Genomic DNA, 72,089 nt, shown 5'->3' with positions numbered 1-72,089 from the left:
AACCTTGACCATAATCCCTCATCTACCACAGGCAGTGGCTTATTCCACTGGACAGGAATATCTTTGTTTTAGTTTCCAGACTTTGAAGTCAAAGGAATGGACTCATAAGAGACATTTGTTGGGGACTCTGCTATCCATGTGAACTCATTGCCAGAGTTCTATTCAGTTATCCCACCAGCTGTTACTCCCACATCTAACCTTGAAATCCAGCCTACAATTTGTGAGCTACTTGAAACCAACATCACGACAAAGGAAAGTGTAAAGGGTGAATACTCATGGCTTGAATGGGTACAAGAGATATACCAGAAAGATCTAACTGATGGTCAGCATTTAATGCCCGAAAGCAAGCAAACAGTCCTGGAGCCAAGTCTCTATTGGTCTGCTGCCACCCTTTTAAGAGCCTGCACATACAGCTGCAATGATTCGACGCTCGATGAGAATTGTGAGTGATGCTATAGCATATCTCGGTCCAGGCCAAGTGTCTGTCATGGCATGTGACCAGCCTCTATATGCAATTGCCAAGAGCATGTAGTAGAAATGGCCCCAAGAAACTGGTGAAGAAAAGTTTCTTTGTCTGCTTTTTTCAGAGGCTTGCATATTGAGATGGCTGTTTGGAAGGCTGTTGGAAAATGGCTAGGTGGGAGTGGATGGACAGATATTCTGACTCAAGCTGAAATAGCTACATCAGGAAAAGCTGTGTCCTATCTGCAGGCATCTCATTTAATGCGTACAAGACATGCACATGAAGTAACAGCCACTGCTTTATGCATCATGCAAAAACAGGCCTATAATGATCATGTCATACAGCAAGATACTGAATATGTACAAATTTTGAAGAATGGTGCCAGGAAAAAATGAAAACCATCCTCTGTTTATGTACTGATCCACGGTTCTGGAATAGGAAATAACAGTTCTTGCACTAGTATGGCCAGTTCGGCCTACAGACTTCAAGGACTGTGTTGAATCATTAACTCAACTCATGCCTTGGCTCTTTGGCTAAAGAGGACCAATGACACCCGATGGCTATAATTGCATATCAAAGATATGAAAGAAGCACCACACGGGCATCCTGATCTTCTCAGATAATATGAGGCTGGAGAATTCACACTTAACAAAACCAGCCATGTCTTTTCAATTAGGCCCCTGGACCAAGGACATGAACAAAATAATCTAACTGTGAAGAGGGATGCTGGGGTAATTGAACTGAGTGCCAACACGCTCTGCCGAGATCGATGATTGATGGTCCAGAAACAGCAAGAGTAATTCAAGAGTTGAAGAAGACTCCATCACTAATATGGAGAATGGAATGCATGATGAGCAAACGAAAAGTCACCAGAACAGGTTCAAAGAAGAGGTGGAGTCTCTTGTTAATGCCATCAAAGAACGTGATAATCCATTCTCTGAAGAAGACAATGAACTATTTGCTCTGTGTGCCATGGATGTTGCTGGCAAATCAGTTGTCCAAATTGTGTACAGCATTAAAGACAATGGAAAAGGAAAATACCAGAAATTTGTGAAAGAAAGGCTTGTACATTGCTCAAAGTCAGTTACACACACCATGCCACATAACAAAAGGTCAAGGACAGACCTAGAAAAGCAATCAACGCACAAAAGCAAAACTTAAGCTGGTAAAAAATGACTGCCAGTTATTCTCTCGCCTCTATACTGGATGCCAGAATGGAGGAGAAAATCTTGATGAATTTTTCTCCCACGAAAATCAGCCATGTCCTCTCTTCACTGCAGATAATGGAAAACTAAGGCAAGGGACCAAGTGTGACCCGCTCATATGCTTTGATAGACTCTGTGGGCCAGTTGTTGAAGAACCTGATGTGTCAACAATGATAACTGACGTTGCTGCCCTAGTACAAATGTTGAGACCAGAGACAAAAAAGACTTTTAAAGAATACAGTGATAATATCTTTGTTCCACACATTCAACAGCGTCTTACCACGGTGAAACGTGTGGACCTTGTGTGAGATATCTACAAGGAGAAGAGCCGAAAGGCATAATTTTGAGAAACACGTGGTTCAGGTTCAAAACGTAAAGTGTTGCCATCCGTAGCACCACCAAGAAACTGGCAAGAATTTATAAGACTGGATCAGAATAAAACAGAACTGTTTCACATGCGTCAAGGGATGTGACAAAAATTAACATGGAACGCAAAGAAGTTTACTGTACACTAGACGTGGATATTGTGCGTGTACCAGAAAGGGAGGATATGGCTCATCTGTCTTCATGCAGTCATGAAGAGGCAGATAGGCCAGTTATGGTGCACAACTCTGATGCTGTCAACAGGGGTCACAGAAACGTACTCATTAGATCTGTGGACACTGGCGTACTTGCACTGGCCATGTCAGCATTTGCATTCTTGCCGGCTGATGAATTCTGCGTTGCCTTTGGTGTTGGTGACAAATTCAGGTAACTTCTCATCCATCTGTATGCCTCTTCTCTTGGACCAACAAAGACAACTGTGCTCACATTATTCCATGCCTTCAGTGGATGCGACATTGTCTTTCATGGCTTACCATGGCAATCGAACTGCATGAAATGTGTGGACAGCATATCACGAAGTCACCACAGCTTTCCAACAGCTATCTTCACGCCCACAGGATATTCTTGATGCCACTCTTGCCATTCTGGAGAGGTTTACCATACTTCTGTATGACAACACAAGAGCAGTTGCATAGGTGAGTACAACAAAATAAGAATTAAAAAAAAATGTGTAAAAAAGTTTCTATGTACGGTGCTGATTTGGTAACAATCACTATTGATTCCGGCATTCCAGCCATACCATATATTCAGTACCCAATTTGGATACAGCATTATGAAGAAATATCTTCATATAAGAAAAAAAGAGAAACAACCTGCCACACCATAAACCCTTTTTCTCTCTTAATTGTTCCACTGTCATTTTTTCTTGTACGGTTCAGTGATGCCCGGAAGCATTTTTCCACTAAGAAAGGTCGAGCTACTGAAGGGATTCCCCTTCAGAAGTTGCACTACAACAGCGCATAAGGCGGGCAGTGTACCAGCGTGGTCATGTTTGGGGACAAACTACTTTACCCCAACGAGTGTTGCTACTGTAGATCCCTGCGACTGGGGTTGGAGCTTGGAGAACACTTCCTGTGTTCCGTTATGGACAACACTGCCAGAGACATCCAGGAGTTGTTCTGAATTAGTGTGTTGTGGCTGTAAAGCTGGATGTACAAGAATCTGCAGATGTATCAATGCTGGTCTTAGGTGTAGGCTACTGCACGTATTTTTTTTTTTTTTTTTTTTTTTTACTGAGGCGAAGATGGACTTGATAAGCTGGTGATGATTGGCTGAATGCAACATGTCCGAATAACATTTACTAGCCCAAAGTCCCCCCTCAGATATAGGTTGCCAATTAATTATGCTAACGAATAAAGAGATTATGAAGTAATGTTGCATTCAGTCAGTCATCACAAACCTGTCAAATGCATCTTTACCTCAGAAAAAAAAAAAAAAAAATGAGTATAGTCTCTGTCCTTGTGATGGCCAGTGCAATGTTGAATAGTGACAGGACTTGTGTTATAGAAGTATGACACAAGTTAAAATGTTGGATATTGATGGCATCATTGTTGTACACTTTATTACCAATGGTTACTTATATCTCACTTCATTCATATTTATCACTATGCACTTGGCCTCTATGTGTGTGTTTGTCTGTCTGTATGGAATCCTTTTTTGAGTACAGGACACCTCCAGACACATTATTCATTATGCGAATTTTACTTTTTCAGCCTATATAGAGGGCTCTGGAAGGCAGTAATGGAAAAATTTCAGTTGGTATAAATCAGAAAATGTTTAGGCACATGTGTCGGGACTCCATTTTTTAATTACAAATCATAATAGATAGATAGACAGACAGATAGAAGCAGCAAGTCAGATGATGAGAAGGTATTGTGTCTGCGAGAATCGAACAATGCTAAACATGCTTACACACTCTAACTCAAGGAATGCTTTATAGGCACACGACAGCACCTAGTGACCACACACGCGCATACACACATACTCACACACACGTTTCTAGAACTTTCCAACCACAGTGTAACACACGTGACACGACCCCTACTACACCAAAATTTAGGAAGGAGGTTAGCCATAGAACCGATAGGGAGTAGGGAGAAGGAGCCTAGCAACATGGGCGAGAGGGTGGAAGAGAGAGAGAGAGAGAGCGAGACTGGGAGGTAGCTCGCGGGACTCTATACTTCACTCTGTGAGAGACTTTGTTAATATTTCCAAGACAAATAAAAATGTCCCATACTCATCTTTACCTCTCCTGTCATTGCATGACAAAAAAGGAACGAAGATTATCTACTTAAAAAACTACTCAAGTATAACAACCGCTCATCCACGAGTCTAATATATATATATAACTGATCTACAAAACATCACTACAACAAGTTACAAAGTTATTGTAAGATATGGCGGCAGCAAACGTACGAACCTCGTCTACGAATCGACAGTGAATTACTACAAAATACAAGCTACAAGCCTACGAGTCTACAAGCCTACGAGTCTACAGGCCTACGAGTCTACAAGCCTACGAGTCTACAAGTCTACAAGCCTACAAGTCTACAAGCCTATGAGTCTACAAGCCTACGAGTCTACGAGTGTACAGTTGATTCTGCATTATCAAGAATTAAAAAAAAAAAAACCTCTTACAACCAACAACTCACAACCAGCTCCTGACAGTATTCTCTCCAATCCCCCCTCCGCCTCCCCGATCATTACGCTGCTTTAAAGATGAAGAGGTCGCAGGACGCCTTGCCAGTAGTTTAACAATGTATTGATACAAACAAACTTGCAATTTCTACGACGAACCAACAAACTACAACCATCTACAATCAACTACAAGTAACAACTCTACGAGTCGTCTGTATAATCTTCTACACTCACCTACAAGTAGCGGCAGTCTTCATCCCACAACGAGTAAATCACAAGAGAAAAAGACCGAAAAAAACATTGAGAAAGAAAAACAAAACAAACAAACAAAGAGTGAGACACGACTCACAACTCGCAACCACCAGACCTCACCCTCCTCTCTCTGCCACCTCCACCCCACTTCCACCGCTGACGCAGGAATGCGAGGTCAAGACAACGAAGCAAATACCAAGTCCATATTCACAACTCATCTTACTCACTCATCTTCACTCAAGTTACTCATCGCTACTCATTTACTCACCACAGCTACCAGTGTGGGAAGTCGACGTTACCATACATGTTTGCTGACACGACGCCACGCCTATCAACGTGTGTCACGTCAATCAACCCGTGAAGAACAACGCTATCACCACGTCCAACACCACTCACACCATTCCCACCACGATAAAAATTAGTGAGTTACATAGTTACTTCATTTATACGATACACAGTGATAGATAACACATTTTGCACAAACATATAAAACGTGATATATAGTTACAACTTAAATACATATACCTACTTCAATTATCATCATAATTCAGTCATTAAATACTTGCACCAACAATAAATATTCTACACTGTATATATTCATTCATTTATTATAACACTTATTTACCACCAACGAGTGTTACCATTTATACCTACATAATATACGTATTTCATACATACAGCTATACATTATTACATCTACAAAGTAATAAAGATAATATACCATCACAGTTACTCAGTGAGCGATTAAAAGAACTGTATTAAACATTTATTAATTAAAGTTACCAAGTGGAAACAGACAAATTAAGTTACAAGGATAACCAAGAAAAGAAAAAAAATGGCCAACACAAATGACGTTAGCAGGAATGAACATTTTCCACACAATCGTGAAGACAAAGATTTCCACACAGTGCTGACACATATATTGCCCACGATAGGTACAAGTGAAGAACAAGTCAGTGTATATAGTTAATACTGTATGTAGTGTATATATATATTTTATATAAACTAACTAAATATGTGGCTATATAATATCATTTTCAGTAATATCGGTGCAATATAAACTAAATCTTAAAAAATGGTCCCAAGAGAATTAGCCAGCAATTATGCAACCTCGAACAACACCGAAAAAGCGTAGGCAAACGAAGAAAAACAAACTATAGAAAATCAATACAAAAAAAAAGAAAGAAATACAGTAAGATCACATAACAAACAAATGAAAATAAGCGTAAGTGTTACTACAAATGCCAAAATACCACATAAACTCCTTTTATAAGTGAAACAAAAAGCAAATTGTTGTCTCCACAAGCAAGTGGCATGGCACATCATCACATAAACTCCTTCTATTAGTGAAATAAAAAGCAAATTGTTGTCTCCACAAGCAAGTGGCATGGCACATCATCACATAAACTCCTTCTATAAGTGAAACAAAAAGCAAGTTGTTGTCTCCACGAGCCAGTGGCATGCCACATCATCACTATCATCGACCGCAGCATGACCGGGTTCAGCGTCAGGACTGCAATTATTACAATTATGCAACTACAAACGATATGTACTGTAACTACAAACAATATGTAACAATTATGTAACAGTTGCATTAACAAGATATAACTTTTATGTAACTTTAACTATAATTATAAGGCCAATACAATTATGTACCAGTTGCATTAACAAAATGTAACTACAATTATAAGGCCAACACAATTATGTAACAGTTGCATTAACAAGATGTAACTTTTATGTAAGTTTAACTACAATTATAAGGCCAACACAATTATGTAACAATTGCATTAACAAAATGTAACTACAACTATAAGGCCAACACAATTATGCATTACCACAATATTATGTAACAATACATAAAATGTTACAATTATGTATTACTACAATGTTACTCCAATGTAACAATTACAATACAATTATGTAACAATTCACGATGTTACAATTATGTATTACCACAATATTACTACAATATTATGTAAAGTCATACAATTTTACCACAATTCTGTATTACCAGAATCATCACACAAGTTAGGTGAAATATTAGAATTACTAAAGGGATAACTCAATATGTAATGTAATAAACTAGCCGTATTACCATTGCACAATTATATGCCTATGTCTATTATACATACACATCTTACAAAATGTCATACAACAACCATTGCATTTGTTCAATTATGTATACAACTTGTTTAAAATGTAATATTACTCTATCAGTACAATAATAACATGAATATTATATGTATACAATATTATAATCAATATTATGTACTAATAGATTAGCATATGTCAATAATAATTATTGTCGGAGGACCTCCAGTGCGTGACCGAGCAGTGTCAGGACTCCATATTATAATTACAAATCATAATAGATAGATAGATAAATAGATAGATAGACAGACAGATAGAAGCAGCAAGTCAGATGATGATAAGGTATTATGTCTGCGAGAATCGAGCAATGCTAAACATGCTTACACACTCTAACTCAAGGAATGCTTTATAGGCACACGACAGCACTGGGTGACCGTACACACACATACACACATACTCACACACAGGTTTCTAGAACTTTCCAACCACAGTGTAACACACGTGACACGACCCCTGCCACACAAGAATTTAGGAAGCAGAGCTCAGAAGGAAGTTAGCCATAGAACCGACAGGGAGTAGGGAGAAGGATCCTTGCAACATGGGCGAGAGAGAGAGAGAGAGAGAGAGAGAGAGAGAGAGACTGGGAGGTAGCTCACGGGACTCTATACTTCACTCTGTGTAAGAGACTTTGTAAATATTTCCAAGACAGTAAAAATAGTCCCATACTCATCTTTACCTCTCCTGTCATTGCATGACAAAAAAGGAACGAAGATTATCTACTTACAAAACTACTCAAGTATGACAACCGCTCATCCACGAGTCTAATATATATATAAGTGATCTACAAAACATCACTACAACAAGAAGCTACAAAGTTACTGTAAGACGTGTCTTACTTGTGTGCATGGTTTCATGCTTCTGTTGAAAAGTGAACAATTTCATTGTCTTTATGTGCTTATCCTGCTGGACTAGGTCCTAGTCGTGATGCCTGGGCAACGTGGAAACAAGTCAAACAGGCCTGGTTTTACTAATCTTAGCTAAGATACGGACAGCTTTCGTCCCTCTCGCTTCTAGATATGGAAACTTCAACTGCTGTGGTATTTATTGGGTACTCGCCAACCACTTACAGTAACCGTGGGCCAGGGATAGTCGTACGCCTTCTTAAACTCTTTCATAAGTCTAAGGAGAGAAATACTGTGAAGGATGTATGTAAAACTTCGTAAATAACGAGCTTGCAGGCATACTTACATTAAACCAGTTTTTCCATATAAGTTATTAAGAAGAAACACATATTTTGAAGTCTGTAGACGACAAACAACAGTTTGATTGCTCTTTATCATGACGTGTAGTGTTGTGAATGAGCATTGAAAGGTACTCTATATCCATCCGAAACTAGTGATAAACAATTTCTGAGATGCTGACCATTTCGGTAATACTAGGTGGGAGATTCATATTCATTTTAAGACCAAAACCAACAACTACATACAAAAAATGCAGAGCATACTGGAAGTAGTTACACATGCAAGTTAAGAACTTAATTTCCTGCACAGAACTGGCCGCATTAAATTTCATTTTTGTTCATAATTCCGAGACAGGAAATGTGAACTGACAATGATGAGCTAAGACTGGGAAATTGAGCAGAGGAAGAGATATGTAACTTGATCAGAGACACATAAACATAGGAAGTAATGCACTATTTACAGATCAACCCCATCAAACCATGCTTTCACTTTTATCATACGCACATTGAGTGCAGCATACTTCAATAACAGTTAATCATCTGTGCTTATACTTAAAAATATACTTTCCTTGTGCCATAAATAAAAATTAAAGCAGCCATGTCACTCATTCTCCCCCCCTCCCCTCCTTCCTTTAGGAACTTCCCTCCAATTCTTATGAAAACAAACCAGTCGCTGCGTTAAGTGTTTGGTGATAGGTCTCTTCCACTCGATCCTGACAGAAGCGACATGGTTATTGGCCACAAAGAAAATTTCTGTCACCGGTAAAGATGGCCTGCCGTCTTAGCCTATTGTATAATAAACTGTAAGCCACGATAGCCTGTTGATACTTTTAAAAAATGCCATCGTAGAGAAAATCAATAGAGGTTCATAACATTGACCATAAGATTGTCCATATACTGGAATATTAGTAAATCCGGGCCAGGAACCCTGCAGATCGATCTAGTAAGCCAGTGACTGAAAACTTTCTAGGGAATGTATATTCGACTTCGTAATCAAGACTGATCTCATGATCAACAACTTTGGCCTAATATATATGAATGGAATGCACCTTATAACTATTACAATTGACAGTCACCTTAAGCACACTGAAAAAAAAGGGGGGGGGGAGGAACTGCGATGCTGATGAAGATAGAAATCTTCATACTTGGGACGCATGTGACCCTCGCCTGCCTGATGAGAGTGAAGTTGCTTCATGAAAACTGTCAGCATTTTTATAAGCAAGAAAATTCTTTCCTACTCCACTGTGGAGTACATAAAGCGGAATCAAGCTAAATTTTGAAAGAGTGAAGCATCTCAATCAAAAAAGTTCCTTTAAGATTTAGATTGATTCAGAATTATAAATGACAAAAGAACTGCTAAACATGTGAAGATTTTTCTTTTTTTTTTGAGAGAGAGAGAGAGAGAGAGAGAGAGAGAGAGAATTGGAAGTGCAGAAAACAGGAAGCATGTTCGCCCATGACCAAGTTAACTGTTGGAAAAAATGTTAATACCAATAAAATATAACCAATGTTTAACCCATCCCACCCCAGCAGATTTTAACCAATGACCTCCCCTAATCCCGGCAGATTTTCGATTTTTTTTTTTTGGGGGGGGGGCTAAAACCTCCGTTTTTTTTTTTTGAGAAACTTCGAAAATTAATAGAGAAATCACTCACCTGGGCCATGACAGGTAAAAATACCCTCACCTGCCTGTGTTTTCTTTGGGGCCTGGCTCCAGAGAAAACGTGTTCTGTGGGAGGGGAAACTATTCCAAACCACTCATAATAGGTAATTATATATTTGGTATGAATTTATATGTAGTACAAAAGTATATTAGTTTTCACACAGTAACATAGGCAATATAAGCAATGTTTCACTCACCAAACAGATCAACATACAGCATCTATTTTGGTGACATTACCTGATCATCATTTCTGACTGTTTCTTCCTCTAAAGCTAGTTAAACTTTGTCTTCCACATTGTCATCGGCTGAGAAATCACTCTGGCTTTAAATTTCGTACAGTGGCGTGACATGTCTTTACTGGCCAGGTCACTGGTAACAGGTGAGTTGCCGAGACAATGGCGTGCGGAGGGGGGAAGTCACGCGGGGTAAGGCATTGTCCCCACCTGGAATCAGGTAGAGGAAGGTGTCCCGTGTATACGTACCAAAAATCATGTGCAGAAGTTGAAAAATGTGCAAATGATGGACCTTGCAATTGCAGCGCATTTATATATGTCGACGGGAGTCACAGTGACAGAACATTTGGATGTATATATACGTCAGTGGGAGTCAGTGGGTTAACTGAAAATAGAATATCAGAAGGCTTTCCCCTACCTACCATACCATCAGCTGAAACCGACAGGAAAAAAGGTGGACTAAACACCGTGCATGTTAGAAAAAACAAGCATGGACGTTTTTATAGGAGGAGCAGAAGAGGATCTGCTCTGCATAGCTCCAGAAGCATGGGTGCACACAATCACCAAATATTCTCATTATGATGCATACATTTCACATTCATCAGTATGCATTTCAACCTAAAAATATAACTCATTTAGTTATATTCTATTGTATCAAAATATTTGTCTGGCCAAATCTGATATAAATTAACAGTTTTTGGACCAACTGCTGTTGCTGGTTGCATGTACTATTGTTCCACTACGTGAATATCAAAGTAGTTTTTCCCTGTATTAGTGCTGCACCTCTTCCTCATGAGTTTCATTCCAGTTTTTCTAGTCACAGTACCATTGTGTATTCGAACATATTATCGTATCCAACATTGTCAAGTTTCCTGAGACTTCTAATTATTTGTGTTAGATCGTCCAAAAGGACTATAAGATGTTTATAGCATTCATGGATCTGGAAAAAGCATACAACAAAGTAGACAAAGAAAGATTGTGGAAGTTTTTTCACATGCGCAGTGTAGATGGCAAGTTGCAATGTGCCATCAAGAGTTTTTATGATGGTAGTGAAGCATGTGTAAGGGTTAATGGTCATCTAAGTGAATGAATGGTTCACGATCAGTGTGGGCTTGCAACAAGGTTGTGTGATGTCCCCATGGTTGTTCAGTATATACAGTATATGGATGGGGTGATGAGAGAAGTAAAAACACGATAATGGAGTGGGGGATGGCGTTGGTAATAAATGGTGATGGATGGAATATCTCAAATTTGTTGTATACTGATGATGCAGTACCACTTGCAAATACTGGAGAAGAACTTGGAAGGCTAGTACAGAGTTATGGTCGTGTCTGTGAGCATCGTGGCTTGAGAGTAATGCAGTACTACTTGCAAATACTGGACAAGATCTTGGTATGCTAATGCAGAATTATGCTCGTGTCTGTGAGCATCGTGCCCTGAGAGTAAATGTAGAAAAGAGTAAAGTGATGGTTACTGAGAGAGAAGGTGACTCCCAGTGCGAAGTCACAGTGAATGGAGAGACTGGAATTGGTGAAAGTGTTCAAATACCTGGGTACAGTGATAGAAAATAGGAAAATGTGCAAAGAAGAAGTGGAATGTAGAGTGACACAAGGAAGAATAGTAGCTGGTGCAATGAAGGCCTTGATAAGAAACAGAAGCTTGAGTGATGCAGCTGCACGAGGCTTACATGACGGAGTGTTAATGCCAGCTTTTACAAGTGGATGTGAGATTATGGTGTAACATGAAAATGGAAAATCAAGAGTGAGATAAGTGGAGATGGGAGTGCTGAGGAATGTACGTGGAGTACAGAGAGTGGATAGGATACGAAATAATGTGATTCATGAAAGATGTAGAGTAAGGAACTCTGTGGACACCAGAATCAAAGAGAGTGTACTGAGATGGTATGGTAGTGAGGTGAGGAGAGAATGGAATAACAACAGAAGGGTGAAAAGGATATATCTGAGCGAATTTGAAGGAGGGAGGAGGGGAGGAGGCAAGGTAGGCCAAGAAGGTGGAAGGATATGCTGGATGAGTGTGTGAGGAAGATAGGTTTGGAAGTTGGTGAGGCTAGGGGCCTGACAAGAGATCGAGCTGGCTGGATGAATATTGTGAGGAGAAGCGCATGATAAGGGATTTGGCACTCCTTTTAAACGTGACAGCATCCGGACTGACTCTGTCAGAGACGTTTATGTGAAGCTACAGAACGTGGTGAAAGTTTTCTGCATTTCAGATAGAGCCAGGACTACAGAGGCTTGAATGATGAGCGAATGGAAGCGTGGCCCATTGGAGTGGGCAAATATGGTCTGTCTGGACATTGCTACTCCTCATCCTGCCCTAGGGTGGGAAAGGAGGTCCGGATGCTGATGCTGATGATGATATCTTCTGTAAGCTTTTTTCGATAGATAGATAGATAGATAGATAGAGAGAGAGAGAGAGAGAGAGAGAGAGAGAGAATAATAAAGCTTCTTTAGTTGTTCTTCGTAGGGTAAATTTCGCATCAATAGGACGTTTTCGTGGCTCTTCATTGCATTTTCTCGAGCCTATCTTTGTCCATAATAAGATTCGGGGACTAATGATTATAAAACTTAAAGATTACATTAGTCTTTTTTATAATCAAAGTTCCTTGCGATGATGTCGAGCATACTGTTTGCCTTCTTACTAACTGCCGGACACTGTTTGGAGTTTCTGTGGACATTACTGATATAATAGCTTCTAAATCCTTCTCATCCTTTATTTCTGAAAGTGGGGTACTGAACATGAGAAATTCAAGTATTAGTCACCAGATCGTTACAAATGATTTGATAAGTCCTTAAAAACTAGACATTATAAAGACATTTTATTATTTTTTCAACTTTACTTATTCTTATGGAAATATTAGTGTATGTGACGTATAGACCTACGCGACAGAATGCATGCCCACATTGCTGAACTATGCAGTGCCATCATATAGAACTGCTGATTTTGTGTCTTTGAAGCTAGTGTGGGAGCGTATCGGCTCCTTGTTTCGAGTCTAGAGCTCACCACTGGTGATATCTGTAGAATACATAGTCTGTCCCTGAATAAAGCCGTGAAAACCGAAAGGGCTTTATACCAACACCTCTCGACGAGCTATTCATATTCAAGCTTCATTAGTGATGACAGCGGTGGTATACCCAGTGGCCATAGGTGTATGCCAAGATTTCTCACTGTCTGTCACAGAGGTGTAGTCAGTTACTCACTCTGCTGACGATGCTACCCCACCTATTCTTGAGTCGCTGGTGAAAAGGGGCGATTATGCGGAGTATAGAAGTCAGTTACTTGGACTTCTGCATGATTTCTGCAAGGTTGTAGCTCTGCCTTGTGAGAATATGGGCAAAACTAACTTAGTAAAGCATTTAGTTACATTGCAGCATGATGTTCAACCCGTTTATGTCCCTGCATATTGGTTACCTCATAGTCAACATAAGAAAGGTGACCGTGTTCTTAAGGAAATGTTGGTATATGACCTTAGTGAACATTTTGACTGTTCGTAGAACAGTCAGTTATTTCTTGTTTCAAAGAAGGATGGTGAGTGATGTCCTGTCATAGACTACTGCCATGTCAATGTCTTGACTGTTCCAAACAGATTCCCAGTTCCTGTGTTCACTGATTGGTTGGAATCCCTAGGCGAAATTAACTGTGTCCTCTCGTCCCTGGATCTGTTGAGTGGCTACTGGCAAGTAGAAATGGAAGAGCCATCTCGCCCAATCACTGCCTTCAGCACCCCTTCTGACCATTATCAGTTCCATAGACTTCTGTTTAGCTTGATAAATGCCCAGTCCGCATCCATGAGATTGATTCACACAGTTTTAGCTGGCATGATAGGTCATTCAGTGTTTGCTTCATTTTTTTTTAAGTGTCCGACTCTAGCCATAGGCTTCAGGGCCTATCCCAAGGCTCAATAGTCCTCCTACACACCCTCACATGTCACCACTTTGACATTAACACCAACAGTCTATACTGAATACATGCTAAGCTGCCTCATTATCCCTATTCTGTCTTGGAACTACTTGGAGGAATTAGCAAAGGTATTCACTAGACTCCAACAGGCTGGATTAAAGATCAAACTGTTGAAGTGTCATTTCCTATGTAAGAAATTAGTTCCCCGGACATGTCGTCGATGCTCATGAAATACACTTGTCAGACGAAAAGGTTACGGCATTGACCAACTTTCCTTCCCCTACAAATACTGATGCAATGCATAGCTTCCTCGATCTTAGTGGCTATTACCATCGTTTCTTTAAGGGGTATGCCCAAATAGCTGAGCCGCTGAGTTAACTGTTAAAGAAGGACGAGCCTTTTGTATGGCTAGATGAACAAGCTACAGCATCTACCACCTTGAATACTGCTCATACACAAGCTCCAGTCTTGGTGTTCCCTGACTATTCTAAACTTTTCTTACTGTGCACAGATGCTTCAGGATTGGGCCTCGGGGCTGCTCTCATGCAAGTTGATCCCGAAGGCAGGAAGTGTGTCATTGCCAATGTGAGCCGAATACTAAATTCTGTTGAGAAGAATATCTGTGTAACTCATTTGGAAGTGCTTGCCATGTTCTGCTCTCTAAAAAATTTCTGCGACATCACCTATGGTTACTCTATTCATATCCAGACAGACCACCTTCCTCTTTGTGACCTGTTTCGAGGCCATAATCTTACTGGTGGTCTTGCACAATGGCAATCATTGTGAATGATTACAGTCCAACATTTCAATACATTCCAGGAAAGTCAGACATTGTGGCTGATCCTCTCTCAAGTCATGTTGCCATCATTTCGACTGGTTGTGATTTCAGCGCAGCGTTCGATTATGATGTTCTCCACGAGTTTCATCTTGTTGACCCTCCATGATCTCAGGTCATATACTTCCTTGAGTCTGCTGATGGTTCTTCCTTGCCAAAGTTAGCAGTTCCTGTGTCTAATTTCTTCCTCATCAATGACTTACTGTACAAAAGAACAGTACTCACAGGTAGCAAAGTGCCTCATGGCAAAATTAGACAACTAGTCATTCCAGCGGATTTAATTCCTGATGCCCTCCATTTAATCCATGACACCCCTCAAGCATTCCACCCGGGTAAGGATAGATGCTTACGATACGCGCGTCTTTTGTATTGTTGGCTCACTATGCAAAAAGACAAAAGTTCATCGTGATGCATGCCTATCTTGTGCCCGTAATAAAGGTTCTACTGGTCGGCCTGCACCCATATTACAATACCCTGTACCATCAAAGCCTTGACAAACTGTCTCCCTTGATCTTCTGAAACTACCACGTATGGAATCTGGTTTCGTCAATCTATTAGTAGTGGCTGATCATTTCTCCTAATTTGTAGTATTAGTTTCACTGCACGACAAATTGGCCAGTACTATTGCATTTGTTAATTCAGTTTTTGTCCTTTCACGGCTCCAGAAGTCATTCTAACAGGTAGTGGGTCAGACTTCAATAATTCCGTGCTGGAAGGAATTTGCCATCACTATGAAATTAGTAAATGTAATATTGTTGCTCGTCATCCAGCCTCTAATGGCCTCGAGGAGCCCCAGAATCATAAAATCCTGGAGTGCGTACACCACATGGTGGGAGATCAGAGTTCCAAATGGGATGAGTGACTACTGCAGGTAGCGACATTTATTAATGGATTACTAAAGAAGTCATTTGGTGAAACTCCATTTTTTTGTCATCTATTGGTTTGAAAAGAGGATATCCTGTTCTTTGCTACAATCCAAGCCTGATCCAGTCTATAGTCATGATGATTTTGTCAACGTTCACCTTTCAGATTCAAAGAAATTCGTAAGTATGTTCATAACAACTTGGCCTTCTCAAATGTGAAAATATTATGTAAGCAGATCGCTGCAGCCTCCGAATACCATCCAAGTAAGTGATTTAGTTTTTGTCCTGGACCAGGAGCCTGCATCAAAACTTGAGTAAATTCGATTCCGTTCCGTGTCATCTCCAGTAAGGGTAACAAATTTTAAATAAAGGATCTATTATAAAGTAATGTCAAATGGGTGCATGCAGATGACCTTAAGCATGCCTCGAGGGGCGTGGTATTGGAGGAGTCACTTGGAGAAGCTCCATCTTCTCCCATTCCTTATCACTCGGAGATGCTTCATTTTCTCCCATTCCTTCTTCTGACTTTCCTTCAGATTCTCCTTCTCATTCTGAGGCACTGCATCCTTCCTCTCCTGTTAATGACTATCATTCAAAATTACGCTCTCCGCACAAATCTCTAGCTTCTTGTATATCACCCCAGCAACATCATTGGTGGCACATATCCATAATCATGTCCTCTCCATGATCATCTTCTTGACCTGGCCATTAGTTTAGATTCATTTTATATATAAGATGTTGTGCAGAGTGTAGGCAACCTTGATTAGCAATAGCTGTCCATGGTTCATCTCCAGATGAAACGTACCCTTATTCCATTCATTATTACATCCCTGAGACGTGGTAATTTTATTCCATATATTATTACTCCTCTGTTACTACTGTAGCTATTATTATTACCTCCACCAAGGAGGTTATGTTTTTGTAAGCGTTGGTTTGTTTGTTTGTCTGTCTGTCTGTTGGTAGCAGGATTACTACAAAAACTATGAACTGATTTTGTTGGAAGGGTGGGCCATGGACCAAGGAAGAAATTATTAACTTTGGGGGCGGATTCAGATCCGGATCCGGAGTGTCCCACACAACATCTCCAAAAGTTCTCAACGAATTCCAATGAAATTTTGTGGAAAGGTGGGCCAATGGCACTCTTTATACCTTATTCTTGTACTCTAAATTCCTTCTTCCGTCTCATGATTGCATATCTCATTTGATCTCTTACATTCGTGTTTGTCAGTAGATCTAACCTTCGTTCTAATCTTGGTCATCGTTCTGCGTTTTTCTTTAATATCTTCCCGATCACAGCTGTTCCTTGTAAATACACAGTAGTCCAGATATCTCACATCCCTCAACACTTTTTTTTGAGCTCTCATTTTATATGTATATCCTCCTAGTGCATTTACTCTGCCAGGATTTTTATTCATAGTATTTATTTTTTTTAAATCCTTCACTGTTAGCCATATGGAAAAATGACCCCAAGAAATTAAGTTACAACATGAAACAATAAAACAGTGAAACTACTTAGATGGGAAAGCAGTGAATGTTGTCCCATGTGAAAGTGAGAAAAACTTGCAACCTGATACTAAGGAGGAGATAATTCGATAAGATTATGATAAACAAAACGAACAGCTGTACATTCCACTCTTATTAGACAGTGTTGATTGTATTGTGATCCCTACACTGACGTATGGAAGCGAGGCTTGGACCTTGCTAGAGGGGAACAAGTCAAGAGTGAGAGCAGTGGAAATTAGTCACCGGAGAGGAGCATGTGGAGTGGCATGGAGGGACAGGTTGACGAATGAGAAAATGAAAGAACGTTGTGGGATGGATGTAGATATGATTGAGAGAAGTGGGAGAAATACTTTGAGGTGGTTTGGACGTGTGGAGAGAATGTAGAACGAAAGACAGACTAAGAGGGTGTATGTAGGTGAAGTGGAGGGAGGGAGAGGGAAGGGGAGGCCGAGGATGAGGTGGAAGGATGTAATTGAGAGGTATGAAAGGAGTAGACTGTAGCACCAGTCAAACAGGGCAGTACTCCCAAGGTGGATGGCAAACTGATGACAGGGAGAGCTGGAGCTCCTGTTTCACCAGCCCTCAGGAATTGATCTTGACCATCTCCCTTTGCTGAACATTTTCAGTGCATTCATTTACACAGAGAGTAGGCCAGCATGCTCTCTTAATACCTCTGCCCTCAACTGTCTACACCACACAACATGTGCATAACATATTACACCTCTATTCACTCTCTTTAGCAATGGCCGCTACAATGTCACTATTAAATGAGGTGGTACCTCGGATTGGCACCACCGGCAGGGTAGGGTTGGCAGCGCAGGGTCCTCCTGGTCACCATCAAGCGACTGTGCCGGCAGCGACTGTTGCAATTTCCGGTAATGCTCGTCAGCGGAGAAGGGAAAGCGAGGCCGTATTCGTCAACAACATCCGCGGCCTTAGCACAAATTTTAACTCAGTTCATTTTTTCCGTCAGTTCATATCCCCTTTGGTCCTTTTCCTCACAGAACCACAAATCTCACCCTCTACTGATATATCCCCACTTTGTTTTCCCGGTTACCATCTCCTTACAAACTTCTGTAACAAGGGCAGCACCTGCTATTATATCAAATCCCTATATGCAGTTGACACTATTTTAAACTTCACTTCATCCAGTTTTGATTAGTCATTGTATAAACTGAATTGTCAGTTGTCTATAGCTCCCCCAATGCTTCTTCGGAACCCAGTGCATTTGATTCCATATCCACACAGTTGAGTAACCTTAACCTTGCCCTTGGCACCGAAATTACCATATTGGGTGATTTTAACATACATAATGTTGAATGGTTATTGCTTTCTTCCAGGACTGACGACACTGGTCTAGAGTGCGAGCTGTTTGCAGAATCATTAAATCTCACCCAGCTGGTAAAGCAACCAACCAGAATACCTGCTAAAATTCTAACCATAATGCCTATCTCTTGGTTTTATTCTTGACAAATAATCCAGATCAATATAGGATAGAGGTACTGTCACCACTTGGAGCATCCGAACACAATCTCATCAAAGCCTCATCAGTTAACCCCCTCACACCTCCCCATTCTGAACCTGTCAGGGTGACCCGATGGCACTTTGACAGGGCAAACTGGGATGGATTTAGAGATTATCTTGCTGACATTCCATGGCAGGCTTTCTTCTCTAGTGATCCCAAATCTACCCAGTCCCACAATTGCGACTTAATACTAGCTGGCATGGATTATTTCATAACAAGTTAACAGTTCACTAAAAGACTAAACTCTCCAAAATGGTTTGATGGCAACTGTGCCAGAGCAACAGCCCAAAAGTCATTAGCATATAACTCTTACTTAAAATCAAAAACATTTGAATCACTCTCTCAATTTAATATTGCTAGAAATCAAGCAAAAGCTGTAATAAATCTAGCTAAATCAAACTTTCTTCAAAAGCAAGCATCAAAACTACTTAACATCCCTAATGACAATAGAATATTCTGGTCAACTCTTAATTCCATCAATGATAACTTTAACAAGTCATCTTCCATTCCCCCACTAAGATCTTCAGATGGCAACATTACAAATGACCCACGTGGGAAAGCAGATATTTTTGCCACTGCATTTGCCAGAAATTCCACCATAGAGGATGCCAGCCAGAATGTCCCAGTACTAGAACTTAACTGTCCCGAAATTGCCCCACTTAAAATACAGAGAAGATACATAAAATCCATCCTTTACAATTTACCTACCAACAAAACTCCAGGCCCAGTTGGAATTCCGCCAATTGTTTTTAAAAAGTGTTCCCCTGCACTTGCCTCTCTATCTATCTATCTATTGCCAGACGCCTCAATCCCGTTTGGGGTGGCCACAAACAAATCGCCTCCAAGTCACCCTGTCCCCAGCCATTTCACTGCCCTGCTCCCAACTCACACCCCCCTCTCTCATATACCTCTCCACCCTCTGTTCTAGCTAAATTATTCAGACTATGCATACATACTTCTTCATTCCCAAATTCATGGAAAGAAGCCAATATCCACCCAATTCCGAAGAAAGGATGTTCCTCTGACCCCTCTGATTACAGACTAATAGCTGTCACATCTTCTCTTAGTAAGCTATTCGAAACTTTAATTAATAAGCACATTGTTAAACATCTTGAATCAAACAACTTAATTAGTGACAGACAATATGGCTTTCTCCACGAAAGATCCAGCATTGACATACTCAATCTCCTAACTCATACCATCCACCAATCAATTGACCTACATGGAGAAACTCATCCAGTAGCCCTTGATATTTCTAATGCTTTCGACAGAGTATGGCACCATTCCCTGCTGTCCAAACTCCCTTGCTATGGACTAACGTGTTTTGTTCCTTTGATTTCCTCATATCTTAGTGACAGGAAAATAAGAGTAACAATAGATGATGTATATTCCAATTTTCACTCAGTTAACGCCGGCGTGCTGCATGGATCATTTCTGGCGCCAACCCTATTCCTGGTTCATATTAATGATTTCTTATCAGTCACCCACAATCCCATCCACTCATATGCAGATGACTCAATATGTTCATTCACACTCAGACACCCATTTAAAAAGTCTAATACCTCTAACTCTCAACTCAGTGCAGCCATCTCCATAAATCAAGACCTATCTACGATCAGTGAATGGGAACAAAACAACCTTGTCTCATTTAATGCTAGTAAAACTAAATATATAGAATTTACTAATAGACAGATAATGCCAGATTCGGTGCTACTAATTTTCCCATCTCCAAAAGTATTGATATTCCTGGCGTCTCACTTAACAATGCCCTCAGCTGGACCTCCTATGTTAGATCACTTGCTAAAACCGCCTCAAAGAAACTTAGATTATTGTACAGAATCCGTAACTTCTTCACTGACGAGCAGTTAGCTATAATTTGTAAGAGTCACGTGCCCTCTCAGCTTGGATATTGCTCACTCTTGTGGAATGGATGTGGAGAGGTTGCATTAAAACAACTAAACAAAATTCAGAACAAAGCTGTTAGAATTATTAACAACCCTGCCATTACAAATAAACTAGTTCCGCAATAAGTAAGAATAAACGTTGCCTCCCTTGCAGCCATATTGCAGAACTTTTGCCTATTTGAATTCTTTCATTCCCCGAACTGCAGCTCTCTGGAACTTGCTTCCCCTAGGTTGTTTCCCTCCAAACTTCAGCCCACAGCTGTTCAAGTCTAACTGTTACAGATATTTATGAACAGAGGACACCAGTAATCTGGTGTATGGATTTTTTTTTCCTTCCTCTGTTCTGTTGTTAAAAAAAAAAAAAAAAAAATGAGGGAGGAGGGAGTGAGTTGGGGGAGGGCAGTCAAATGGTGGGTGAAAGAGCGACTTGGAGGGGTTTTATTTGCGGCCACCCTTTGCGGAATTAGAGCGTCGGGCTATAGATAGATAAATTTGTGTGAAGACGAGTGGACACCCAACCAATAATGTGAACATTATTTAGTTATTATATGACAATATTCTCTTGTGATATTACAGTAAATCCTGTATTACCAGCTGCTATGTAATTTTATTACTCGTCAGAGTAACATATCAGTATGACATTCTCTTATGTGTGTACATTAAGTGAGGTTTTTATTGTCCTTGTTAACCAGTGCACTTACATTAATAATCCCAACATCAACTCCAACATCGCCTCAAAACGTTCAAACAGCACCCAGTGGCATGTGTACATCCCTCACAACTATGTATGGTATATCATGATTTCTGGCTTCCAGTTATGTATATTATGATCTGTATTATATCAGCATTACCCAGGTGATTTTACGTTCGACCTCTTCCGCATTATTCAATTTTCCTTCTCATTGAAAAACTTATTTCTGTCTCATCTGAATACTTAACTGTTTTCTCAAGATCGCGTTTCCTTTGCGTTTGTGTCCTCTGATGATCTCAGTTAATGCTCTTCCCATCTTCCTAATTTTCACCTTTGCCCTGTTTATCTCCTTGCTGTTCTTATCTTGCTGTCCATTGTGAATCTACACTACCTAGTAATCTTTCCTTGCAGGCTGTCTATTTCTTTGTTCCAGTCCTAAACTTTCAGTATATCATGCCCATCTCGGTGATGTCCAGCATTTCTTTTTCAGTGTATCAACACTGTAAAACATGAGCATTAAGGATGCACCCGGAAAAAAAAAATCGAGAGAGCTAATTTCTTTCTGGGAAGCTGCAATATAGTCTCCTAAGTCAGTACATTCTAACCATTACACGTAACCTAACCGTGTGGGACGAAAAATTCAAGATGGCCACCATCGGCATGGGATGCGTATTTAGCTTAGTGGCTAAAATTTACACTTGGTCATGTAATACCATCTTCTATGGGTTTTAAGGATTGATAAATCAATTTCTGCTATTATTGTAAGAATTCTCTGTCACTGATATACACAGAGAACGTGCGCCAAACACAAAAAATAATTTTGCAATGAATTAATAAACTAGAATATACTTCATCAGATGTTTTTATTTTCAGGTTGGATACTGATTGAAGTGCATAGACAGGGGTACACAGTTGGACAGAAGACAGTGTGAATGGAACAAGATGGTAGCACAAGAATAATGTGATATTTGCGATTTTTGTGATAAACCAATCACCTCTGACCGATGTACTGTCACAGCATATTGAACATTAGTGGTGATCTGTGGGATGGACTTGATGAAAAACTGTTATATAAAGTGTTGCCAGTTCCAGCTCATAAATGATGCAAAAAACATCACATCATGCCTTCATACATTAATAAGCGAAAAAAGGGAGTCACGTGAATCGCAGAGACAAGTGCATAAGAAAATCACCTGTCATTCATAGGCCACTATCTTTAATGTAAAACAAGACTGTCTGTACCGTGGGAAATATGTGGACTATAGTACGATCGTCAAACAAAGGACCAACGTGAGGCGGCTCATGAAGCAGCAACAACTGAACTATTATAATCTGCTGCAGCCAAGGCGATGGAGCGAGCTGATAGTTCGGGGGAGTCTGTATATACATACAGTCAAAATGTTGGTGATCTTGTGACAGCTGAGACCAAGTACCACAATGACTGCCAAATCCGTTTTCATGATGGGAGAGAGCTTCAGAGGAAATCAAGGAGGAGGCCTTCAGGGTCAGTGTGTTGGGACTTCATAGCCACCAATTATATATATGTAACTCTTTAATCTTGTAATAGGTGAGTCTTGAGTTTTGGTTAAAGTTATTTTGGTAATTGATGAGCAGGAGGAGTTAAAGATGAATACAGGGAGTTGATCTTGATTTATTTTCTTCAGAGAAAGTCTAAGTTGAGCAGCGTATGTATTACAAGGGACTTAATATACTAACTAAGTCTAGTTGGACCCCTCTTCTTATTCGCTTTCTCCACTACCTGCCGTTTCTATGGCCAGTCCCTATCTGAGCTCTGATCCCTACATTCTCGTTTAGCAGGGGCCGTGTCACGTGTGCTATACTGTTGTTGAAATGTTCTAGAAGCCTGTGTGTGTGTGTGTGTGTGTGTGTGTGTGTATGGTCACAGATATAATATTCATGGTAATATTGCAATGATCCAGCAATATTACATTTTAAACAAGTTGTATACATAACTGAATAAATGCAGTATGGTCAAATTGGTTACTGTATGACATTTTGTATGATATGTACGTATAATAGTGAAATGCATATATGCAAAAATAAAAAAAAAGTTCAAAGTTAAGATTATGGTAAGAGCTATTAATATTTCATATAGAGATAATGATACTGGTATACTTCTATATCACGTGTCATTCTTCTTCTTCTTCTTTTTTTTTATAAAATTAATACCACATACAAAATATGTACACTTCATTCAGGGGAGTTAACTTGAATGCTTACTCTACCCCCACTAAATACTGACTCCAAATTTGCAATTCTTGCATGCATTCTGTGCATTGCGCACAGCACTACTGCAAATACAATACAGAAGATTATAAAGACAGTAGGTGCTGGGCTATACACATAATATGGGTTGAACATACTCAAACTCAAATCTTCCCAAGGTTTCATTGTTTCATTGATTAGTTGCATAGTTTCAAACTTAGGTGAAGTCAACTTAATGCTTGTGCTTATGTTTAAATCCATATTAGGCAGTGGGTGGAAATGCTTGTGTGTATGATTGAGAATGGCGTAGTGATTGATGGTGGATAAAGTAGACATGGCTGGTGTAAATACCGCATAGTAGTCTGGTGCTATGTATAATCCTGATGCTGAAGTATGAGATGGTGGTATATCTGGACAGACTATGTAAACTGATGTGTTATGAGTAAAATAAAAAAAAACTGTGAGTGTCCGATCCGTTGATGGTGTACAAGCTTATCTGGAGCAAAAGTGAAGTTGCAACGATTATGAATATTGTGATTTCTTATGATAGCCATTTCACAAGGGACTGTTTCAGTAGGCTGAAACGTGAAAATGTACGCAGGACAGAGATGAACAGCATGTAAGGATGTGCAGCACTTTCGTTCAATCGTTGATTCACTTGCGAAAGTGACAATGTTCCGTCTCTTGGATACCATGATGAGTTCGGTGTCTGTGTTGATGTTGATGATGACCAAAGTGTTATTATTCTTAGAAGGGAAGGGGTGTATTTCGTATACTTTGAACAGGTCCTCAGTTATGAATGGTACATGAACTACTACTGATGTTAGTGTTGCATCTAAATATGGATATTATTGCATGAATTCCCTACTTCGGAACAAAGGTTTCAATTTATGTTTATGTATGCCTTGATTAATTATCTGACGCAGCTCATGAACTGGAAGTAAGTCAAACTTTGCCATCACCGGCATTCGAAATTCCTTCCATAAGTGCCCTGTAACAAACTCTAGTGTTGTCTAATTGGAGTACAATTGTGTCAATGTGTTCCGTAATGATGGAGAAGTGTTGGAAAAGTGTTATGTTACCTTCCATGTCATTTATTGTATCTACACTTTCGAGAGCTATGTTTTTCGCCTTTTTCAGATTTTTCACGATTGTCTTCATTGCTGAGTTATGTCCTGCGATGAATTTATCTTGGTATGTTAGTACCTGAGTTATTTTATTAAACTTGTTGTTTATTTCTTGAAGGTCTTCCTCTGTAGCCAATCCAAAGATGTTCCCAAGAACTGCACCACCCAGGTCGAACAAACCGCGCTTTTGGCGAGTACGTGTGATGTTGTTCTTGTCGCTCAATACCTCCGTTCCATGAGATGGGAGATCTTGGATCATGATGAGCATAGTTGACTTAGCCTGTTCTATTTTCCACTTCGCTAACTTCACTATTTCATCCACTTCCTTTGTGTTATGTGCTTGTGAAACATAGCCTCCTATCATGAAGTCCAGGGTTCTCATGGGTCTCGCAATGTTTTCTAGATAAGAAGGTAATTCATATAAGTAATCCAGACTGATTTCATTACTCATGACATCTTTTACGATTGACGTCGTGGCCGTTGGAGCAATGAGGCATCCTTGCCGTACTATGTGTTGGGGGTCTAGGTGAGCATATACTCTTGCTGTGTAGAGGAGAATCCATAGCATAAGTCCCTTCATCGTTACCTACCGACAAAAAAAAAAAATAATAATAATTTTCTAATATGGTCATGCTGTGGTCGATGATAGTGATGATATGGGTTACGGTTGACTAACGTAGAACAATAACTTGATTGCTATTTCATTTGTAGAAGGAGTTTAAATCGATATTGAAATCTCGTAAATGATGTACTGTAGATTATATTGGAACAGTTGCACCTATGTTTGATTGTTTGGTATATGACCTTAATTTATTTTTGTAATTATTGTTGTTTTCTTGATTGGTTTCATGAGTTACGTTCGGTTGTTCGGTTGTATCCGAGGCTGTATAATTATTGGATAGTTCCCTTGAAACTCGTTTTAAATGGTCAATATGAACTTGTTTCTCTTCGCCACTTGACAGTGACCTAATTAAACTTTGTTTGCTTTTATGTTACTTACTCTGTATGGGCCCTCAAATTTTGGGGATAACTTATTGTCTCGCATGAATGATACCATAAACAATGTCTCCTAAGCTGATAGACGAGTCTCTTGCCTTTTTAGTAAATGCCTCCGTCGTTTCTTCCTTGGACATCGTTAATTGTTTTTTGAGTCTTTTGTGTATGTCCAGGAATTCACGTAAACGGAGTTTAGAGTAATCATCGTTATGGGCAGACTGTCACCTTCTAGGAGCTCATATGGTAGTTTTTTATCTGTGCCATATATAATGAAATGTGGTGTGTCACCTATGGATTTATTTATAGATCCATTAACTGAGGCCTCTACTCTGGGAATCCAATCATCCCAGCTTGCATAATTTTCACTGAGAATGTGTAGTAGCACATCTAATACTTTTTTGTTTTGTCTCTCTACTAACCCATTAGATGCTGGATGATAGGCTAAAACGTTAACCTTTTTGATATTGTATTGTTTACATATTTCTTACATGATATCAGAATTAAATTCTCCTCCATTATCACTTATTAGTACCTTTGGGGTAGTAAAGCGACATATTACATTATCTATTATTGCCTTTGCTACTGTCTCTGCTGTTTTACCTTTAATTGGGGCTAAAATTACATAACGGGAAAAATGATCCGTTGCTACGAATAGGTCTTGGTTATTATTGTATGATAATGGCATCTTGAGTAAATCAACAGCGACAACGTCCCATGGTTGATGTGGTACAGGGTAATTATCCATCGGTGCAGGTGAAATTGGGTATCCTTTGTGTTTTGCAAATGATTCGCATCCGTCTATATGATTGTTTATATCTTTTTGCAATGATGGCCAGTAATATAACAACTGGGCTTGTTTGAATGTCCTATCCTTTCCAGGATGTCCTGTATGTGGGCTATCGTGTATCGTTTGTAATACTTGGTGTATCATGTCATTAGGTACTACCAATTGGTTATTATTTCTTCGGCGTTTTGGTTGTTCTGGGTTGATCTTGTATAAAGTATTATTGACTATTGTGAATTGTTCGAGTAGTACATGTAGTTTGGGTAATTGTATGTCATCTCCACTTTCTAACTTGTATATAGCTTTAGACCATATATATTGGATCAAGTCTTTGTGCTTTTGCGATATCATCGTGGTTTGGGATGTCTCCTTTGAGATCTAATGCCGCGACCTGAATTGTGTTCGGGTTCCTAGATAATGCGTCGGCTACTAGATTAATTTTGCCTTGTATGTTATGAATATGTACGTTGTAGTTTTCGACTGTACATTTCCATCTTGCTCTCCTCCCAGAGAGGAGTTTTTCTTTAAACATACCCACTAGCGGTTTTTGGTCGGTAAATAAGTGTATTTCGTAACCATATACCAAATCTCGAAACTTGTGTAATGCAAAAACCACTGCAAGTGCCTCTAAGTCTGTAGTGCAATATTTTTTCTCTGCATTTGTTTGCTGGCAATTGCAATTGGTTGATTCTGTCCTCTTTTATCTTCTTGCATCAGTACAGCCGCTTATCCTTTAACTGATGCATCTGTACAGATAATAAATGATTTTGTGAAATCCGGATATGCCAAACATGGTGCATTTGTTAGTTTAATTTTTGATTTGTTAAATGCTTGTTTTTATTCTTCTTTTCATTGGAATATAGCATCTTTTTTGAGTAGTTGGAATAGAGGAAAGGCTATATGAGAGAATAGTTGTACGAATGACCTATAGTACCCAGCTAGACCTAAAAATTGTCTAACTTCATCATTCGTAGTGGGTTCAGGAAAGTCTCTCACTCTCTGTATTTTGTCATCAGTGGTGTGAATACCATTAGAACTTAATTTGTGGCCTAAGAAATTTACTTCCTTAAAGCAAAATTTGCATTTAGAAAGCTTAATTTTTAAACCAGCATCACCAAGCTTTTGCAAGAGTAGGTCTAATTTCTGGATATGTTCTGTGATATCTTTCGTTGCGATGATAATATCGTCAAGATAAACAAATATTCCTTGTCCTAAAATTCCGGACAATACGTAATTCATAAGATGCTTGAATGTGCCCGCGGCTGTCCTCAGTCGCACTGGCATCCTTCAATACTGATAGTGTCCTCTATTTGTGGAAAAGGCAGTGTATTTACGTGACTCCTGATCTACGGGAATTTGATAATAACCACTTAACAGATCGATCGTGGAAAATACATTATTTTCTGGTCTAGTATTCTGTAGGATGTCGCTTAGCAATGGCATGAGAAATCGGTCTGGGATTGTGTAATTGTTTAGTTTACCGTAATCTACTCCCGCATGCATTTCTCCATTTCGTATGGGCACGAAGAATAATGGGGCATTCCACGGGGAGACTGATGGCTCAATAATTCCAAGTTTTAACATTTCATCGACATACTGGTTTGCGAGTGTACGCTGAGGTTGTGGGATCCGGTTGGCCGGTACGAAAATTGGTGGTGTATCTGGGTGCACATTAATCTTGTGGTAAATCAGGTTAGTACACCCTAACTGTTCTCCAGGTAATGCTACGGTGTCCCTGTGTGTTTCCAACAGGGTTAACAAATAATTTTCGTTATCAAATTCACCTGAGTGAATTAAATTCTCTTTTATGCATTCTCTATCCGTAGATTTTATCTCACTTGTCACTCCAGCTACAACTATTTCCTCTACAGGGGTGGGACATTTTTTCAATATTAACTATACAAGTCCCCTTTTTCAACTGTACTTCCCCATTCATGTGATTAATTATGAATATCTGAGTTTGCCCTTCGTCATTCATCTGACATAATGCGTTTTCTACTGACAATCCTTTTACTTTACATTTTTTTTTTTTTTTTTTTTTTTTTTTATGTGTCCGACTCTGGGCATAGGCTTCACAGCCTGCTATCAAGGCCCAGCAGTCCTCCTACATACCATACACCTCTACATAATTCTTCTAAGACAAGAACAGTACTATTCCGTAACTTGCTCTTTATGGTAACTTTCATATAGGAATTAGATGGTATAACTAAATCATTGGTGAGATGGGCGGGACAACTAATAAATCAGTACCGTTACCTGGGTCTCCAGTCCTAGAGGCTGCGGGGGGGGGGGGGTGAGTGGATCTATACACTCATCTGTTTGTGTATGTTTGTTTAAGCTATAATATTACCAATTCTTTTTCGTTCTCTTTTACTAATCGGTGAGGGATCTGACGGTATTTCCTCTATGAATTCATTATCAAAGTCTACTCCATTCATTTGTGGGAGTAAAGTTATTTTCTCTGTTCTCATGCATCTTAAGCCCAGTAACATATGAGCTCTAATTGCTACCTTTACAACGATATAGAAAAATGCAGAGATTGGTCTTGTAGTCTCTGTGAAACTGATGTTTAACCGTATCATACCTTTTTCTGTGATTTGTTTGCCATCTATTCTATGTGAGTCTAAATCAGATTCTTCCAGAAAAGTTACTTTCTTCTTATTTCTAAAAATTCTATTTATTTCTTCTTGTGTTATTAAGTTCACTGGAGAGCCTGTGTCTAAAAATAAGGAAACGTTTTGATCCTCACATACAGCTGGTATCAAGATACACTCATTTCCCAACATGCCTCCTATGTGAATTTTAGACTTGCTTTTCTTTACGTTTGTTCGTTTTTCGTCTCGACTTGGTCTTCCCTCGATTTGAGAATGGACAGTAGTTTTTCTACTGTTTTGTAGTTACTGGTCCAGTGCCCTTGGCACCGATGATGCCTACAGTAGGGACCAAATCCTTGTGTCTTGTCTATCCTCTTTTGTTTTGATAAAGCATTCATTCCTTGTGTGTCCTGGTTTTGCACAATAATGACACAGAATGGACCTATCTCCTGACTGTGATCTACGAGATGACTTCCAATATTTAATGGTGTCTGTGGCGCGAGATCTGCTCAGGCTGTGCGGAAACTTATGAAACTGCCTGTGGCTTGGTGTTTGTGATCGATGTCCCGACACGTTTGGTTGTTTGCTCTGCCTGCTTCCGGGTCGCGATCGATTTTGTTCTCTGTTTGAGGTAGTTGTAGCTGTTTTCACAGCTGATACTGTTTCAGGCACTCTCATTCTAGTAGAATGTGATTGTGGTTCGATCATCCCTGCTTTGCTACACTGCACCTCTACTTTGTTCATTAAGTCTAGTAAGCACATACCTGGGATGTACGCGATCATCCTGGTGATCTTAAGGGTCCTATCAGGTAATTTACACAAGGCAGCTACATATCCAATGTTGTCCACGACAAGGTCTGGGGACATCTTTCAATCTCCTGTTATCCAGTTTGAGTTTTCTAAGGTAGCTAATAATGTTCTTTTGATCGTGGAGACATCAGCAGTTATTTCACTGAACACATGATTTGTAGTGTGCTCCCTTACAAGATCTACAATCTTATGTAATTCTGGGATTATACCTGGCAAAAAGTTCATACCTCCAGAAAATTTCTTCAGAAATTCAGTTTTAAATTCATCATATGTCTTAGCTCTGAGGAGCTTATCTGACCTTAGCAAGTCTCCTGCTCGGCATCTTTCCTGACTAATCCAAGAGGAAAAAATAGCAATTTTCTCTTGTTCATCTTTAATGTGTCTTTTAATGAAGATCTGTTCTCAGTCATTGACCAATGAAATGACGTCAATGCGATCTTTTTCTGTGCCAGAGATTTTCGGGGCAGTTTTATCCTCATGATAAACGAATATCTGAGCTTAATCTGTGGTATTCATTTTCACTGGTTGCTCTGATAATATAACTTGGACTTGTTTATTGTTGTGTGAGGGAATAGTGGAACTGGTTTTCCCTGAACGATGAACTATATCAAGTATATTTTCATAGGTATGCAAGGCAGACTCTAAGTCCTCACTCGCTACATCAGAGGGGGTTTGCCAGTCATCATCTAGAACTGACGTATTTGTTTCTTTATCTTTAGTTTGTGGTGAATTTTGTAGGATGGGTGTGTTGCCCTGGTACTCTCCTAATTGTGTATCTGCAGTGGGCGCTAACAGTGTATCATCTGGTATTAACACGGGTGGAGGTGAAAATATTCCTGTCATATCACTCAGCTAAAAAGAATTCATATTGCTAAGGTATGGTGTTTTGTTTATGTCCTAACTAAATAAATGAGTAAATGAGTTGTAATAAATGATAGATAGTGAGTGTATAAGTGTATATATAAAAATAAGTATAGGAGTTGATTGTACCTAATTTAAGCACTGAGAAGAAATGAGTAAGTATAATTACACCCACTTGATACAGACGCCACTGAGAGAGGCGTGTCGAAGCAACTGTCGATCTCAGAAGATAAATGCAGAGTTGAATGAAGATCTCCTCTCTATAATTCTAGGGCTGTGTTGATGGACGATATTACTCAGGAAATTCCATGGCCTGATGAATGTAGTGGTTAACAGCTGTAGTCACAGGTGAACCTCACCATAGAACGTCGAATTCCCACTCAATACTGTGGAAATAAATGAGTATGAGTAGGAGCCATGTGAATAATGAGTAATGAGTAGTGGGTGAGAAGTGCCTGGTGTCAGTCACACGTTGATTGGCGTGGCGTTGTCTCAGCAAACACACATGGCGACGTTGTTTCAGCAGATACACATGGTGACATCAGCTTCCCACACTGGTAGCTGTGGTGAGTAACTGAGTAGTGATGAGTCACCTGAGTGAGGAAAGGTGAGTAAGATGCGTTATAAATGTGGTTCTGGTGTTTGCCGTGTGTTTTAACCTCTGCATCAGCTATGTAGGTAGAGGGGCGGTAGGAGAGAGAACGTTGGGGATCTAGTGCTTGTTGCTTTGTTCTTGTTTTTCGTTTACTTGTTTTGTTTTTTATTCTTCTTGCTGCTGCTTGAAGTTGCATGAAGAAGATTATAAAGTTGTCTTGTAGACTTGTTATTTGTAGTTAATCATAGAGCTTGTTGATCCTCACCTGTAACTCGTCATTGCTACTGTATGCTCATAGACTCGTAGACTTGTAGGCTCGTAGACTCGTAGACTTATTCCTCTTATTGTATACTCGCTTGCTTGATCGTAGAATTGTAGTAATGTAGAATCAGCTGTAGAACTGGAGCTGATCTTGGTTACATGTTCGCCTGCTTTTGTAGAAATGATGTTTCGTAGAAGAAGAGTCGATCGACACTGCCACCATTTAATGCTGGAACTTCATAGCCACCATTTATATATATGTAACTCTTTAATCTTGTAATAGGTGAGTCTTGAGTTTTGGTTAAAGTTATTTTGGTAATTGAAGAGCAAGAGGAGTTAAAGATGAATACAGGGAGTTGATCTTGATTTATTATCTTCAGAGAAAGTCTAAGTTGGCAGCGTATGTATTACAAGGGACTTAATATACTAACTATGGCTAGTTGGATCCCTCTTCTTATTCACTCTCTCCACTACCTGCCAGTTCCTTTCTGAGCTTTGATTCCTACATTCTCGTTTAACAGGGGCCATGTCACGTGTGCTATACTGTTGTTGAAATGTTCTAGAAGCCTGTGTGTGTGTGTATGTGTGTGTGTGTGTGTATGGTCACGAGGCTCTGTTTGTGGGCTATTGTGCTGCTGAGAGGCATTCTGGAGACGTGCTAACGTCATTTCCTTTTGGCCCCTAGGTTTGACATTGACCTAACCTCAAGACTATATATGTATGTTGCTAGCTATTGCGTATTAAGATATTTTAGAGTCGTGACAAGTGGACACCAGAAAACAACATGCGTTCCTGAAACTCTGTGAGCACACAGATAAGAGTAATGAACTTCAGTTCTCCATCACAAAACTAGAGCCATTGAAAAGAAAGTACTCTGATGATGGTGAATGCTACACCACCAAGGGCTTGAAAGATAATTTACAAGAGCACTACAGAGATTGCATGATAATGACGATGTGACAATGGAAATGGCACCATGTACGCACTTCTAGGTGAAGATAAGAGGATATTTAGGGAGAATTACAAAGCTGAAGGACCGACGTACATCTGAAGGCTTTGCTTGCTGTCGAAATCAGGCTGATGCTGACTGCTTAATAAGTAGCAGAGCATTGGCATTGCTGGGAATATCGCACGACTTGTTATATTTGTGGCAAAAGATACATCTGCATATCATTTTGGTTGATAATGCCACAACAGACACTATCCACATGCAGTATGCAGGATACTTTCTTTATAGCATACACAAGCATCCAACAGGCAATACACCCACACACCCAACAACACACACTGATAGCACACACCATCACCAGAAGTGACAAAGTCTCTGTCTTATATGACACTGTCAAAAAGAAGACCATGACGGACTTGGAAGTGAGGACTGGAGAACGTTGGATGTGTTTAAGACGAGCGATGCCAGCCATGAAGAAGTAGTCAGTGTGGGGCAAGTATTCTTACTGAAGTTATAGAATGCCATGTAGACCACCTGATATGCTGAGATTTGTGCAGTACATGCAGAAGATAAGCAAAGCATCCAGCAGCTTCCAAGTTCATAGCATACCTCCCACATCCTCACCTGCAAAGTACCACTCATATCGAGCCTACTTCGCAGTTCAGGAGTGATTGGGCAATGTTGAGGATAAGTCCCACTGACTGGGGTTGGGAGCTTCAAGGTATAATGCTCAATCCCATTATGACTGACAGACCAGTAGCAACAGAGCATGGTCTTCTCACTGTGTCACGTGAGTGTAAACAAATGTGTGGCATGAGATGCAAATGTCGGAAAGCAGGACTCTACTGTACAACTATGTGTCCCACGTGTGTTGGCCAATATTGTGCTGTTTCATGCCCACCTGATGGAGAAGATACTGAGTCCCCATCCTATAATTGTGATCATATCTAGTTAGGACACTAAAAAAAATGCTATGTTTAGAGGTAGTTCAATAACTGCTGCAGGCAAAAGTTATTGCTGGTTGTTGACTGTAAATGTGTTGAATTTACTAGTTGGTTTAAAATGGTACATCGCCTTGATCATATCTTGAACATACGTCAATAAATCATTGAAATAATATTAAAAATGGTTTTCTTATACCCAAAAACCCTTAAAAAGAGGTATTACATGACCATCTGTGACTTCTGGTTCCAAAGCTATATAAGCATCCCATGCTGTTGGTGGCCATCTTGGATTTTCGTCCCACACGGCTAGCTCATGTGGAATGTTTAGAATGTTTGTGGATTTCGACTTAGCATGCTTCCAAGTAGCTTTCCTGAAAAATCAGCTTTCTTGAATTTTTTTCCAGGTTCCCTTCGAATTTGAACTAATGCTCCTGGCCTACTGGTCTCAGTGGCATACGTTCCGTTGTTCCTGTCTGTTCAGTTCATGCTAATGACTGTATATTGTGCTATTAAATCTGAGTCTGTCATCATTATGTTGTTCGTTCTCACACGTATGAAATTCTTCAACTTAATATGTCTTTCGACCTCCCTTCTGACATCTTATCCGTCACGCCAAAAAGGTTATGTATATTAGACTCCCTTAATGAGAGTAATTTTGTTCTACATCAGTTCTCTGTGGCTTTTGATCGATCTTGGGCGCATCCAGCCTTTGTGTTTCCTCTTGTCCTCATCTTTTTCGTAGGATTTCTTATGACTGTTTGTGTGATTCATTGGTGTGTTCGGCGAATGAAGAAGTGGCTTCACGAACTTAGGACTGCAGCAGGAGTTGTGCGACCACCTTAGGACACTACTTGAAAAACAAGAACTTGGTACAGAGTGCAATCCTGTTGTTCTTATGATTCTCCTGTGTTTAGTGCTATTGATTAGAAATGTTTCATTATCAGTGTTCCTAAAAGATGGAAGTCACCTGTATTGTGATAAGTCTATCAAATACATCAGTGCTGATGTATTTCTGATGATCATGGATATACAATAGTATCAAGTGACTTTCCTATTAGTTTTCCTTAAACTTAATTCACTTTGTAATAATTCTGCCATGAATACTATGTATTTATCAAATTTGCCAATTTTCTATCATTATATTCTTCTTATTATTTCCTTTTGCATTGTTTTAATTCCACTATGTTCTCTTTACATTGTGATTATTTTTGAGATTTTGTACCTTTTCTAGTGATGACTTTTTAACTCCTGTGTTGTTGGACTCTTTTACCATGGTCATGTGTTTGTATTATAAATATTGCCTTCCTTTACTTTGCTCAAGTTAACTGTTTATGTTGCATCGTTATATTATCTTTATTCTGTATTACTATCCACTATTATACCACATCCTTATTTCCTTGATCAGTTTTCCTCCATACTTTATCCAGCTGCAGTAGACTCATTATCTATGTATTTCCCCATTGTGTCAGGAGACAATATTTTTTTTATCAGCCTAGGAAATTTGTTGCAGATGATTTTATATTTCCTTATAAATTACACATCATATGGGCATTATATTATTTTTTCAACCTTAATTCTTCCTATGGAAATTTGGGTGTATGTAATGTACAGCCTTGTATAGCCTTGTACAGCCCTGTATAGTCGAATGGGACCTACATGATAGAATGCATGCCCACGTTGCTGAGCTATGTGGCGCCATCTTCATGGGACCTGATTTTGTGTCTTTGAGGCTAGGAGAGTGTGAGACTGTATCTGCTCCTCGGCAGTTCCGTTCTAGACCTCACAGCGGGCGTTACCTTGTCATAGTCTGCTCCTGAATAAAGCCGTGAAAACCGAAAGGACTTTCTGTCAACTCCTCTCGACAGGCTATTCATACCGGTATTCAAATGTGAATTACCTTATATTTATGTATATTGCATCTCTTTTCCCATTTTTCACTTCAATTTATTTACTAATCCTGGTCGTTTTGTGTACAGTAGTACTTTCTGTTCCCTACGTGTCAAGAAGTGGGTTGGTGGAGGGTTTGTGCCCGTTCCTGTAAAACGAAGAACTCAAAGACAAACTGCATCTTACGAGATTGTGATGTCAAGCTATGGATAGATAGATTCACAATCTGCTTTCCTAATTACTTAGCCTACAATCTTCGTGTCATGTGCCAATTTCGCTACCTTAGAAACTAGTTCATTTTCTAGATAACCTTTACTAATACTGAAAAAAACTGGTCGTAGAACTGATTCTTTGGGAACTCCCCTTGTTACTTGTAGTCAGTCTAATTATTCGCCATCACTGCTTGTGTTTCGTTGACGAATCTCCAATTCATGAACATAATTTATTAGAGAGGCCGAGGGCTTTTGAAAGAGAGAGAGAGAGAGAGAGAGAGAGAGAGAGCAGCAAAAGGTTAAGAATTTGGTGCTGTACAGTGAGAGGGTAACAATTCACGTAGAAGTACATGGGCATACAAGTGTGAAAAGATTAAAAATCGAGAATGACACAGAAACCTTTAGTACTGGTGGTTGAAATAGAGAGGGGGATGCGATAAAATTTTTTCGTATATAAAATAAAGTCTCCGTAATTAGCACTTTTTGTAAGCGCAAGCGTTACCACAAAATGTAACTAGAATGAGTGGAACAAAGAGCGGTATTAATATACTGGGAAGTCCATGGTAGACCAACACATTGAAATTACAAGAAACTAATCAGCGACACCATAATTGTGTGACTGATTACTTCATGCAGAACTTGAAACACATGGCTTCAAGTTCGAAAGTCAAAATAAAGACTAAATTAACAGCTGAGAAGCTTAGAGTTACGGAATGGTTACATACTTTCCACAGTAAAATTGAAGAAGCCAATCAACAAGGAGCAAGAATGAATATAGACGAAAAATTGGTATAATTTCAAAAAGTCAATCACTGATATTACGAGACTTTATATTGCGTAAGACCTCTTGCAATAAAACTCGCAGACAGACGGTATGATAGGCAAAATAATAAAGTAAAGCTAGTTGTCGTAGATAAAGCAGAATGCTTTTAAAAGATGGGTGACGATAAGCAGAGCAGATGATGATCATTCATAATGATGCGTGTAGAGAAGCAGAAATTCAAAGAGCAAGCAATAAGCGAGTCCTGCAGACGAGTTAGACGAGCTGGAAATTTATTTTATGGATATTAAAAAAACTGATTTACAACACGGCCAGAGATAATAAAAGAACATTACAACAACTCTGTTGTTGTTGTTGAGTCTGGCTGAATAGGCCCATCAGTCGCAATCAAGCAACCGCCCCTGAAGAGTTGTCCTGTGCAGCGAACCGATGCTCCTCTGCGACAAACAGCATCTCGCCACAACGAGGCGCAGGAATAAGCACGAAGGTATTGTTCTTGGACTTACGCCACATCTGCGTGTCCAACAAATTCAAATGGGCACTATAGGAACCTCCACTTCACCTCGTTATTATTAGGTTATTGGTTTTCTGGGCTACAGAAAACATTTTGGCTTGTCACTCACTGCAGAGTCAGCTGCACTGGAAAGAAAGGAGTGATAGAAAGTGAAAGAATGATGGGAGAAATAGCGTAGAGGAGGGCAGACACAGAAAAAAACTAATAAATCAAGCGAGTGGATGATGGCCACCATCGCTTATCACCTCATCACATACTTTACTGTGAAAACGAACATGAAGTAACTCTTCGGACAAATCTCACAGATACAGATATACAGTATAATGAATGAACAACTTTGAGAGCTTATCATGTAACCTAAAACTGGATGCTGAGGAAACTGATTATCGATATAATGGAGAGATGAGTGATGAGCCGAATTTATCAGGTGGAAAGATTGAAAGTGCTCTGAAGAAAGTGGAAAATGTAAAGCACCCGGAGAATATGAAATCGCTGAAGACATCCTGAACTATCTTGGGGAAAACGGAACACTGGCTTTTGTATAGGCAATAACTATTGAGCAATGATAGAATATCAGATTGAAATAACGCAATAACATGCCCGATAATCAAAAAGTGGATAAAACAGGCCACATAAATTGTGTATATCTCTGCCGTCACAAGCTGGAAAGACTTTTGAAAAGGTGCTTGAAAGACTGAGGTCACATATAGAAGATAAGTTTGAGGAGTGGCAACACGGATTCAGATCTAAAAAAAAAAAAAAAAAAAAAAAAGTACTGGGAAAGGAGTAAAGAAAATCTTACTGATTTTTTCGATGTCTAAAAGTCGCTCGATTAACTACCTAGAAAGACTCTGTGGAATGCCATAGCTGCTGAAGAATGTGTTTTATCTAACACCAAGAAGAGCAGACAGAAATACATAATGGGAAACTGAATGAAAGAGTACAAAATCAAGAGTCGGTCGAGGAAATGTATTATCACCAGTCCTATTTACATTATTCATGGGCTATTGCAGAAGAAATGAAAAGGAAAACAGAAGTGGTAAGTCTTCATTATGCCAATGATCTTGCTATTATTACAGATACAAGTACAGATACAAGTAGTGATCGATAGAATTATCTATCAGCAAATGATAAGAACATTAGCATGAAGAAAACCGAAATGATGATAGTGACAAGATCCCTCATAGATAAAAACATACTAGTAAAAGGACAATAGCTATTACAGGGAAGGGACTTTCGTATCTTGGAGTAGTAATTTGTCAAGGAAACACTACTCAGTCTGAAATTACATACAGAATTAAGAATTTCAGTTCAAGCTTTCACCATATTTATCAGCTTCTGTAAGACTGAAACAACCCTCAGAAATTAATAGTTACATAAAACAGTAATGAGACTATCACTGACATGTAGTGGTGAAGCATGGCCTTTCATATCCAAAACGAGGTCAGTAAGGGGCAGCTGGAATGAAGGTCCTGTTTTTACAGGGTCGGAAGAATGGACAAGATAAGGACCGAAGTTATAAGAAGTGATTTTTAAATTAATATTAGACGTGAGATTGCAATAACATAATATCTGCGATACAGTGATAATGTTAGGATGATGGAGGTGGAGGGACACGATGAAAATATTACGAATAATCACCAGATGGCAAAAGATCATTGAGCTCGCCGATGCTGATAGGAAGAGATAACATAAAAAAAAACTTAAACAGAAGAGGTTTAATGATGGAACAGACAGAGGCGAGAGAATATATGTAGATTGTTCAACATGGAGGACCTTCACGATGGTGACTGAATGACAAACTCCGCCTTAAGCGTCTGGTGAGGCAAGAAGTTATTTCGAATATGAGGGGATTCATGATGACAGTCAGCCTCAAGTGCCTATGATTCACTCTCATCTATATACAGTCATCAGACCTCAGCTAAAACGGAATGTGAGTTGCCCTCAACATAAGAAGCTTAATACTTGTTTAGTCTTTGCTGGCTACTGCTTTAATTTTGCTGTGTTCTTTTATAGATGTTTCATCATTCCTTGGCTATTGATATTTGCAGTAACCAATGTGTGTGTGTGTAATTCACCGGGTCGGTCAGAATCACTTGATGGTCGTGATCGTCAGCTTTTACCCTCCCGGAAGGGAGCTGAGAGCTCATATAGTCCGATCTAAGGGCAAGGCTGTGACCTGCACACACTCACACACCCGTCCCCTTGCTCAAGGGGGACAGTAACCGCCCACTTCGTCAGTGAAACTTTTCGCAGCCTGAGCGAGGCGCGAACTCCCGTCTGCCAGATGGCAAGCGAGAACGCTACCACTGAGCCAGCGAGCGGTGTGTGTGTGTGTGTGTGTGTGTGTGTGTGTGTGTGTGTGTGTGTGTGTGTGTGTGTGTGTGTGTGTGTGTGTGTGTGTAAGAGAGAGAGAGAGAGAGAGAGAGAAATACTCAGTGGAGTATAGGAATCCTTAAATCCCCTTCCTTGTTCAGTGTGTATATATTATATTCTTTTTTTGTGTCATTCAGGCAGTACGGTAGAGCATGTATGAGCTACAAGACTGTAATAAACCCACCTAACAATCATCCAATCCTTTCTTGCCCTAGAAGCAAAAGGGCCCGGGGCTAGGTTACTCAGTTCCAACAGTAAGGTGAGTGTGACCAACCTGGCTCACCTTCTATGTGGTATTAAGTGAGCAATAATTCCCAGTCACCTCTAGGATGTAAGTCCTTACGTGCCTCATCCAGTTTAAACTCCTTAAACCACTAGAACACCAGGCCTCATTGGGTTATATGGTGACCATCCAACGTAATGAATGGTTTTCTTGGTTACAGGAAACGATTTGGTTCGTCACCCTGTGAAGAGAAGTCAATGGTTGTAACTGGAAGCACACTTGACCCACAACAGGAAAGTGGGAAGTTCGATTCCAGGGCAGTCTGCAAGACCCTTGAGTAGGATTTCCATACCTAAGTCTGATGTCACCTTGAACAGAAACAGGAACCTTGTCTGGAAATTCAATGGCTACATGTGGTAGTCTAACCCGAGGCATCCCATCGACGTATGGGTACATCACAACATTTTGTCACAGCTAGACCCGTCGACGTACTGGTACGTCGTGCAATTGCATGGTTCATAATTTGCACAATTTTCAATTTTCACACGTGATTTTTGGTACACCTTCTTCTATTCCTCTACAAGATGCCAGGCAGGGACAATGCCTTATCCCGCATGACCTCCCCCCCCCCCCACACGCCATTGTCTCAGCAATTCACCTGTTACCAGTGACCTGGCCAGTAAAGACATTCAGGGCCAGAGTGATTCCCCAGTCGATGACAATGTGGAGGACAAAGTTCACATAGCATTAGAGGAAGAAACAGTCAGACATGATGATCAGGTAATGTCATCAAAAAAGGCCGGGTATGTTGATGAGTTAGCAAGTGAAACAATGCTTATTTTGCCTATATTACTGTTTGAAAACCAATATACTCTCTTACTACATATAAATTCGTACTAAATAAATAAATAAATACGGTTTATGAGTGGTGTGGAATAGTAACCCTTCCATAGAGCTCGATTTCTTTGAAGCCAGCCTGATAGAAAATCCAATAAGGTAAGGCTACCGGTATCGAGTATTTTAAACCTCAGGTGAGCGATTTCTCTATCAATTTTCGATGTTTCTCACCAAAAGCGGAGGTTTTAACCAAAATATTTTTTTTCTAAAATTGGTCGGGACTGGGGGGAGTCAGTGGTGGAAAATCGGTTGGGACGTGACGGGCTAAAGGAGTACCACATGCACCCATCATTTTCAGTCACTCTCGAAACTGTGGTTAACTGCAGCCAGCAACCAATGTGTTCATTTGTTAAAAACAAAGATTGACTGCTGCCTGCAAAACATTTGTGACCAGATAACAACAGCTCATGATTTTCGATTATCATTGGTCATGTTTCATAGTACAGATCAGTGAATCCCATCAGACTTATTCAGGCTCTGACTGCACACATTTTTTACGATATTATTTTCAGTTTCAGTGGTCATGTATCCATGATATAGGTTAGTGTAGCCAATCAGATTCATTCACATTCTGATTGTGCACATTATTTAACGACATTTATTCATGTGCATCTTGCCATTGCTGCTGTTGTTGATGATGATGACGTTGTTGTTTCTTTTGATGATGATATTGATGTTTTATTCATTTATTGTTTGTTGCTATTGACCCAGACAGATGTGAACCTGTGCAGCTGGACGACAGAGATCCAATTACCTCATCACGGCGGTCACAGAGAATATTTATTGAAGCTATTTCAATGTATTGGGAATGAGGTGTGTTAAGTGAGGTAACCCTCTCATGGTCGGAACAACATCAGAGTTCAATTAGACTGAAAACCAGACGATTTTATTCAGCTGAGTGTGTCATCCTCTGAGTGTAAATAATTTTACCTTTCTTCTAAAGGCCAGAATGTCTCTAGCTCGCTCTCTATTCGAGGCACAACCGAACAATTTCATTCAGCTGAGAATGTCATAGTAACCTGAGAGTGTTGATTCACTGTATGTATTGTGGGAGTTATATGTGTTAGATAAAAAAATATGTTGTTGTGTGAGGAACGAAATTTTATTAAGGGCAAGCTAAGCTATAAGTGTATTGTACCTGATCTTTGTACCGGTATTAAGAGTGTTGGCCATAATCACTGTCTGATGAGGTGAAGCCTTTCTTACTGTGGGCAGGGCAAATTCTTTGGGATGTCGATTTGATTTTTGCCTGACGGAACAAGTTCACTCCTACAGTGAGCAACTGATTGACTGAATACCTTATCTGAGCTGGGGTGCGATTCTCAAAGGTATTAATTTCATGGATTTTAAAATGAAGACAGTATTATACTGCAATAACTAGACATTCTGTACAAGTTTACAGTGAAATATACAACAGCCTCCTTGGTCAACCTCGTAGCTTTGTCGCGCAATGAAACAATAAAAAATGGGAACGATATTTAAGAAATTTATGGAATGATCTAAAGAACGGGTGAATAATTTGGTGGGCAGTAGGAATTGTCCAGGAAAATATACCTCGTGAAAATGAGAATTGTAGGATTATTTGGCTTCAGTAGAGTGAAAATGTCCTCCAAGTATTTAAGATGCATTGGGATTTTAAAGAAATGGATATAATGGATACTGAAATGGGTGGGATGAACTGGAATTGTAATGAGGATGGGGGAAGTTCCATGAGATTATGTTCTTTGCTGTTGAGTGACGCAAGATTAATGGTGTGAGAACTGTGAAGGTTTAAGTCATAATTTTCTCCACCTTCATCGAGAAGAAGGAAATATGCATGTTAGTTTCCTTTTCAGGTGTTACATAATATCTGATCTTTATGAATATATATATGGACATAAATTCCTGTTACTGGCGATCCATTAACTTAACTTTTATTTCCTAAGACCCTGGTGACCTCAGAACATGTATGGACTTCAGCTAATACCCCCAGCTTAACTAATTTTAAGGAAATGAAAGCAAGCCATAAAATATGCGCTACAGTCGGCGTAGGGGTATTTCAGCTGGCACTTGGAGTCATAAATACACTTTGAGTATCTTGAGATTCCTTAGGATAAAAAAAAAGGACACTTACCACAATACACTAAACGACAGTAAAACAGAATCCTACTGAGTGTCCCAAATCCTGTTTCTCTGTTCACCCAGGTCTAGAGCACAACGCACTACCAAGCACCTAATGACCAATATCCTGTTATACTCAGTGGGGACTCTTACTCTACCTACTCTCTGCCAACACCTCATGCATGTGGTAACTTGAGATGTTACCGCAACAGATCACGGATTACCCTTATCTGAAGTAATTAACACAAAAATGGGGCACTGTGGAGGTCCTGCAGCCAAAATCGATCACTTCCCGAGGTCGTCCTATCCTAATATCCCCCAGTATCATCACGAATATCCACTGGGGTGCCGGTACCCTATGATAAGAAAAGCTGCATTAACCCTTTTTCTCTTGATGATGTATAATCTGGTTTTCTCATGTTATCATCAGACGATTTTATTCCACTTAGTATAGAATTATCAGATTGAAAGTGTGGATCATAATTATTACAGTAACCTTTATGATGTAAATGAAACCTGTAAGTAAATATTTTTTACCAGTATCAGTAAACATGTATATATACTGTACACTGTTATGAAGCTGGATCAATACTTAGGTACTCTGGAGAGTTCTCCATACTTCTCGTATTTCTCTTTCACTACGTGTCAGAGTTACCAGTTAGCATGCTGTTTGTGAGTGTAATTATTTCGTAAGTTGTACATTAATTTTTCTGCTCGTCTTATCTATAATGTTTTATTTATGTGATTGTTAAAATTTGCTAAATAATTTACAGTGTTATGTAGTGCTGCTGTGTCAGAAAATTCTGGCATGTTTTGGATGTCTTCGAGATGGCAGATGTTGCCTGTTGAGAATGTACTCAAAGGTTCGGGTATAATGCAAACTTATATAAGGATGTGGAAGAGACTAGAGCAGTTTCAGTCAGTTTTCAGTTCAGTTTGAGTGTGGTTCAGTGTCAGTGGAATTGCAGTTAGTGACTAATATCTTTGGTACTTGTGAAAACAGTGAAGAGTTGTTGGGCAAACATTAAATGTAATTGCAGTTAGGGAAGATTATCTTTGGTACTTGTGAAAACAGTGAGGTGTTGTTTGCATGCATTATGTGTACTTGCAGTGTTTAAGATTATTTCTGGTACTTGTGAATACAGTGTAGTTGGAAAGCATTAAGGGTAATTATCTGGAAAATAAAGACAGTGAACTTAAGAAGTCAGTGTTTGTTTACAATGTCTGTGCTGCAGTGTTGGTGTACATTGAAAGGCTGCCTCTAGGAAGAACAACTCACTGGGCAACGTCCTTCCTGTACTGATCTACTGCTGTTGGAGCCTGTGGTAGTGTGGTACGGGGATGTAACAGCGGTGTCAGACGTGTGGGTTATTAAGTGCTGCAGTTAGTCTAATCTTCGACATGGAGGCAAATGGTGTACATGCATGAGACCAAGCCAGGCAAGAGGAGGCATTGCTGGCTGCAATTATGAAGCTATTGCAAGCACACAGTGTACAGTTGCAAGAACAGTTGCGGGCACAGAATGAAGGACAGAAAGAATTCAAAGAAAAATTACAAACACAAAATGAAGGACGGAAAGAACATATAGTACATTTACAGGCACAAAATGAAGAAATCAAGAACAGTTACAGGCACAAAGTGAAGAACAGTAGGAATAACATGAACAGATTCAGGAGGCATTACAGGAGTAACAGAGGGAATTACAACTGAGGATGCAAGGACAGCTAGATGCATTCATGAGGGAAATGAAGGAAGGGCAGCAAGCGTTGAATGAGGAAGTATATGCTGGGCTACAGCAGCAGAAGTGTGAGGTATGCAATAAACGTGATGGAGTTCAGACAGCATCTAGACGACCAGGTGATGCATATAGACGACCAGCTGAAGATAACTGAGGGAATAGTGACAGACTCCAGACAGCATGTTGACAACCAGCTGAAGATGACTGGGGGAATAGTGAAGGAGTGCAGACAGCATGTAGATAACCAGTTGAAGCATGCAGTCAACCATGTAAAGATAACTAATGCAAAAATTGAGGACTGTAGAGAAATATTGCACTGCTAAGACTCAGGTTAGTGTACAGGGAGCATAAGAAAAGAATGGATAGTGTATGGTGAATCTTGATGGATCCCAGGCATTTAAAGGTAGCATTACAGGGTTGAATAATCTGAATGCAGAAGTTATAAGTCCTGGACTTAATTATGATGCCCTAGTTTTTAGACCCCAAACCAGTGAAGTGAATGGCTGTAATGGGGGTACAGTTAAAAAGAAACCTCAGGAATGTGATAATAGAGTATCTTGGGAAGCTTACCGTGCGCAGTTTGAATTACTTGCTGATCAGAATGCTTGGGATGATAGGCAGAGGGCAGTGCAGCTTGCTGCTAGCCTCAGTGGTGCTGCAGTGGAAATTCTGGGCCAGATGTCAGTAGAGGAGAGGAACAATTATCAGTCCTTAGTAGACGTACTGGAGCACAGATATACAACCGAGTACCAGAGTGAGGTTTACAGAGAAAGATTCCAGACCCGTGTATGGGCTCAAGGCAAATCCCTACAGCAACTTGCTCATGACCTGGAGAGTAAGACATACAAGGTGTACCCTGGAGCAAGTCGTACCCTGGTTGGCTATTCTGAGGGACAAGTTCATCGATGCTCTTGATAGCACAGGGTTGATAGTGCATGTGAAGCAGGCACAACCCAGAAGCATGCAAGAAGCACTAGCCAGGGCTCTAGAATTTGAGTCTTACATCAGGTCCAGTACATCCACTTTTCAAGCCAGTCATAGCGCAAGATTCAAGGCAAGAAAGGGGCAGGTACGTGAAGCAGAGAAATTTGAAGGAAGTTGCTGGCACCGTGAAAAGCTAGGACATAGAAAAGAGGATTGCTACAAGTAGACGAGGGAACAGGAGAAGATCAGAGGAGGTTGCTGGTTCAGCGAGAAGCCAGGACACAAGAAAGTGGATTGTTACAAATGGAAGGAGCAAGAATAGAACAATGCAAGGAAATCTTCAGTTGCAACAAAAGCGTGTTGGACACATAGTGAGGTGGGACACTTCAGATCTGAGTGTCCGAAGAAGAAAAAGGAGAGTAAGAAGAAGGCCACAGAAGACCAGGAAGAAGCTGAAAACTAGTGGAGGCTGGTGTTAAGAGGCAACCACCATCTGGCTTTTCTGAAGTAGCCCCACCATCGAGAAAGTGCAAGGGAACTGCAATCGACAGTGTGCGAATTGATGGAAGAATAGAAGGAAAGAAGTGTTCCCTGGTGATTGATTCAGCCTCAGTGTAGACTTTTGTGAGGCATGATGCATTATATCATTTGTATCTGCATGAGTTATCGGAACAACTGTGTGGCATAACTGGGTAACGTGCAGAACTGAGAGGACCCCTGGTTGTCTGGACTGAAGTGGGAGGGCAAGAGGCCACACTTCTAGTCTATGTAGCAGAGATGAAGGATCCTTGCCTTCTTGGTATGGACTATCTGATGTCCATGGGATGTGAGCTGGACTTCTGCTCCTTGAAGTTGAAGGTTCGAGGAAAGTCAGTTCTTGTCATGGCAGTGAGACGTACCAGTTCTGGTGGTGAGGTGAGGGTGCTCTGCACCACAGTTACATCCCCAGAATCAGAACTAATGCTCCAGTGCAAGGTGAGTGGCTCTGTTGACAGCTGACTAGGGGTAGTGGAGCCTGATGTACAGTGCAAGACGAAGGTCGGAGTGATGGTGGGGAGAACTTTGGTAGAAACAGGTGCAGGCGAAGTGCTAGTTGTGGTGGTCAATTTCTCCCGTGAGCCACAGAAGATCAACACGGGAGAAACTGTGGGACTGTGCCAGGTGATGGACTCTGAGTGGCATCAGAGGAAGGCTTGTAAAAGGAGTGTAGTCAAGGAAGATGGGTACCTGCCAGGCTACTTACAAGACTTATTTTCAAGGAGTTGCCAATGCCTGGATGGCTCATAAGTGCTGAAGTTGAGGCAGCTGCTGACGAAGTTTGCTGATGTCTTCTCCACCGGAGTCCTAGTCCTGGAGTGCATTGATCTAATGGAGCATCGTATAGACACCGGGGATCACTGCCCAATTAAACAGCCAGCATGGAGGATGGTGCCAGCTCAACGGCATGAAAAGGAGAAACTGATGGAGAATCTCCAAAATCAAGGAATGATAAAAAAGTCCAGCAGTCCTTAGGCATCAACAGTGGTTCTGGTTAGGAAGCAGGATGGCTCAGTAAGGTGCTGCATAGATTATCGAGCCCTGAATGAATTGACAATGAATGATGCATACCCCTCGCCATGAATTGATGACACCCTGGATGCTCTGTCAAGTGCCAAGTGGTTTTCCACTCTAGATATGAAGGCAGGGTATCATCAGGTCGAGGCTGCAGAGAAGGACAAGGAGAAAACAGTCTTTTCATATGGGCGGGGTTTATGGCAATTTAAAGTCGTGCCATTTGGCCTATGCAATGCCCCAGCTATTTTTGACCATCTCATGGATCGTGTACTGAAAGGCCTGCACTGGCAGATGGTTCTCATCTATCCGGACGATGTAATTGTGTTTGGATGGACTTTTGACCAGGAATTGGAATTGGAGAGGCTGTCAGAGGTGTTCAACAGGATCCATGCAGCGTACCTCAAGCAGAACCTCAAGAAGTGCTGCTTGTTCCAGAAGGAAATGAAGTACCTGGGACACACTGTAGGAGAGGGAGGCATCCGTATTGATCCAGAGAAGATGGCAGCTGTGGAAAACTGGCCGGTTTCCGCTCGTGTGAAGGAGCTACAGAGTTTCCTGGGTTTGTGTACCTACTATCGGTGTTTTGTCAAGGACTTTGCAACGTTAGCTGCACCTCTGCAGGAGATGCTGGGGAAGAGGCAGAAGTTTGTGTGGACAGCAGAAGCTAAGAAGGCCTTTGATGAACTCAAGCATGTGTTGGCAAGCTTTCCAGTATTGCCATATCCAGATCAGAGTCAGCCATTCATTCTGGACTGTGATGCTAGTGACCATGGTGTTGGTGGAGTCCTGTCACAGAACAAAGATGACAAAGAGTATGTGGTGGCATATTACAGCAAGAAGCTCAGCCCACCAGAGTGGAACTACAGTGTGACCCATAAGGAGCTCTTGGCAGTGATGAAGAGCCTTGATTTATTCCATCCCTACTTGTATTGGTCCTACTTCATCATCAAGACAGACCATGCAGCACTGAAATGGCCGAAGACGTTAACCCGCGCCGTCCCGGGGATGTACTTCCACGTCCTCACGTTTTGTCACAGCCAATCCCGGGGACGTACTTCAACGTCCTGCAATTGCAAGGTTCATAATTTCCACAATTTTCAAAATTCGCGGGAGATTTTCGTTTCGCCCGGGTACCCAAGCCTCCCCTACCTGCCGCCAGGCGGGCAGCATCCTAGACCCCGCATGACCCGTGCTCGCCCTTGTCTCGGTCACTCACCTGCCAGCAGTGACCCAGGTCAGACATGGCGCGGAAAGGTCTCTCAGACGAGGAAATCGCATCCGTCCTGGAAGCCTTCACTGGAGACAATGATTCTCCACTCAATGATGATGTGGTGGATCGCGATTACGTCCAGCCAGAGGAAGAAATAAGCAGCAGTGATGAGGAGGTCCCTTCGCCCCGAAAAAGTGGTATGTGACATACCGTAAGGCAAGGGAAGGCCAGCCTGCTCCCCAACCACGTGCACAGCTATCTCTCCATCACGATTCTGATCAGGACGAGGATGAGGACGATGAGGATGACGGAGGTCTAGGACGTGATATCGCCGCGTGGTTGGGAAAGGAGAAAATATCACCACGTGGATCAGAAGGTGGGGCGAGACGACACCTAAGGTATGGTCAAAGTACTTTGTCTGGGGAAGTGGCAAGTGGTGTGGTGGGATTGCTGGGAGAAAGGGAAAGTGTTGTGGCGGCAGCGCGGGCTGAAAGTGAGAGTGGTGTGGGGGTAGTGCGGGGTGAAGGGGCCAGTGGTGTGAGGGAGGCAGCACGAGCACGTGGTGCTCGTAGGCCTAGGGGAGAGGAGGTTGAGTCACTCCCCAGCACTTCTTTCACCCCTGAATATTACCAAACTTCCTCCCCACAGCCCCAGGATGTGGGGAAAGGAAAGAAAGGGAAGGGAAAGGGTAAAGGAAAAGGGAGAGGGAAGAGAAGTGCGAGTGATGAGAGGCGCCGCTCTCCACCTCCCCAACCTCCCCCACCACCCTCACCTCCCCACCCTGACGAAGGGGACGATGGTAACGTGGCTGGAGACGGTGGTGTCACGTGGAACTGGGAGGATGGGAGTAATTTTACTCCCATCATTCACCCTTTCACTGAGGAGTGGCGGTCAGGTTGCACGGCTCCAGGTGTAAATGCTGGGTCGTCACGGTTAGATTTTTTCAACTTGTTCTTTGGTGAGGCGTTTGTTGGGCGCATAGTAGAACAGACAAATATTTTTTCACAATCCCAGCGCCTTGAAAGTGAACGCTTAGGAACCACAAGCAAGCATGCAGAACAGTATGACTATCCCGTGACTATTTCAGAGATGTTCCTATTTTTTGCCCTGGTAATCTTGATGGGTGTGGTGAGGAAAAATCAAATTCCTGCCTACTGGACAACGGACCCAATCATCCTCACACCTTTCTTTGGAAAGGTGATGGGTCGTAACAGATTTCAGTTTATTCTCGGCCGCCTCCACTTTTTTGATGCAGATGATCCAGCCAATGCAAATAACACCGATAAAATGAGGAGAATTAGGCTGGTATTTGATCATTTACGGGAAATGTTCCGCTCATCATTTTATCCCTACAGAGACCTCGTCATAGACGAGAGTCTTGTGTTGTGGAGAGGCAATATTTCCTTTAGGCAGTACATACCCAGCAAGAGACACCGTTTTGGGTTCAAGATCTTTGTTATGTGTGACTGTAAGACTGGTTATGTGCAAGACATAGTCTTGTACACGGGCGCACAGACAGATATAATAGAAGATCGGAGTATAGGACTCTCTGGGGCCATGGTGAAGACAATGATAGAAGAGTACCTTCATCGTGGTCATGTGTTGTACCTGGACAACTGGTACACTAGCCCTCTTCTCGCTAGGTTCCTTCACCAACACGACACCGGAGTCTGTGGTACAGTCAAGAGAAACCGTCGCCATATGGTCAAGATAGGGAGGAAACTTGACAAGAATGAGGTGGTTTTCTTCCAGGCCAATAACATCCTTGCAACCCTGTGGAACCACAACAGGGAAGTTTGCCTCCTATCAACTGTTCACAGCCCCCTGATGCACCGCACAGACTCCGTGGATCACCGTAGCGAGAGGAGGCGCAACGTATGGAAATCAGAGTCTGTACTTGCCTATAATCTGAACATGAGGCAAGTTGATCAGTCAGACTCGATGATTTCAAGTGTTGACTGTGCCAGGACCACGATGAAGTGGTACAAGAAACTCTTTTTCCACTTGCTCGACATCACGGTCCTGAACGCCCACTACCTGCACGCAATGACCACCGGAGTATCCGAGACCTTTGAGGGGTTTGTGAGGGAGCTGGCACGTGAAATAATCGCCCAGCATGCCCAGGACAGACCCCCACACCGCCCCCGCGCCCCCCGTGCTGCTCAGACTACCCTACGTCTTGCAGGCCGCCACTACCCCAGCTCAATCCCTTCCGAACCAAACCGTCGTAAACCCCAGCGTCGCTGCCATGTATGTAGGCACTCGACAGTCAGACCATCCACGCAGAGAAAAGACACAAGATACGAGTGTGTCGAGTGCAATGTTGCGTTGTGCCTTCAGTCTTGTTTCAAGGAATATCATAATTTCCTACACTACTGAAACTGTGTGGGAAGGCGAAATGACGCTCATGATAATGGTAAGGCCAGTCAGTAGGTGCTAAGTCAAATATAAAGTTGAAACGGGTGTTATTTTTTCAGAAAAGTAATGTATAAGATGAGAATTAGTGTAAGTGGAAAGAATTGTTATCAAAACTACACCCACTGTGTAAATCTGGTCAGTAAATATGTGATAGCAAGGAAATAAAGTGGAAACGGGTGTAATGTTAGCATGAATAAAACGTATAAGTTGAACATTACTGTAAGTTGTCATAATTGATGTCACGAGTACACCCACATTCTGGTCAGTAAGTATGTGATAGGAATTATATACGGTGGAAGATGTTGTAATGTTAGTAGTAAGGTATTTTATAAGTTGATTACTAGTGTAAGATGAAACAAATGATATCGCGATAACACTCCCTGTGTAAGTACGCGCAAATATGACACTAAGTTCCATCGTACGTTCAGAAATGATGTGATACCAATTATATCAAGTGTTTACATGTGCAATGTTAGTGTAGAATTATTATATAAGTACAAAAATAGGTTGTAAGTTGAATTAGTTGTCATAGCGACTTCACCGTGTGTGTTATTATGCGCTATTATTACGCTATATATTTACGTAAGGCCTGAAATAATCTCAAAACAGTTCTATAAAGTTGAAAAGTGTATAATAATATTAGAAAAGTATTATGTAAGTAGAAAAAGCACAATATGAGTTGAAACAACAGTCACAGCGAGTTCACTCACTACGTAAATAAGCACTAACATTACGCTAAATGTAATCAAAAGGCCTGTGAATACGTAAAAACAGTTCAATAAAATGTAAAATGGTATAATGTTATTGTAGAAGTAATATGTAAGTAAAAAAAATTATATGTATCATGATTTTAGAATGTTAGCGATTCATCGTGACCAAGTTGGCCGATTTTGCTCGTTTCGCACGATGGTACAATGCTTATTTCTGCTCTATTTTTGTATAAAATCCAATATACTCTTTTATCACATGTTTTTATGTTTGTAATAAATTCATTTCTACTTACTTTCATTGGTTTCCCAAACTTATAATACCATAGAAAACGTTTGAGGCTCACACCGCCTAGGGAGAACACGGGGCTAGGTGGGACCAAGGCATACCTGGTTAAGCTAATTAGGGACCCCGTGGACCACTTTCTTTGCCACCGGCCATTGTTTCTGACCAAAAGAGAAAGTTTAGGCAAAAAAAAAAAGGGTCGAAAAATGCCCGGGATTGGGGGGTACCAGTGGTCGAAAAGTGGCCAGGACGGGGCGGGTTAAAGAAGACGTTAATGAATCTGTAAGGACAGCTGGTATGCTTGCTTTGGAAGCTGGACCAGCACAATTATGAAGTGCAACACTGTCCTGGCTGGGTATATGGCAATGCTGACACCCTGAGTAAACTCGCTGTGCCGGCAGTTTAGTAAAAAGGAAGACTGTACCAAGAAATGTAGCTGTACTGCAGAGACAGAGCAAGCATCAGATGAAGGAAGACCTGAAGAGGATGCAGATGGAAGATGCAGATTTACAACTAGTGCTAGAGGGGCTGCAGCAGAGTACTGTGCGACCATCTTGGGAAGAGGTTTTCAAGTTCAGCCCTGCACCCAAGAGCTGCTGGAGTCAGTGGGACCTTCTTTTGAACAACAGGCTGTCCCTTCTTCTGCTAAGGATTGTAAACCAAACTCTGTCGCCATCCTTGAAGCTCATCTCACTTGCCTTGGCATCATAATTGCATTTCATCACTTCGCCTGAAAACTTAAGGGCTCCTCACACTTGATGATGTACCTCAGGCAGCCTTTCCTGAAGATGCTTCGCACAGCTGGATGTGTCTGTAGGTAGCTCTTCACCAGGTAGTCTTCCCATTAACAAGTCAATGGGTAAACATAACTCCTGGCCCAGCATCAGTTTTGCGAGGATATAGCTGGTAGATTCATGGGATGCAGGCCAATATGTGATCAGCAGTGCAGGTAATTTCTGGTCCCATTGTGTTTGTCCATCTACACAGTACTTGGCCAGTTCTTGTCCCAGGGTCCAGTTGAATTTCTCCACCATCCCATCTGACTGTGACCTTAGTGGAGTCATCCTGTTCGTCTTGATCCCCAATATCTTGCTGCAGTCAGGGAACACAGCAGACTCGAAGTTTCTACCCTGGTCTGAATGTAGCTCTTGTGGCATCTCAGACTGACAGAAGAGCTTGTCAACGAACACCTGAGCAACAGTTGCAGCCTTTTGATCAGGGATGGCATAGGTTTCTGGCCTCTTTGTGAAGTAGTCCATGGTGACACATATCCTATTTATACTGGTTTCCTCTTTCGGTGAATGGCATATGTCCAGCAATGTCCATTATGACTCTTTCCATCAGTGAACCCACTTGGTACAGCTGAAGAGGGGTGCAACCATGTTCCTTGGGTCTCTTCTTGGCACAGCATACGTCACAGGCCTGACACCACTCTTCAGTGTTCTGATCCATGCCAATCCAGTAGAACCTCTGTCGCAGCTAGCATAGAGTTTTCTTCACTCCCAGGTCCCCACTAGTGATCTGGTTATGAAACTCATCCAAGATCTCGGACCTCATCTTCTTCAGTACCACCAGTTGCCAATACTTGCTAAGGCCATCAGGTGTCTCCCACTGATGCTCCAGTAGTCAGCAAAGCTGCAAAGCCCGTGGGATGGGCCTTACGCTGTATTGGACCACCTGTCAGACGTAATGTCTTGGATTCGGTGAGGCAGGAAGTCTCGCCCAAAAGTGGTGCATGTGAACCGTCTGTGGCAGTACCATCGGCCAGGACAGTACAGCTGGGACGTCCCCGAGGAATCTTGTTCTCCTGCAGCCGAGGATATTGAGGAGGACCAAGGAGCTAAAGTACAAGAGGACAGTGACACTTTCTCAAGAGAAGTGCATCAGGAAGAGGCCCAAGACTTTCCAGGAGTGGACTGTGTTGAGAACAGGGACGTCGTCAGAAGCGGCATAGGAGAAGACCTGATAAATTGAAAGATCACTTTGTATGTAGTTAAATGTTTAGTGTGGATTAAGGCTTATGTTTGTGTATACTGTGAAGTTTTGTCGGGACGACAAAGGACTAGGGAGGGGGTAGTGTTATGAAGCTGGATTGCTAGTTAGGTAGTCAGCAGAGTCCTCCATACTTCTCATTTTTTTTTTTTTTTTTTTTTGGTATGAGTCAGAGTTGCCAGTTAGCCTGCTGTTTGTGAGTGTAGTTATTTTGTACGTTGTACATTAACTTTAATGCCGTTTTACTCTCTAATGCTATATTTACATGACTGTTAAATTATGTCATTTTATCTCAGTTTTTATAATAAAAAATAGTTTACAGTGTTATGTAGTGTCATTGTGTCAGAAAACTCTGGCATGTTCTGGATGTCTCCGACTTGGCAACTGTTGCCTATCGAGAATGTACTCGAAGGTTCGAGTATAATGCAACCTTATATAAGGATGTGGAAGAGACTAGAGCAGTTTCAGTCAGTTTTCAGTTCATTTTGACTGTAGCTCAGCGTCAGTGTAATTGCAGTTAGTGAAGATTACTGTATATTTGGTACTTGTGAAAACAGTGAAGTGTTGTTCGCAAGCATTAAGTGTACTTGTAGTTAGTAAAGATTATCTCCGGTACTTATGCAAACAGTAAAGTTGGTAAGCATTAAGTATAATTATCTGGAAAATAAAGACAGTGAACTTAAGTAGTCACTGTTTATTTACAATGCCTGTACTGCAGTGTTGTTGTACACTGAATGGCTGCCTCTAGGAAGAACAGCTGATCTAATGCTGTTGGAGTCAGTGGCAGTGTGGGACTGGGACGTAACTATATATATATATATATATATATATATATATATATATATATATATATATATATATATATATATATATATATATATATATATATATATATATGGCTGAGTGCAAGAAGAGCCAGTGTCACAAAATGAGGTTTCGAGAAAAATGCATTTAAAAGTTTGCAGACTTTACTAAAATTCAGCTAAGAAGAATAGCCATAAAAGTAATTTTTTCTTTGTTTTCTAGCCAAGTAGCAATCACATAATGCCTTTTTCAGTAACTAAAAGCTGCTTTCCATTGTGACAGAAAATAAATAAATGTATGTAAAGAGTATTTTCCTATGACATATTTTTTCTTATTCGATAATGATTAGCACATTTTTTAAATAAAATTATTGTTGCATGTTTTGAACTGAATATTAAATTTACCTGAGTGTAATTTCCTTATTTTAATATTTCCATTGTTTATAAACAATACTTTGAAAATTCTACTTTTTTCATAAAAATAATTCCCGAATTGAAAAAAAAAAATTAAGACAATCATTTTCAGTATTTAAAGACTAATGAGAAATTACACTCTGGTGTCATCATCTAAATAATCATCATCTACGCCATCTGCTGCCTGTAAGCTCCTGTAGAAATGTCTACTTCCAGCAGAAATCAGATCAATCAGGTCCTTCAGCTTTTTAGGCGCAAGTTTCCGTGGTCCGTCTTCTAGTTGTGTTATAGCATCCTTCCTAAGACTCTGGGGACATTGGCCTTTGTAGCACTGACAGACCTATATCTATCTATCTATCTATCTATCTATATATATATATATATATATATATATATATATATATATATATATATATGTGTGTGTGTGTGTGTGTGTGTGTGTGTGTGAAGTTTATGTCAAGCTATCCATTTATCTACCTATCTATCTATGTGTCTATTAATCTATCACGCAATTAGTCTATCTGTATCTATATATATTCGCCTATTTTTTGTCTGTCTGTCTATTGTCAGACACATTTATTCCCGTAAGAGGTGGCCACAAGCAATGTCGCCCTGTCTCCTGCCATTTCACTGCCCTCCCCCCAGCTCACACACCTCTTTCTCATATACCTCTCCGCTCGATCCCTTCATCTCATCCTCGGCCTCCTCCTACCTCTCCTCTCTTCCACTTTACTCACATACACTCTCCTAGTTAGTCTCTCGCTCTCGATACTCTCCACACGTCGACACCACTTCAGTTTATTTCTCCTAACGCATTCTGTCACATTCATATCCACACCACAACGCTCCTTCACTTCCTCATTTGTCAGTCTGTCTCTCTATGTAACTCCACATGGCCCTCTCAGATTACTCTTTTCACTGCTCCGACTCTTGAATTGTGTCCTTCCAACAAGGTCCAAGCTTCACTTCCGTACGTTAGAGCTGGTGTCAATATACTATCATGCAGCGACTTTTTTACTTCCACGTTCACTTCTCTGTTTCTTATCATTACTTTCAAAGACCCACCCACATTTCTTCCTTGTTATACCCTTTCAAACATTTGATCTTCGAAACTTCCATCCTGACTCATAACATTAGCCTATTACTTAAGCACTCACATATTTCATTTCCTCGTCATCTAGTCTCACTGTACATTCAGTGTTTTCATTTCTTTCGAAGACCATAAATTTACTCTTCCATTCATTCATCTTTAGATTCCGTTTTCTACAAACTCTCCCAAACTCATTCACGAAGCCTTGCAGTTTCCCCTCGTCTTCACTTAACAATACAGTATCGCCTACAAAGAACAATATAGGAAGTTTCCCAGCACTGCTCTCTCTTATTAGGACCGCTCCAACACCCGCTGTTCTTCCTTGTATCTTATATGACCCCTTCCATTTACAGTTTGAGCAATCATGGAAACGTGACACATCCCTATTTCAATCCATCAGTCAGACAGAAAAATTATTTCTGTTCACTGTCCACATGGACTGCAGCCTAATTAGCACCCCCCATACATACACCTCACGACATTCAGCAACTTCTCATTTACTCCATAATTATATTCATAGTATTTTCCACATTCCTTGTCTATCTGCTCTGTCATATGCTTTCTCCAGATCCATGGTGGCAGCATACAACTTCGTTCCCTTCACAAGAAACTTTTCCACTAAAGACCTAAGGATGAATAACTGATCTACACAGCCTCCTCCCTTCCTAAAACTTCCCTGTTCATCTGCAACTAATTTTCACTGTTATTTCCTTAACTCTGTCAAATGGCCCTCTGATTTCCAGACTCTTCTTTTTCCCATTTTTCTTTGTGCAGTGTAATAATTATATCTGACTTCCAATCCTCAGGGACTCTACTTTCCTCCCAGGTTATCTTGCACATCTTCCATACCCATTCTACTACCATCTTTCCCCTTAGCTTCTTTCATTTCACCAACAGTTTCATCAATTCCCGGGCTTTCTCCCATTTGGACTACCTTCATTGCTTCCGCCACTTTCTTCCTACTGATCTCTACCCCCCTTCTCACCATACTTCTTCTTCCATCCATTACCCAGCATTACTTTCATTCTCTATGTTTAACAGTTCCTTAAAGTGTTTCCCCATCCTCTCACTTTTTCTCTCTTCTCCACTGTCAATTTACCATTTTTATCGTTCACTCCCCAACTATCTTCATCACCCTGTCTAACTCTTTTTATCTCCTTCTAGAACATTTCCTTACATATTCTCCACTTTAGACTTAAATTCCTTCAAAATTCCTCACCCATTACCTTCTGACAAATCTTCTCACCTCTCTCTTCCTCTCTGCCTATAACTCTTTCTTCCGTCTCACAACTTCCTAAATGCCTCTGCATCCCATCGACTCACTATATGCTTTCTTTTGCGCCACAGTTTCCCTTACCTCTCTATTCCATCATGCTGTTCCTTGCACCCCCTTTCGTCTTCTCTTTACCTCACACACCACCTCACTTGCTGCACAGATTTCTTCTGTTAATATCTTGCGTACACCTTCAACCTCTCCCATCTGCTCATAATCATACTTATCCAGTTGCTCCTCCACTTCTCTCTTATATTCTGCCTTTTTTCCATCCTCTTGCAACCTTTCTACTCACCTTGTATGGACTACTTTCTCCTATCCTTCCCTCCTTCTACTCCTCCATTGCACTGGAACCTAGACTTTCATCATCACCAAGTGGAGATCAGAAAGTCCACTCCTCTAACGTCTGTATGCTTTTGCATCCTTACATACCTTCTCATTTTGTCATTCACACACACACATAATCAATCATTGCCTTCCATTCATTCAGTTCATCACCCACTAGTCTCATCACCCACCATGTTTGCCTGTGGATCATTTTGTGCCTAAAGAGGTATTGGCTATCACCAACCTCCACTCCGCACAAACATCCACTAGAGCACTGCCATTCTCATCCTTTTCTGCAGGGACATCCCACTCACCAATTACTCCATCCATCTTCACATTCTCTACATTTACTTTCATTTCTCCAGTCAAAACACTCTCTCATTCTTCTCAAACTTTGCCATGCATGCTGCAATATTTGCCCAGAATTCATCTTTCACTCTGCAGGATCTTGGGTTGACGAATTCACCCAAATAATCACCCACGTTTGTATTCCCACTTTCAATCTTACCCACAGTCATTGAACCAACTGGTCCATACTCTCTAATATTCTCCCTTCTACCTATGTATATCTGTCTATATATCTATATACCTAGCTATCTGTCTATGTCTATAGCTATCTATCTATACATTTATATATATATATATATATATATATATATATATATATATATATATATATATATATATATATATATATATATATACACACACACACACACACACACTCTCGGTGGATGGCAAGCCGGTGACAGGGAGAGCTGGAGCTCCCGTTTCGTCAGCCCTCAGGACCTTTTCCTGAGAATACCCTTTTGCTGAACATTTTCAGTGTTTTCATTAAACCAGAGAGTAGGCCAGAATACTCTCATAATATCTTTACCTTCAACTGTCTACACCAAACTACTTGCATATTAGACATCACACCTATTTCCATCCCCCATAGCAATGGCCGCTGTATTAATACAGCAAAGTCGGTTGTAGGTCGGATTGCCACCCCCAGCAGTGTAGGATTGAGGGCACAAGGTTCTCCTGGTCGCGGTCACGTGACTGTGCCGACAGCGGTTGTTGCACTGCTCATGCTCGTCAGCGGAGAAGCACAGGTTCGGCATTATTTTTCACTAATATTAGTGGTCTTAATACAAATCTGATTTCTGTTCACTTTTTCCTCCAATCAATATCCCCTAGCCCTGTTTCCTGCAAACCCCAAATCTCTCCCTCTACTGACATATCCCCATTTTGTTTTCTTGGTTACCATCTCACGAACTTCCGTAACAGGGGTGGCACCTGTTGTTATATCAAATCTGACTTTACACTTGACAATATTTTGAACATCTCTTCAGCTAATTTGGATTATTCACTATATATACTAAGTTATCTACAGTAAATATTGCCAGTTATGTCTGTGTAATTTATCTCTTCCCCAATGTTTCTTCAGAGCCCAACATATTTGACTTCATATCCACACAGTCGACCAACTTTAACCTCACCCTTACCAATGTAATTACCATTTTGAGTGATTTTATGGACCAGACTGTAGAACGGATATTGCATTCTGTCAGGACTGATAATACTGGTCTAGAATGCGAGCTGTCTGCAGAATCGCAGAAAATCAAGCAACTGACAAAACAACTAACCAGAATACCAGATAATCCTCACTGTAACACATGTCTCTTGGACCTGTTCCTGACAAATAATGTAGATCAATATAGGATAGAAGTACTGTCACCACCTGGGTCCTCTGACCTTAGTCTCATCAAAACCTCATTGCTTAGTTCCCCCGGTGGATAGATGGCACTCGCAGTGAGTCAACAAATCCGTGAGAGAGCTCTCCTGACTTGAATGAAATTCTGAAGGATCTAGGACGCTGTCACCCTCCAGCCTTGGCAGGGAGCTATAGTAAGACCTAGTGTTTACTACAGTGTCACTTTGGAATTTAAGGGTTTTTGTCAGTATTTTTTATAATGAAATCCACACACCTGGCCAATTCCCTCTGGTCGGAATTTCTCGTGTCTGTGCATGTGCAGTGCAAAGAGTATGATGTGTAGCATCGTCATAGCAAAGCCCCTCTGCCAAAGCACAGGCTCCAGCTCCACTCCGCTGGTGAAGGTGTTGCCAGTGTTCTGAATGCTACCCTATTAGGGTGATATGGAATAGTCTGAGCCTGCCACCCTTGCTGATCTTGAGGCTGACCTAGCACTCAGTGATGACGACGTCCTGTCTGACGAAACTTGGCCCCCACTTGACCTTCATAGACACCAGGGCTCCACACCTATTGAGTCGCAGTGACTCCCAGGCTGCCTCAACTTGTAGCCCCCATCATGTCACCCAGGGCTCCACCTCCACCATATGCTTCAAATGTCAGCAGTGAACCATTGACTCACTCTGCAAAAACATCCAAACACAATGAGACGTCTTCACAGTGCAAGGTTCCTGAGCACTTCCTCCCTCATTTCACTCCACAGAAGACACTTTCCCAGCCTGCACCAATTCCTCTAGCATTTGCTCCCTGGGCTGAGTACATCAAACTCCTCTTCAGAGAGTACCTGACTGTAAATATGAAGCTCCATTGGCTATCTGAGGTCACCAAGACATTCTATCTCAGTTGGGAGCTTGCTGAGGTCAAGATGTCTGCTGTCACCTCCCATTTCCTCTATATCTCAAGACGACATACGGACATCATAGACAAGGTCACGAGTGGTGAGTTCCTGCCCTTGTTCCTGGATGTTCAGGACTCAGTCGACAGGCCCAGTAGTTCACTTCCTACATCATCACCCCCTACCCTTTAGGCATTGACCCTTCCTTGGCCAAAGAACTCCCTGGCGTCGACACTGCTCATTGTTTCCATCAAAATGGTACGCCCATGAACTGCCTTGTTGTCACCTGGAGTCTCCCAGACCCTCCTCCACCAGTTTCATCCCTTGTCTCCCATCCTGTGAGCTATGTAGAATGAAGGAAGAACAGCTGTGGTGCTTCACATGCCGGGGAATTGGACATATATCACGCTACTGCTCTGCCTCGGAGAAGTGTGCATGGTGTACTGCCAACCATGCCTCCCAGACTTGCCATATTGAATCCCTTCACAACTCACCACTGCTGCTGCCACTTTACATTGGAACCGCTACCCTTACCTGTACCAGGCACCTTGCAGTGGAGATTTCCTCGTTGTTATAAGCCAGGAGTCAGTGTGGCATAGTTGTACCAAATGCTCAGGCCCTGCTGTAACTCCTAGAGCCATGTTACCACACACTTCACCACCACCATTGCCACTGTCACCGGATACTGCCTCCTCACCTGCCCCTTCTTCCACTCCTGATCCTGCACAAGTACTTGCCCTCCATGAAGCCGTTGCCTCTCTGATGTCTCTGTGCACAGTGTTTATGGAACACTTTTATGCCATTGAGCATGTATCAATGGCTCAGCACTGAAAGCACACTCACTTCTCTTGTTGAGTCTCATCAGGTTATCATCACTACTGTCACCACTCTCACAGAGAAGCTGAATGCTACTGCCTCTCACCTTGAGAGGATCAGTAATTTACTGGCATTGGACCCCTCTCATAGTACACCACAAGGCAGTGCTCATGCTACCTCCTCATCCCTACCCGACCCCCAAATGTGTAAACATAAAATTAGCTAACCAATTGCCACATCATGTTATCTCTTGGAATGCCTGTGGAATCAGAAGTCATTTGGAACTTGCTGCGCTCAACAGCTATGTATGTTGCCATCACCCGCATGTTATATTCAGTCAAAAAGCTTTTGTTGATCATCCTCTACAGCACCTTGGAAAGAGTCTCCCTCACCTACTGGCTACATTTCGTATGTTCACTTCACCAGGATTGGTCTCATTAGCTACATTCATTCCTCCATACCACACGGACTTCTCTGCTGCTCTATAGATGATGATATGACCTTTCAGGTTTTTGAAGCCACAGTGGGTAATGGTAGGATCCACTTATGCAGTGTCTATTCTGCATCTGGAAGGATGAATCTCCCTGCCGTCCCTACTACAATTCATGGGATGATTTACATGGGTGACTTTAATGCCTGACATCCTGCTCTGGGTGACCTCTCTCTACTCCAAAATGCAATGGGCTCCCTCTCCTTGAATACACCCATCATTACCAACTCACTTGCTGGGACACTGGTGGTGCCATGCACATTCATGGAGGCACTCTTGATTGCATCATAACATCCAGGCTAATGCCCTCTGACATCCAGTGCTCTTTCATCCCTACCCTTTTATCGGAGCAGATTGCCCTCAGCCTCCACTACTCCCTCCCTGCTGGACCTTCCCCTCCTCACATTTGCACCTGCAATACAATTCCTCCCAAACACTGCCCTACATACATCTCATACATTTCCAGCCTCCTGCCCACATTTGATTTACTTATATTCCTCCCTAGTAATCTCCACACATGACTTCTACAGTCACTATGTTACAAGACTGCACATTAAAAGTAGCCCTGAAGCTCACGCTAGGACACTTGATCAGTGCATCCTTCGAACAGGAAGAAAGATGATGGAAGATACAGTAGTCCCTTTTTCCAGAAGCTACCAATATCTGACCGTCTGCACCAGTACCAGGCATCAAGCAGCAATCTAATTACCCTCGAGCAATGCATCCATACTGAATCCTGGTGGAAGTTCAAAGATAGCAACCATTAAACGAGTGTTGTATCCATGTGGCATCTAATAAATAAGTTGCCAGGAAAAAGCCCTCCAATGCTTTCCACCACAGTCCAGCTGAGTATGTGTAGTTTCTTATTATTTCATGGTCTGAACAATCACAAGCACACAACCTTCTTGCATATATTCTAGATGCACTCTCCTCCCAGCAAAATGTCTGCACTCTCCAACTGATGGCTGCATTACTGAAGGCAGAGGAAAATGAAGACGTGATGATAGCTGAGGACGAATTGCGATGTGCTCTCATTAGGAGTAAGGCACTAGCCCCCAGGGATGGTGGCATCACTTACCCTGTCCTTCGTCTACTCCTGAAAGTCCCTAGCAACCCCCTGCTACAGCTCTACAATCTTTGCTTCTATATGGAATATGTACCTAATGCCTGGACCTCCAGCACGATCGTGCCCATTCCAAAACCTGGCACTGACAAATTCAGACCTATTTCCCTCACTTCCTGCTTCAGCAAGGTGCTCAAAGGCATTTTCCTTACCCAGCTCATGTTTCAGCTGGAGGACAAACTCTCATCCAGACTGTATGGTTTTCTGCCACAAAGAAGTACACACCACTGTCTACTGGAACTCTATACCCTTCTCTGCCCCACCACTGTTGTAGCATTCACTGATTTTAAAAGTCCCTTTGATGCTGCAAACAGAGATATCATCCTCGATCAGTTGGTGGAATTTGGTGTCCAAGGAAACCTCTTAAGATGGATACTGGATTACCTCCATAACAGAACCTTGTGTGTCCTTTATAAGGATGCGTGTATCTCCTCTGTGTCCTTTATAAGGGTGCATGCAGCTCCTCCAAGGCCTTTGACTTCTGCACACCGCAAGCTGGTGTTCGAAGACCGGTTCATTTTAATGTTCTTATGCACCGGCTAGTCTTTCTTCCCATCATTCCTAGAACCACTGTTATATGTTACAGTGGTGATGTCTGCATTCACTCCTACCCTCCAGATCTTCAATCCTTCAGTCATTCTACCAGTCATCTTCCACTTGTGGCCTCATCCCTTCCAGAAAAAGTAGAATCTTCTCTTCCTGCAACCCAGGAATGCTTCCAGAATTCACTGTAGGAAATAGTGTCATCCCCCTGTGCAGGCAGCACCTTTACCTGGATGCAATTGTATGGATTACCCCAACCAAACCTGTATGGCAGTGTGTTCACCCCATTGCCTGCGACCTCCTAGATCGGCTGCAATAGCACTTAATTACCCTCAATTGGCTTACCAATATTGCAGCCTGTGGCCGGAACTATCTACATTAGATTCATACGGTCAGTTGTCGACCTCTCCTTTACTCTCAGTCAACTCCTGAAGACACCCTTAGAACCTACTGAAAATTTTCAGAACAAAGTAATGAGATACATCCTGGGCTGTCCTCTGTCCATTAAATAGTGAACATGTAAACTAAATCCAGTCTTCCTCCCCTTGGTGAGAGAATATATGCCAGTGTCTCTTACTTCAGCATCAAATGCCTTCATTCTCCCCTTCTTGCCCCTCATTTTTCTCGTGTCATCAGAACTTTACTTGACCCTGTAGTACCTCGACCTCCAATTTGGCCCAAAGTCTCCATCCTCATTAATACAGCCTTTCTCATCCTACAAAGACTTGATATTAATGTTCTCATGGCAAAAGTGGATCGTGGTCCTTCTCCCTGGAGGATTCCTCATCTTGAAGTCTGCTTAACTCTTACCTCCGAGGCAGACCTGCCACTCCTCCAGAAACAACTAGCTTTGGAGACCATCACAGGAGTGACTTCCTCAGTTCCTGCCGTGCACCATCTTTACATCGACGGTTCCCTGAAAGCAGATGAGAGTGCTGGATGTGGCATCTAGTCACCCGATTTGACTTGGCTGCAGACTACCGAACTCATCTAGGTCTACCTGCTGTGAGCTACAGGGACTATTGCATGCAGTTAGTCTCCTCCTTAGTGAAGACTGAATGGTGTAGTTATCTGTAACTCTCAGTCTGCCCTCCAAGCCATTTCGTCTCCAAAACCCACATGCCATTGCTTAGCTTAACAAATCTTACCTCAGTTTGTTTCAGCTTATGAAAATTCTCTTACCATACAATTCTTGTGGATTCCTTCCCATGTTGGAATTGCAGCCAATAACACTGTTGACCTCCTTGCGAAAAATGCCTGTGGACTGCCACTTGCTTATGATGCTACATCCTCCCTCCTCTGTTACAAAAAGAAGATAACATTCAGCCGCTCTTCTCCCTACACTCCATTGCAGGAATGCTGAGTGGACTCAGATTGTGTCCATCCAACACAGTGACCAACTCCATCTATCTCCTCTCAAGTATTGTCGATATAGCCTTATGATTCGCAGGCACAGTGTTGTGTCTGCATACTTCAGCTTTCATATTGCCCTGTCTGGCAGGTCTCTGAGACAGAGGACGTGCCTCACTTCTCCTCTTGCAAACCATGTGACCGTCTTAACCCTCGTCCCGGCAGATATTTCACTAATGACCCACCCCAATCCCGGCAGATTTTCGAAATTTTATTTTTTGGCTCAAACTTCTGCTTTTTATGAGAAACATTGAAAAATACCCCCCCAAAAAAATGCTCACCTGAGCTTAGAAGTGGTCTATACCGGTGAACCGATGAACACCTGGTTCTGTGTTCTCTGGAGCAGCGCAGCTGCTGTCACATTTTTTGTGGTAGTGGTAACTATTGCAAATCACTCAGAATACAAAGATATTTGTTCATTTGGTATGAATTATGTGTAGTACAAGAATATATTGGTTTTCACACAGTAATATAGGCAATAAAAGCATTGTTTCACTCACCAAACACATCAACATACTGCACCTTCCATGGCGACTTTACCTCCTCATCACCTCTACTCGTTTCTTCCTCTGGCGCCACGTAATCCTTGTCCTCCACATCGTCATCGATTGGAGAATCACTCTCGCCTGTGAAGGCATTAAAGGCGGCTTGAATTCCGTCGTCAGAGAGACTTGTCTGTACTGCCCAGGTCACTGCTAACAGGTGAGCTGCCGAGACAATGGTGCACGGGGGTTACACAGGGTCAGTAAGTGTTCTCGCCTGGCAGTGAGTGGAGGAAGGTCTCCTGCAGGTGCCTACCAAAAATCGCCCGCGAAACTTGAAAAATGTGCAATTGACTGACCTCACAATTGCAAATCGTACCAGTACGCCAAAGGGTGTCAATGTGAAAAAAGTTCTGATGTACTCACACGTTGACAGGACGTGGCAGGTTAATGCTAACAACCCTCAGCATTACTGTCTTCAGTGTCCCTCAGTCAGGGACCTACTGCCTCAGGGACAGTCTCTGACTGACATATGGAATACTCTATCACAGGCTATCATTCTCGTGCAATATCCACACTTTAATGGTTGCTAACTCCTGTATTGTAAGCTCCATTGCATCTAAGTAAAAAAAACATCATGCTCTGCATGACACGAGTTCCACAGTACATAATACTTTGGTGGATGCAAGCTCTTGTATCGTAAACTCCAATATATCTATGTAACAATGCAGCATGCTCTGCAAGACACAAGTTCCTCTGTACTTTGGTGGATACTAACTGCTCTGTTGTAAACTCCAGTTAACAAAATAGCGTGCCCTCCGACACACGAGTTTCTCTGTACATAATACTTTGGTGGATACTAACTCCTGCAATGTAAACTCTATTATATCTGTATAACAAAACAGTTTGCCCAATGAGAAACGAGTTCGTTTGTACATAATACTTTGCCTCATGGTCCCGTTACTAGTACGTCACTTTATGGGCATAATTAATTTATTAAATCAAAACAAAATAATCATTTCCCCCAAACATTCCCGTTCTGAAAATGTCAGAATGACCAGATGCCTAGGGTAGACTAGAATGAATTTTAAATTTGTTCTGCCTTTGTTCCATGTCAGTCTTTCTTCTCCAGTGACATCATTTGTACACAGTCCAACACTGACGACTTAATACAAGCTGGTATGGAATTATCCATACCCAGTCAAAAGTTCATTAAAAGATTGGACTCCCCAAAATGGTTTGACAGCAATTGTGCCAGAGCAATGACACAAAAGTCCTTAGCATAGAACTCTTACTTAAAAAGCATGTGAATACCTTAGTCAATTTAAAATTGCTATGAACTATGCAAAAACAGTAATAAATCTCGCTAAATCAATCTTTCTTCAGATCCAAGCATCCGAAATATTAAACAGTCTTAATGACTGGTATATTCTGGTCAACTCTCAGGTCTTTCAATAATAACTTTAACAAGTCATCACCCACTCCCCCACTAAAATCTTCAGATGGTTAAACTATAAAATGACCCACGCTGTAAAGCAAACATCCTTGCCAGTAAATCTGCCAGAAATTCTACCTTGGAGGAAGTCATCCAGAACGTCCCCCTACATGAACTTGACTCTTGATTCTTGCGAAATTGTTTTTCTAATGATACTGACTGGATACGCAAAATCCATCCTGGACAATTTACCAACCAAAAAAGCTCCAGGTCCAGATGATATTCCTCCAATTGTTTTGAAAAAGTGTTTCCCAGAAATTGCTCCTGTTCTAGCTAAAGTATTCAGACTATGCATACATACTTCTTCATTCCCTAATTCTTGGAAGAAAGCCAATATCCACCCAATTCCGAAGAAAGGAATTTCATATGAATCCTCTGATTTCAGAAGAGTTGCTATCACATCTTCTCTTGTTAAAGTATTTGAGATTGTAATTAATATGCGCATAGTTAAACATCTTGAATCCAGCAACTTAAGTAGTCATTGACAGTATGGTTTTTACCACGGATGATCCACTGTTGATATACTCAATCTCCTGACTCATTCTATCCATCAGTCAATTGACCAAAATGGAGAAACTCATGCTGTAACCCTTGATATGTCTAAAGCTTTTGACAGAGTGTGGCACCATTCCCTGCTATCAAACTCCCTTTGTTATGGCCTATCATCTCTTGTTCCTCTGATATCCTCATACCTCAGTGACAGAGAGATAAAAGTAGATGATGTATATTCCAGTTTTCACTCGATTAATGCCAACGTGCTGCAAAGATCAGTTCTGGCTCCAACCCTATTCCTAATTCATATTAATGCTGTCTTATCTGTCACCCATAATCCCATCCATTCATATGCAGATAACTCAACTCTCCACAGTTCATTCACACTTAAAAACCCATTCAAAGTATTTATTCTCTAACTTACAACTCAGTACAGCCATCTCCATAAATCAAGACTTATCTAAGTCAATGAATTATGATAAAGTAACATTGTCTCATTTAATGCTAGGAAAACCAAATATATGCAGTTTATTATTTTTTTATTTTATTTTTTTTTTTTATGTGTCCGACTCTGGGCATAGGCTTCACAGCCTGCTATCAAGGCCCAGCAGTCCTCCTACATACCATACACCTCCACATGTCACCACTTCGGCGTTAACACCCACCGTCCATACTGAATACATGCTAGGGCTGTCTCATACAGGACTGGTGTATTGGTATTAGCGGGGGTATTTTTACGACATGTCGGCGGATTTTCTGGTAGATTGGTAAAGCCTTATTTAGTGAAATTCAAATCCTCAAACTGTTCCCTGCCCCAGCCGGGATTCGAACCTGGGTCTGTAAGGACTGCAGGCCACCTCTCTACCGATTGAGCCACCGCCTCCCCCAGATATTGCCTGATTCCTATGTTACCTTTAATGATACTAATATTCCTATCTCTAAAAGTATTGAAATTCTGGTGTTTCTCTTAACAATGCCCTCAGCTGGACCTCTCTTGTTTGATCACTTGCTAAAACCGCATTAAGGAAACTTGGATTATGTACAGAATCCGCAACTTCTTCACTGAAGAGCAGTTAGCTATAATTTACAAGAGTCATGTGCAGTCTCAGCTGGAATATTGCTCACAGTTGGGGAATGGATGTGAAGCGGTTGCACTAAAACAACTAGACAGAATTCAGAACAAAGTTGTTAGAATATTTAAATCCTACTATTACTAATGAACTACTTCCCACATAAGTAAGAAGGAATGTTGCCTCCCTTGCATTAGGTTACACATACTTTTATGGCAAATACGCATGCAAAGTTGCATCCATCGTGCCACCTCTCCATGCCTTCACCCGCACTACATGGGCATCTGGTAACACTCTTAACTGGACTGTCACACTGCCATATTGCAGAACCTCTGCCTATCGGGATTCTTTTATTCCCGGTGTCGTATGCACGGAGTGACTTATGCTGAATGTTACCATTCCGCTCAGTGCATATGCGCTGAGTGGCCGTTTAGCTTCTATTCTGAAAATATCCGCATGTTATCTCAAAGTTTGTGCCCTTTATCAACAACATTGTACGAAATACATGCGTCAGAAGATAGTTGGATGTCTTACCGACCTGTACAGTAGGTAACTATAGGTCGATATATGGATATGTATAAATAAAGATATGTATGTTACAGGTAGATTGTGAAATGAGTCATTTCGTGAATTAAGATTAGTTTAGTTTAGGTTTATTTAGGTTAGGTTGATCTAGGATAAGGTTAGGTTAGGTCAATTTAGGCTTAATAGTGAAGGGAACGGTAACTTCCAGCATAAAGTCACTTCGTGCATATGACACAGGAACTAACTCTTTCTGGAACTCGCTCTCCCAGAGTGGTTTCCCCCAAACTTAAACCTACGGCAGTTCAGGTCCAACTGTTAAAGATCTTTTATGAATGGAGAACACCTATAATTTGGCGTATGGATTATTTTCTAAATTCATTTGTTTTTCTCTCCTGCGTCTGGTTACTTAGCTCACCATCCACTCACTCGATGTAGTGCTGCTCTCGGGCGTCTGCCCTTTCCTCTCCATAATTCCTTCCTTCCTTTCTCTTCTGTCTTTCTTTCCTTCATTCTTTCCTTGTCCTTCTGCCTACGGGTGACTTTACACTCCCTCTTCTGTCTTTCTTTCCTTCATTCTTTCCTCTTCCTTCAGCCTGTGGATGACTCTACACTGAGTGACAAGCCAAATGGTTTCCTGTACACCAGGAAAGCATTTACTACGTTGGGTGGTAACCATATAACCAGATTTTGGTGCCTGATGGTTCTAGTGGGTAATTATTGCGCTCCAATCGGATTGATCCGGTGAAGGTTTATATCCAAGGGATGGTTCGGGTTGATTGCTTATGTAATACCACTCAGGGATGAGTGAGGCTGGTCACTCTCATCTTAAATGTCGGGACCAATTGCCTAGCCCCGGGCTCCTGCGCTCCCCACGGGGCAGTGATACCGTGTTGTTGAGTGAAGACGAAGGGGAGCTGCAAGGCTTGGTGGAGGAGTTTGAGAGAGTGTGTAAGAAACGGAATCTAAAGGTGAATGTAGGGAAGAGTAAAGTGATGGTGTTTGAGAGAGGTGAAGTCAGTGAATGTACAGCGAGGTTGGATGGTGAGGAATTGGAAAATGTGAGTACGTTTAAGTACTTGGGTAGTGTGACGAGTAAGGATGGAGGTTTGGAGGGTGAAGTGCTTGAAAGGGTACAGCAGGGAAGAAAGGTTGCTGGTTCTTTGAAAGCAGTGATAAGAAACAGGGAAGTGAGCATGGAAGTGAAAAAGTTACTACATGACAGTATTGTGATACCAACTCTAACGTACGGAAGTGAAGCTTGGACGTTGTTGGAAGGACACAAGTCAAGAGTGAGAGCCGTGGAAATGAGTTATTTAAGAGGAGCCTGTGGAGTCACATGGAGAGACAGGCTGACGAATGAGGATATAAAGGAGCGTTGTGGTGTTGATGTGGATGTGATAGGAAGCGTTATGAGGAACACACTGAGGTGGTTTGGCCATGTGGAGAGGATGGAGGGTGAAAGACTGACGAAGAGAGTGTATGTGAGTGAGGTGGAGGGGGAAAGAGGGAGGGGGAGGCCGAGGATGAGGTGGAGAGATGGGGTGGAGAGATATATGAGAGAGGGGGGTGTGAGTTGGGAGCAGGGGAGTGAAATGGCGGGGGACAGGGCGACTTGGAGGCGATTTGTTTGTGGCCACCCCAAACGGGATTGAGGCGTCTGGTAATATATATATATATATATATATATATATATATATATATATATATATATATATATATATATATATATATATATATATATATATATATATATATATATATATATATATATATATATATCCTGCTGGATCCCATGGGTGCTGGGCGAGGCATGGCACTGGGAGGGTACTAAGCGTACCGCCCACCGCCTATCGGCTCATAGTCGCGAAGCACATAGGTCCCTACCCGGGGGTTCCCTACTTTATAAAGACTTGAAAAATCCCAGTTCTGTCCAATATTCCGGACACTGGGCCCCAATGGAATATATATATATATATATATATATATATATATATATATATATATATATATATATATATATATATATATATATATATAAGGAGGCGGTGGCTGAATCGGTAGAGAGGCGGCTTGCAGTCCTAATGGACCCAGGATCGAATCCCGGTTGGGGCAGGGAACAGTTTAAGGATTTGAATTTCCTAAAAAGCAGACTTTCCTGATCTACCAGATGACCCGCCGACATGTCGTAAAAGTACCCCCGCTGATACCAGTACACAAGTCCTGTATGAGACAGACTTAGTATGTATTCAATATGGACGGTGGGTGTTAGCGCCGAAGTGGTGACATGTGGAGGTGTAGGAGGACTATTGGGTCTTGGGATAGGCCACTGCCCCCAGGAAATAGGCCCTGAGCCTTTGCCCAGAGTCGGACACGTAAATATCACGTGTATATATATATATATATATATATATATATATATATATATATATATATATATATATATATATATATACATATATATATATATTGCCAGACGCCTCAATCTTTCGTTTGGGGTGTAGTCACAAACAAAACGCCTCCACGTCATCCTATCCCCCTCCATTTCACTGCTCTGCTCCCAACTCACACCCCTCTCTCTCATATACCTCTCCACCCCATTCCACCATCTCATCCTCGGCCTCCCTCCCTCTTCCCCTCCACCTCACTCACATACACTCTCTTCGTCAGTCTTTCACCCTCCATCCTCTCCACATGGCCAAACCACCTCAGTGTGTTCCTCATAACACTTCCTATCACATCCACATCCACACCACAACGCCTCTTTATATCCTCATTCGTCAGCCTGTCTCTTCATGTGACTCCACAGGCTCCTTTTAAATAACTCATTTCCACTGCTCTCACTCTTGACTTGTGTCTTTCCAACAACGTCCAAGCTTCACTTCCATACGTTAAGAGTTGGTATCACAATACTGTCATGTAGTAACTTTTTCACTTCCATGCCCACTTCCCTGTTTCTTATCACACTGCTTTCAAAGAACCAGCAACCTTTCTTCCCTGCTGTACCCTTTCAAGCACTTCACCCTCTAAACCTCCATCCTTACTCATCACACTACCCAAGTACTTAAACGTACTCACATATTCCAATTTCTCACCATCCAACCTCGCTGTACATTCACTGACTTCACCTCTCTCAAAGACCATCACTTTACTCTTCTCTACATTCACCTTTAGACCCCGTTTCTTGCACACTCTCCCAAACTCATCCACCAAGCCTTGCAGCTCCCCTTTGTCTTCATTCAAGAACACAGTATCATCTGCAAACAACAGTACAGGGAGTTTCCAAACACTATCCTCTCTCACCAGGGCCACTCCAACATCCACTACCCTACCTTGTACCTCTTTTATTACCCCATCTATGTGCAGATTGAACAACCATGGAGACATGACACATCCCTGTTTCAACCCAACCTATAAAGAGAAAAGTTCACTTAGTTCACCATCCACATGCACTGCAGCCTTAGCACCATCATACATACTCTTCACAGCATTCAACAACTTCCCATCTACTCCATATATTCTTAATACTTTCCACAATCCTTGTCTATCCACCTTGTCATATGCTTTCTCCAAATCCACGAAAGCCGCATACAACTTCTTTCCCTTCTCTAGAAACGTTTCCACTAAAGATCTAAGAATGAATATCTGATCTACACAACCTCTTCCCTTCCTAAAGCCTCCCTCTTCTTTTCCAACTAATTCCTCTGTTTTTTCTCTAACTCTGTCAATAAGTATCCTACCATATACTTTTCCTATTATACTAAGAAGACAAATG

This window comes from Coenobita brevimanus, chromosome 62, assembly GCF_032717465.1.
Source record: "Coenobita brevimanus isolate Jiangsu-jjx chromosome 62, ASM3271746v2, whole genome shotgun sequence".
In the NCBI taxonomy this organism is placed as follows: Eukaryota; Metazoa; Arthropoda; class Malacostraca; order Decapoda; family Coenobitidae; genus Coenobita; species Coenobita brevimanus.
Note: the sequence above shows the minus strand (reverse complement) of the source record.